The 62,654-nt window shown below is 43.0% G+C and overlaps 8 protein-coding genes across 12 annotated transcripts; 4 read left to right on the top strand and 4 right to left on the bottom strand.

Moving 5' to 3' along the window:
* Positions 1-11,582: 11,582 nt before the first annotated feature.
* LOC117867061 (L-arabinokinase) lies at positions 11,583-20,021 on the bottom strand. Its single transcript, XM_034751390.1, has 28 exons — positions 19,771-20,021; positions 19,498-19,674; positions 19,294-19,377; positions 19,107-19,183; positions 18,788-18,854; positions 18,407-18,464; positions 18,255-18,322; positions 18,101-18,163; positions 17,567-17,620; positions 17,379-17,481; positions 17,169-17,278; positions 16,938-17,057; positions 16,548-16,604; positions 16,072-16,235; positions 15,815-15,974; positions 15,482-15,565; positions 14,842-14,964; positions 14,533-14,663; positions 14,375-14,456; positions 13,996-14,083; positions 13,768-13,811; positions 13,584-13,679; positions 13,409-13,485; positions 13,091-13,306; positions 12,845-13,010; positions 12,409-12,480; positions 12,041-12,244; positions 11,583-11,887 (listed from the first exon to the last, which is right to left on the bottom strand). Exons 1-28 carry the CDS (start codon positions 19,882-19,884, stop codon positions 11,777-11,779), a joined length of 2,970 nt encoding a protein of 989 aa, XP_034607281.1. The 5' UTR covers positions 19,885-20,021; the 3' UTR covers positions 11,583-11,776.
* Positions 20,022-21,631: 1,610 nt separating this feature from the next.
* On the bottom strand, positions 21,632-24,444 carry LOC117864539 (uncharacterized). The gene is made up of 3 exons (XM_034748676.2): positions 24,088-24,444; positions 22,790-23,030; positions 21,632-22,196 (listed from the first exon to the last, which is right to left on the bottom strand). The coding sequence occupies exons 1-3, from the start codon at positions 24,184-24,186 to the stop codon at positions 21,880-21,882; spliced, it is 657 nt and encodes a 218-aa protein (XP_034604567.1). The 5' UTR covers positions 24,187-24,444; the 3' UTR covers positions 21,632-21,879.
* A 1,398-nt stretch (positions 24,445-25,842) lies between these two features.
* LOC117864516 (nuclear pore complex protein NUP160) lies at positions 25,843-39,829 on the top strand. The gene is made up of 27 exons (XM_034748653.2): positions 25,843-26,165; positions 26,451-26,583; positions 26,677-26,941; positions 27,220-27,280; positions 27,643-27,794; positions 28,320-28,402; positions 29,081-29,185; positions 29,446-29,543; positions 30,219-30,339; positions 30,928-31,110; positions 31,212-31,404; positions 31,492-32,054; positions 32,606-32,768; positions 33,975-34,237; positions 34,348-34,535; positions 35,238-35,308; positions 35,389-35,732; positions 36,483-36,551; positions 36,648-36,957; positions 37,045-37,176; positions 37,284-37,389; positions 37,517-37,582; positions 37,658-37,796; positions 38,844-38,951; positions 39,046-39,189; positions 39,278-39,451; positions 39,549-39,829. The coding sequence occupies exons 1-27, from the start codon at positions 25,963-25,965 to the stop codon at positions 39,618-39,620; spliced, it is 4,509 nt and encodes a 1,502-aa protein (XP_034604544.1). The 5' UTR covers positions 25,843-25,962; the 3' UTR covers positions 39,621-39,829.
* A 459-nt stretch (positions 39,830-40,288) lies between these two features.
* Positions 40,289-48,041, top strand: LOC117864524 (protein SEMI-ROLLED LEAF 2). 2 transcript variants are annotated; one of them, XM_034748664.2, is made up of 20 exons: positions 40,289-40,485; positions 40,636-40,847; positions 41,177-41,251; positions 41,346-41,461; positions 41,629-41,743; positions 41,836-41,964; positions 42,443-42,490; positions 42,793-42,989; positions 43,066-43,262; positions 43,364-43,650; positions 43,880-44,029; positions 44,126-44,566; positions 44,723-44,872; positions 45,204-45,276; positions 45,373-45,500; positions 46,326-46,526; positions 46,620-46,757; positions 46,838-46,963; positions 47,278-47,493; positions 47,632-48,041. In XM_034748664.2, exons 2-20 carry the CDS (start codon positions 40,692-40,694, stop codon positions 47,785-47,787), a joined length of 3,099 nt encoding a protein of 1,032 aa, XP_034604555.1. In that variant the 5' UTR covers positions 40,289-40,485; positions 40,636-40,691; the 3' UTR covers positions 47,788-48,041. The 2 variants fall into 2 exon arrangements, with proteins under 2 accessions (XP_034604555.1, XP_034604562.1); XM_034748671.2 differs by lacking the exons at positions 40,289-40,485; positions 40,636-40,847; positions 41,177-41,251 and having other exon boundaries at positions 41,340-41,461; positions 41,624-41,743.
* An 850-nt stretch (positions 48,042-48,891) lies between these two features.
* On the top strand, positions 48,892-49,844 carry LOC117866559 (protein SMALL AUXIN UP-REGULATED RNA 51). Its single transcript, XM_034750803.2, has one exon. It carries the CDS (start codon positions 49,207-49,209, stop codon positions 49,633-49,635), a length of 429 nt encoding a protein of 142 aa, XP_034606694.1. The 5' UTR covers positions 48,892-49,206; the 3' UTR covers positions 49,636-49,844.
* A 1,026-nt stretch (positions 49,845-50,870) lies between these two features.
* On the bottom strand, positions 50,871-51,665 carry LOC117864091 (auxin-induced protein X15). The gene has a single exon (XM_034748096.2). It carries the CDS (start codon positions 51,603-51,605, stop codon positions 51,228-51,230), a length of 378 nt encoding a protein of 125 aa, XP_034603987.1. The 5' UTR covers positions 51,606-51,665; the 3' UTR covers positions 50,871-51,227.
* Positions 51,666-54,956: 3,291 nt separating this feature from the next.
* LOC117850207 (KIN17-like protein) lies at positions 54,957-56,784 on the bottom strand. The gene has a single exon (XM_034732015.2). The coding sequence runs from the start codon at positions 56,558-56,560 to the stop codon at positions 55,277-55,279; it is 1,284 nt and encodes a 427-aa protein (XP_034587906.1). The 5' UTR covers positions 56,561-56,784; the 3' UTR covers positions 54,957-55,276.
* Positions 56,785-57,020: 236 nt separating this feature from the next.
* On the top strand, positions 57,021-61,970 carry LOC140222041 (uncharacterized). Of its 4 annotated transcripts, XR_011897577.1 has the most exons (4): positions 57,021-60,951; positions 61,222-61,301; positions 61,388-61,440; positions 61,536-61,677. XR_011897577.1 is itself a non-coding variant. In XM_072292093.1 (2 exons), the coding sequence occupies exon 1, from the start codon at positions 57,110-57,112 to the stop codon at positions 60,944-60,946; it is 3,837 nt and encodes a 1,278-aa protein (XP_072148194.1). In that variant the 5' UTR covers positions 57,021-57,109; the 3' UTR covers positions 60,947-60,951; positions 61,663-61,970. The 4 variants fall into 4 exon arrangements, 1 of the variants encoding a protein (XP_072148194.1); XR_011897576.1 differs by lacking the exon at positions 61,222-61,301; XR_011897575.1 differs by having other exon boundaries at positions 61,388-61,656.
* The last annotated feature ends 684 nt before the right edge of the window (positions 61,971-62,654 follow it).

Here is a 62,654-nt window from a genome sequence, read left to right as displayed (position 1 = left end):
TAGTTCTCATAAATAAATCTAATAATACTAATCTTGTGTTGTCAGTTTATATAGAATTTAAATGTAGATGGTCGATTCCAATAAGTTTGACTTACAACAAACTTAGTTTAACTTAAATATACTTCTATCCCTTAAAAAAACTTATATACTTTTAATAGGAGGACGTAGAAAACTTAGTTTCATTGGACATGGCCAATAATAAACCGTGTTACTGTGCCAACGACAGCGAGTTTACAAGTGCGGAAAGATATTGACAGCCCCATGTGCTCAAGAGCAGGTGTTTGGGTTCGTTCAAAAAAAAAAAGAACAGGTGTTTGGATAATACAAGCGCATAAATGATCAACTCGTAATTTACAGTTAATGTGTAAAAACAATTCAAAACCAATTTTTTCATCAATTTATTTTTCCTGTTATATGTCATCTCTTGTCATGACCCATCCATCTCCAAAAAAATCATTTTAACAATTTGGTCCAAGTAATGGTGCATCATCCAAAGACCAATAAAGAAATACTAGCACCAAAAGAGCATTGGGCAGGCATAGCATGTTTTTTTTCTTTTGTTAGTTATCGTGCATATGAAAGTGGGGCCATTCATCACTTGCGCCTGGATGCCACGTGAATTCTTAGGAACACACGATATTTTTGCCTCGTCATTCTTTTTTATGAAACGAAACGGACAGAAAAAAACTGCTGTTTATGTTAACAAGAGGGAATAAAGATAACAGATTGGCTAAAGTACAAAATAAAAGGAGAACGCTAAGCTACGAGGAAAAATCCACATGGAGGAACAAAACAACAATACGCGTCATGCAAACGGTGTTTTATTTTTTTTCAGTGAGCATTCGTGACAGCATGAGCAAACGGTAACTACCGACCTTGATTCCATCATCGGCCGTCACTGACCACCAGAAATCACCCCAGCCGCCACTCGCCTGATGATTTGCAGCTATCCTTTCCTATTTTCGAAATGTCTTGAACTGCTTTTGATGCCTGGAAAATTGCTCGTGACTTTGATCTGCTATTTGCATGTCTATGGTTTAACTTTGATCTACTATTTGCATGTCTATAGTTTTAACGCGGCAAAATATACTGGTTTGCCATTGTGGTGGGCACATGTTGCCAACAGCGAGCTCCCAAGAGATCCTCCTTCCAAGAAAGGCCATGCAAATTCAGATGAAAAAAAAAATGAAGGTGCGATCCGCATCATATCATCATGCACACCCACCACTCACCCTTTTTTCGAGCCTTTTGTACTTTGTGACCTGTAGAACGAATTAGAAAGGCTGGTGATCGACTTGGCATGCGGATTAGCAGGAGCAGGCCGGGCGTATGATTGCGTGATTAGTTGGGGTGTTTAAGCTAAGGCGCGGCGATGGCAGAGGACATGTCCAGCTGCTTGAGCCTGTCGATACAGGGACAGCCCGCCGGCCCTCGCCAACCGCCCATCTCTGTGCTGGAGTCTGCATCACCAGTGCCCAACCTCTGTGCTCATCAGGAACACTAGAGGGCTGCGAGCACACGTGTCAAGCGATCGAGTCCCAACGAGCTTGTACAGAACAAAATGCATGCAGTAGCAGAGACGTAGGAAGGGAGCTAGTACTATGGAGTACCATCCAAGATGACCAACATTTTATTTTGGTGCAAGTTTTAAAGATGTTTTGGTATACATGCTGCCTAATATTCTTGACTTGTGCCAAACTACGAAATGGCGTTTATTTGTGCTCCTAGAGAAGCTAGGAAATACATCCGCTCGATGATGAGATGGTCACGGGAACATCATAAAATTTATTTTTTGAAACGAAAGCAGGAGGGCTGCCGAGTATATTAAAAAAAGATGAAGCCTAGACCGGGTAAAAAAACAACTGAAAACAACACCATCACACCACTCAAATTCAACAAACAACGACCGGTTGGATTGGGACATCAACATGCGCCGAACTCAAACTCAACTCAAAGAGATAACTCCAGTTGGTCGGATTGGGGCATTGACCTGAGCCATACAAATATCATCACTCCACCGCAACTCATCAACACCACCACAAGTGGCCTCAACACTTCCACAGCATCACCGGCTGCAACTCCAACAGAATACCATCCGGCGTCACCCGTACCACCACCAGCAACCACCTGCAACGCGACCACCACACTAGCACGCCGCCAAAGAACAGCACCATTGCCCCACCACTTTTTTTTCTTTTTTCCTTTTCTTCTTTTGTTTTTGTTTTTTTTCTATAGAAGATACCTCACAGTCGACAGTAGTAGAATGCGCAATCATCCAAAGCGACGCCTCCAAGGAGAGATGCGACACTATTGACAACGCCGTCGCTCGACCAAATGGTCAGGGTTTTCACCTAAGAAGAATGCACCAATCATGCAGGGAGAAGGGCATAGTGATGGGCACGGGGAAAAGGGTAGATCGATCGATGCTTCCAAGGAAGTAACGGTGCCTGAAAGCGTCGCCGTCATCGGCCCGTAGAACGGGCTGGCTTTCACCCCTACGTCTAGTCCCGGTGCATGACCCCCGTTGCATCTCGTCCTTGCCGTGCCACGGAAGCCGTTGGCCCCTGTCGTCGGGCGCTAGTGACGTACGCGGGCATCCCCGTTACCACCAAAAGCACCACGCATACTCGGGCGTCCCCGTTACCGCCGAAAGCACCACGCACCAGCAAGGAACAATCACCGCCGCCGCCACCAAGGCCGCGAGCCCCGGCGCCAAGCACCTGCCGCGCCAGGTTGTGAGCCGCCGCCACCAAGGCCACGAGCCTCGGCGCCGAGCAGCAGCCGCGCCAGGCTTTAAGCCGTCGCAGGCCAAGGCCGCAAGCAGCACCACCGGGCGTGAACCGCCGATGTCGCGCGAAGGGCCTTGAGCCATCGTCGTCCGGGGTCGCGCCCCTGTGACCCGCCGTTGACACCCATGGCACGAGCAGCGAAACGCCACCACCGGCGCTGAAGGCTGCAAACAGCAACCGCACATGGCCATGAGTGCCATCGCCGGCGCCCATGGCCACGAGAACCGGACACCCGAGGGTCACAAGCGCCGCTGCTGTCGCCCATGGCCGCGGGCAGCCCATCCTCGCGCTGCCGCCAGCGCCACCGTCCACGAGATCTCAATCTAGATCTAGAAGAAGAGACTAAGGGAGAGAAATTGAAGGGAGCGAGGAGGGAAAAAATGAAGGAAGGGAAGGAAAACGGGAAGAGGAGGGGGCGGCGGCCAGGACGCTATTGGCGGTGGGCGCTGATGGCTTGAGAATCGCCCTTGAGTCGCCTCGCGGGGAGATGTCGCGAGTCCGTTTTGTTTTTTTTGACCGGAACCATAAAACTCATTTGAATGCACTCTTTTTTTTCTCTAGAGATAGAATGTATGTGCATGTCGTGCACCCACCGATGGTATATGTGTACAGTACTAAAGTGTATAATCATCGCCATACATATATCATAGTCTGTTTTAAGGGCAACATGGCAAAAGTAATGTTTGTAGCGCGTGAGCTCGTGTGTTTGCGAACCGAGCAAAGACCAAAGTCCGACAGCAAGCCTCCAAATGAGCCGGGCCGGGCGGGCCGCTGAGCCCGCACCCTGTCCAGCCCGCTCGGGAGGGGGCACGAGCTGTACTTGAGCCTAGTGAGCTGAGACGTGCAGTGCAGGTGCAGCAGGGAAGGGGCAACATGGAATGATTGACGGGACGCGTGTGGCAGCCGCGGCCGCGCCCGACAGCATTTTCACCCCGCCGCCCTGCCGCCTCGCCGGGGGACACCACCCCCTGCCCGCCGGCTTTCTGTCTATACCCTAGGTCCCTAGCTCTGCCTACTACGGAGTAGCTCCTCAGTCCTACCCCTCTGCTCCAATCGATGGCGGCGGCTTCCGGCGACTCGCCTAGCCCCATGCTGGCCTGCTGCCCTGCTCCTGCTCGGCACGTCGTCAGGCCGCCGATCAGCCGCTGCAGCCGAAGCATGCGACGGCAGCCAGCCCAGAGACAGCGGCGGCGCAGCGCTGTGCCGCTGCCGTCGTCGTCCACTCGTCCTCGCCGCCGGCCCGTCGATCGCCGTCGTCCTCGGCTCCTCGCCGTGCGCGGGAACGGAATGGGAATGGAATGACAGCCTCCTGTCTCGAGAGCCGAGACGGCAGCAGCAGGCGCATGCATTCATTCTTTGCCTGAACCGCCTGCCATCGTAGTCCTACGACGCCAGGTACAGTACGGTCACGACAGGCGGAGTAGTAGTTTATAGGCGCGGGGGAAGCCTCGGTGTCCGCGCCGGCGTGCCTGCTCGCTTCTGCTTGGCTTGCTCGTGCGCCTCGGGGGCCGCGCGCGCTGCTTCGGCAGCCGCGGCTCGGGGAAGAGAAAGAAAGCTGCCCCTACCTTTGCAAAGAGGAAAACAAAACAGCTCAGGGCTGCGAGCCTCCCGTGCCCTCAAACTCCATCGACATTTTTCGAGGAAAAAGTCTAAATTACCCGCTTAGAAAGTTCAGATAACCTCTAAACTATATAAGTAAACTATGCTATTTGGTTCGACTTACCCCATAATACAATTTATCATTTTTTTCTCCCATCACAAGTTCAATTTTAATTTGAGACTTTAATGGACATCATAACCTATATAAAAAATATTTTCTCCCATCACAAGTTCAATTTTAATTTGAGACTTTAATGGACATCATAACCTATATTAAAACATATTTTATGAAATTTTCATCATTATGTTTTTATATAACTTTGTATCTCAAGGATAAATTTTATTATTAAATATCCTACTGTCAAAATAATGATAAAAAATTTATGATATATTTTTATAACATGTCTTATGATGTCAACTACCATCTTGCAAAATTTGAATTTAAGACTCCACTTGTGCATGGAGAAAAAAACAAATTGCGTTAAAGGATAAATTGAACCAAATGATATAGTTTAGGGGGTAAACTGAACCAATAAATATTTAGGGGTTATCTAGACTTTGGTTATACTTGAAGCGAGTAATTTGGACTTTTTCCTTCTTTTAATAAACAATACTATTGTACATTTTCCTCCATGAAATGTTGTTCAGCAAGCTAAAATGTTGTCAACAACCAACATGGCTTAGCTAAGTAGTTCCATTGATGTTTACTTTTTACGGCGACCAGTTCACAGGACAGTGTTTGGTCCGTTACAAGGTAACGTAAATATAAGATAGTGTTTGGTTCATTTTAAGGTAACGTAAACGTAAAGGGAATCAGATTATAGTGTATTTGGTGGCGGAATGGGTGATTACTTGGTTGCACTCTGGTACCGTAATCAGATTATAGTGTGGGTGTTATATCTGATTACAGTGGGAGAGGAGGTGTAACAAACTTGTATAGGTATTGGATATGTAGGGGATTCGATTACAATATCAATTGATTACAAACCACCACAACCAAACATCTATAACATGATTTGTTACCTTCAGTAATCAGACTACATTATATTTGAGCTAACCAAACACCACCTAAAAAGGAATAAAGTGTATTTGGCGGCGGAATGGGTGATTAACTTATTACCCTCTTTGTTTGGTTGCACTCTGGTAACGTAATCGGATTACGGTGTGTGTTGTGTCTGATTACGGTGGGGGAGGGGGTAACAAGCTTGTATAGATAGTATTTAGCTAAGGGATTCAATTATAGTGTCAACTGATAACAAAACACCACAACCAAACATATATAATAGGATTCGTTACCTTCACAGATAACGTTACATTTAAACCAACCAAACACCACAGCTAATGTTACGTGTACAAGCGATGCCTCTTGACGGCAAGGTGCGACAAAACAATACAGGTAGATAAGGATACGATGATTGATTGGTGAGGTCAACGGCCAAGTCGAACCACTGCAAAGCACAACTAGAGTATAGTAGAGTGGCAAACACACGTCTCCAACAAGGAGGTGTTGAGCTAGTGAAATCAATATTTTAAGCAAGGCAAAAATATTACAACTAACTTTGGTGAAGAGCTAGGCTCGCACATCTCCCGATACTCTCCTCTCTCACTGTACGAGTCTCGGATGTCCTTTTGGGCTAAGCAAGGCAAGTTAGCACTTGTTTAGTTCACCCCCAACTTCCAACTTTGACACTATGCAAAAAGAAGATTCCCCATCACATCAAACTTGCGGTACATGCATGGAGTACTAAATGTAGACGAAATTAAAAACTAATTGCACAGTTTTATTGTACTTTGCGAGACGAATCTTTTGAGCCTAATTAGTCAATGTTTGGACAATAATTCACAAATACAAACGAAACGCTACAGTGTGCTATAGTGCTGTAACATTAATTTGGCACCTCCAAACTTTAACAACTAAACAAGGCCTTAGCCAACGGGAATTCAAACACGTGAGGGTAAACTCCAATTAGTCTTACGTGGAAAACGACTGTTCCTCGATGCCACACACACGCGTCTCTTTGGTTGAAAAAAAGCTACCAGTAGAATAATCTAATTATGTCACCTAAGTACCTAACCAATTGACCGGAGAAATATGCATTTCCTCCTCCTGTCAAAAAGTTGAGGAAGTTTGGATTAGGACAAACTCGAATTTTCCTCCATAGGGACGATCCAGAAAGATGAAAGTTAGCGTGGTGTTTTTGCCAATTTTTGTCCCAGCAGTTCCGATCGATGTGTCACTGTGAGGGCGCAAATGGCAAATGAAGAACAGGATGGAGGGCAAGACGTGCTGGACAGGACCACGGAGTAGAGGAGGGGCTGAGTAGAGAGGTCATTTCTCTCTCGTTGCCATGTCAGAAGTGGGTCACACAAAATAGGTAAAATCAACCTTGGAGATCAGATGGTGGCGATAAGTTAAATTGACCTGCTAATGACACGATGATGTAGTACAGAGCCTGTCCTGGAAGAGGAACACAAACTTGCACAGACACAGTCACCAGTGTACACTTTGGATGGGATGGGACCCCCTGTGGATTTGGCTTGTCCCTTGACACCGAGACAGCTACCTGGCAAATTCAGAGTGAAACAAGCTACCTGGCAATCCAGTGTGTCACGGAGAGCAGCAGCGGCAGCCAACGAACGCCAGACGTGTGGCGCAGAAAGCTCGAGTGGTGCTGCCTAGTTTGAGACGCAGCAGTAAATCATTTTCACCATGGTTGGAACATATGTCATGAACTGAAAAGCTACTTTACTTTAAATATTCCTAAATTGTAGATTGTATTGGGTGCATAATTTGTTATCCACCTAGTCTGTATCTAGATGCACACTCCATCTCATGAAAAGTGCAATTCTAGTTTTTCTACGACAGATCAGTGATGTCTCGTTTGTTGGCCACGTGCAGTAAGTTTTGGCGTGCAAATCAGATCTGACCACTTAATTAGTAGTTAGATATATTTTCTAGGATTAATAAAGTGGTTAATCTCCGGTCAACAAAATGTCTGGAAGAAAAAAAAAGAGGAAAACTACCCTATATAGTCTCCAGGTTCCATTAATCGTTATGCTTTACTACTCCTCACATCTCTATGTACATGTTCTTTCTTTGATGCTGCCAGTATTCAGAAAGATGCCAATTCTAGATGCAATGGCAAATGGCAATAGCCAATAGGATAGGATCCTCTTCATCCCCATGACCCGACACATCTCATGCACATAAAGGTCCATGATTTTTTTCACTCTTCAATTTTACACTTGCTTTCCGCAGCATATATACCAACTTTTACCGGTCGGGACACTTGTCACGCCTCTACGGCTAGTATGATATGGTTTCTGCCTCCTTTCGGTAGTAAAAAGTGAGAGTGGCAAAACTGCAATACTATCTCCATCATGAAATGCTAGTGATCCTAAGCTTGTTCTAAGTCCAATTATTTTAAATTTAACTAAGTTTATTAAGAAAGCTATTAAAATCTACCGTATCAAAGAAGTAAATTATAAAATAATATTCATAATCACTAGACGAAACGACACTTTTCCCCATTGCTATTTCACATGTGGCCAACGGTGCATAACTGCCAAAAAATTCCAGACCATGGAAAATTTCCAATACAAATTCCGTGATATGATATATATTGGCGGCCATTCAATTACCACCCTTGGTAAAAAAAAAAGAGGAGTTGTGTCCAGTAGTGAATAGATCTAGCAATGCTCATTTGATATTATAAATATCATTATTCTTTTCAATAAATTTGATCAAATTTAGAATAGTTTAACTTGGAATAAATTCATAATCCATTATATTTCAGGACAGAGGTGCCAACAACTCGAACAATTTCTTATTTGCCAATTGTAAATTGTTGTGTGCTATTTTTCTATCGACGTGGTAATGATAAGGAGCCCATCCATGTCACTTGACAATGTCAATCAAATAATTAAAGAATCTTGCAAAAATCGCAATGACTGCCCAGGTACTTTCAAAAGTGTCTACAAATCTTGCTACCACCGGGCAGCTAGCAGCTCCAATCTGCCGACACGATCATGGAGCCGGCAGAAACACAGTGCGTAAACAAGGATGACCCCCATCCTTATCTCCCCCCCCCCCCCCCCCCCCCCCCCCCCCCCCCAGCAGCTGGTGATCGATCGATAACCAGTCAGTCGCCACTGCAGTCAAGTCACCGATAGCTGCCACAGCTTAGCATACGAACAGTGCAGGGCACACAGTTCCTGCTCATGAGGTGGACTCGTGTGACTGCTGGAGCATCCCAGCTTGCTCACAAGTGACAGCACGCTTGCTGCTCGATCACCAAAAGAAGTTCTACTCCTCCTACCACACACAAGAATTCATGTCATGTCAGAAGGTGTTATCGGAGCTGTGGTGAGGCTCTGCATCCGTGCCGACACATGTCTGTGATGGTAATATCTGAAGAACATGTTCCTGGAGCTGGATGATTCGTCACTGCACTGCACTGCACTACCATGATCTGTAGAGCACGCGTGTTGCAGATGACCAGGATCTTATCATGTCGATCTTGTGACCCCCTAGCTGAAAGGATCTGGCCATTTGCATCGGGTGATAACCACACAAGTAATCTTCAGTTGTTTTCTTTAATTTTTCTCCATGTAAGTATATTGGTTGTTTGTGAAGGAAAGGAAGAAGAATTCTTTGTGGAGGAAGATTAGTGAGGTCGTAACAGCTAGCGGCAAAGCATATCTCTTTAGCAGGAGTGGTGTCATCTCATGCTTGCCATTACAACTACACTAGCCTCAAAGGGGGCTTTATTCTCCTTCACTTCACCAGGATATGATCTAAGCTTCTTTGCCCCCATCTATAACAGGATTGACTTTGCGCATATATCCTCATTGGATGGCACCGAATGTATCGACAAACCGGGAAAATCTACACGATTTTAAGATAAAATTAGTACTAAGCGACCAAGAGAACAGCTCAGATCAGAAAGAGAGAAAAAACCTACTGGTTAACATTGAAACAGATGTTCTGGAAATCAATCACAGTGGAATATATTCCAGAATTTTGATAGCAAGCCCAAGTGCATGCATATGGTTAGGGTACAGAAGTGGCACTGGCTACCTAATGTGTTTTTTCTTTGGTGGCTTCAGTAACCTAACCAGATGAGTGAGTTATGTCCAGCTTACGATGGTCTAGCTTCAAGCTTCAGAGACCCTGGCTTCCATTGGTTTGGCAGGTTTCTTGAGATGGACACTACATTGGGAAGGATGGCCCAGGTCCAATTAAGAACTGGCCCAGCCAATCACCAGATGCTGAAGGGCAGGAACAGTGAGTGAGCATAGTGGGGTCCCATTGGGCCTGGTCTTTGGTAGTGGTTGAGCCTAACAGTTTTGGTCAATCTGGACCCTGCAAGAGCTATTGCCTTCCCCAGCCTTTTTGGTGGGGCCTGAAAGATTATGGTATACTGTTCTCTGAAAGAGCAATTCAATCGGAAAAAAAGTTATATTTTCCATTTTATAAAATTATAGAAAGAAGATAATGCAGTGCCGCAACATAAGAACAATTCGATGACTTATTTTCCCATGCTACAAGTAATCTAACAGTTATATTGCATCTACAAGAGCACTTCAATTTGTGGTATATATTAAGTTATGCCAGCAGCGATTCCTTGTAACAGCCTCCAACTGCTACCTAATCAAGTGATCAACTGCTGACCTTCTTATGATCTTATCCACGATCACTCGGGCTCATCAAATCACACAGCTGCTGCCTGCCACCGTGAAAGGATTGGTGCCTGACGCGTCTCCCTGCATCTCTCAGATCTTTCCCGGCCTGCCGACTTGTCATCTAGGACTGTGTGCGGTTGCTGTTGCGATGCCTGTTTGTTTTGCATGATTCCATCCGCTCTGATGCCCGCTGGATCACAAGCTAACAGTTGGAGTCGGTGGCGGGCTACTGCATATCCATCAGAACAGGAATGGCCGTGTTGGGGTTGCAGCGCACCATTCCGTGGCCACGAAAGGCTCACGTCTAGTCTCTTTCTCGAGCAATGCACTATTTTGAGTAGCTTATCTCTCGAGGTGTAAAATCCTCTTGTTGCTTGTAGATTCTGGTATCAGGAATTGAAGTGCCTTGCTGACAGTGCAGCCTCAGGGTAACTACCTGATCAAATACCAGAATCTCAAACAATAAAAGATGCACAAGCTGGTTTCTTTTTCTTTTTAGATTGGAAAAGCATTTGATTAAACCACAAGTTTACTACGCACTCTCAAAGCGCAGAAAAAGGCTTCCGAGGGGCCAGCTGGGCTGGAGTGTCTACTTGATAGGTTGGGCCGACGGATTGGCCCTTGGCCCAGGAAACGCACTTCTTTCTCCTTTTTTCCCGCCCACGGCCTACTTGCTTATTCTAGAATCTTCTAATCTCTTCTAGACTTCTATCCTTGTACCGTGGATACTTGTGAGTGACTGGGATATGGATGCCTGTGACACTGGTGGGACAGGGCGAGGTTACTGTCCGTGCTTCGGCGAGCTTCCAGCGCCCTGCCCGAATCCGTGGTGCAGCAAGGTGTAGAGACGGACGGAGACGGTGGAGGCCTGGTTTTTGTAGCCGGGCGTGCGGATACTGCAACGTTTATTGCGAAGATCTAACCATCGACTAGCACAAGCGAAGCGATAGCACACACCCAGCAGTCAGCTCAATCACACTGACTAGCTAACACTTAGAGCATCTTCAATAGTCTATCTATTTTTAACTCTCCATTTGACTTTCTATTTGAGTTGGCAAAAAGATTCCTCTCCATATTAACTTTCTTTGGCTCCCCACGCCCGCACCGCCGCCGTCCTCCAGGCTCTGCACGCGCCACCGCCTCTTCGACTTCGCTCCGCCGCCCTCCAGCCCCTGCGCCCATGCCCACACCGCCTCTACCTTTTCTCAGGCTCCTCCCACGCCCGCCGCCGCAGCGGGATGGCAAGTGCATGAACCCCACACTTGTTGGCGAGCTGGATTGGCTTGCCAAGTTTGGCAAGCGGAAGGATCAATTTAGCCAGTCGGATAGGATAGCAATTGAGATAGTAAAGTACGTTGGATGACGATTTTGATGTTGAGTTGCTAAAAGACGTCACGGACCCGGCGCATCCTTCGGTGCACCAGCATCAGCTCTCCGCCATGGTCCACCAGGCGCGCCGTGTCCAGCAGCACCCGACCTTTGCCATGGGCCGTCGCCGCCAATTGGCAGTTGAGCCACCGAATCACATTTTTTATCATGGTACAACAACAGATCCAAATATTATTGGCAGTGCTACATCCTCGTCTTAATTTGTTCAATTATTAACATGCTGTTCGTGGTGCCATCAGTAAGAACGTGTCCTTGACGAATGAATGCTGTGGCACAACCTATTCTACAGCCGAATCCTTCCTTCACCTAGACGGTCACGCGGATCGGCGTCGAATCTTGAGGTACCCAAACTTGCCGGCGCCTGGAGACGAGCCCTCGAAGACGATCGGTAGGTACCCTGTAGCCGCCTTGTATCTCCTCTGAATCTGAAAAGGGGCCAACAGGTTTCCATATACGTTAGCACACCGACCATGGGAGGATGCATGTGAGAGCTTTCTATTCTACTATGATTGTGATCAAACGTGCAAGTAGGTCATGCATCACGCATGCAGTACTGCACAAGTCGATTGGAAACGCACCTCGAATATCTCTTCGCTGCTTTTCAGGCAGTTCTTCCCGATCACACAAACCGAGCCGCCGGACCCTCCGCCGGTGATCTTTGCGCCGAATAGGCTAGGGCCTCCAGCTCGCGAGGTCTTCCTGTGCTGGATTTCTTGCACAAGATTGACTAGCCTGTCCGTGCCGTCAGAGCCAAGCCCGCAAGCATTGTAGCTGTAGTGGCACTGCCATCGAAGAGAATGCCAAAGTGTCAGCAATATGCCACAATTAACAGGTTTTACATTTATTTGATCAGTGAGTTTTCTTTATAGTTTGTTCGAAGAAATATCCGTTGCAGTATACAGGTATAGATATGCATGAAAAAAAGGACAACGTTAAAAGTTTATACCTGGTACATTAGTTCTCCAAGGGCTGAAAGTTGCCCGTCTGTTTTAGCTGCTGTTAACAATGCTTTGAAGGCCTACATGCCAGAAGCGTAAAACATCTCAGAGATAGAATTAGAAGGGAAGGATCTTATCAGACAGGCCCTATTTGATTTAAGAAAAAAACGAGGTTAGTTCAAGCAAGTTCCCATAGAATGTCATGACCATCAAGGTTTATCTAAGCAAGTCCTGCAAACTTCAGATAAGATGGAAGTAGCTATATACTGGATGAAAGACGATAGACTTTCTAACTGCTGCTAATTTCTGAACTTCAAAAAACAAAGTTACCAAAGTTTTTTTTAATGGATGTTTAAAATTTTAGATTATTGAGGACATGATGGCCACAAAGAAACCAATTTATGAATAGAGAAATAGCCAAAATGGTGTTTCAAGGCGTCAGACCTCAACTCGGAAATTCTCATATATTGGATGTCTTGTAGGAGCCTTCACACAGTAAGACCGTTTCGGGTCAACTTTTGTTATCGCGTCATTATGATCTCCATACTTCTCCAAAAATGCATCTCCAGTTATCACCTCTGGAATGTCTTTCGCGTAAACAGCTTCATATCTGAAGCAAAAGTATAACCATAAGAAACTGTAGAACGTGAAACAAGCCAGTGTTCTGTCAATTTCAATAAGGTGAGAGACCTATGAGGCGGTAAATTGCATAAATACTCCATTGATGCTTCAGATTTCAGAAGATCTACACCATGTTCTTCATATTCTTCAGGATTTGAGTCGCCTGATTGCATAGGTACACTGGAGGACAACGATTCTGAAAGTATGTCAGATGCAGCACACTTGATCATCTTGCGGCCCATGTAAGTGCCTACTCTTACAGAACCGTAATCAGTCCCACCAACACTGCAAAATTCAAGGGCAGTAAAATTAGCTCCAGCCAATCCAAGCAGGTATATGATTGAACAGATTATTCCAAACACAAAGCTCAATCAGGAATGTATCCACCTATGCCGTATCCCAGAGTCGAGACCCCAAAATCGTATATGAGTTGGAATGTTAACCAGCTCCTTCACTTCTGCAGGCTGCAGCGAGATTTTGACAAATTAAATACAAAGGTAGCATAGAGATGAACTGTAGGAATGATCGGATCTAGAAGCTACTGGAGCAGATAAATACTAACCTGGCAAACCATCGCAAGCAGTTTGTTAGCTTCTCCACAAGCAGATGCCATTTGGTCCATTACCCCGCAAGGAGCTCCAACAACACGATTCTCAACCTGCATAATTTTTCACCAATGAACAACTCACACTCCCTTGAGAATAGATTAAGTGATGAACGTAACAAAGTTGGACAGAGTACTGTACCTTTTGACACAGTAAAGCAAGATCTCTTGGAGCAATGTTCAAACCTACAGGCAAGAATAGCATGTGACCTAATGCTGTTTTGCATGTCTAAACGTAAGCTAAAACATCAAGCGAATTATTCCTGAAGAGCACGAAAATGTATTCTTTTTTTACAGAATTAGCTACTGTAGCTTCTTCTTTTTTTCAATGTAGCAAATATTGCTAAAGAACTGCTCTTGATATACTAACCATAGGCAGCAGCGATAGCAGACATAGAAGCAACCTCCACTGATGCAGACGAGGAGACACCTTTGCCTTCAGGGACAGATGAAGAAACCTAAGGATTCAAAACAAAAATAAAACCGGTGACTTATACAAATGTTACAGTTACAAGTGCGTAATAAACAGGTGAGAACTAGACTGGTTAACTAGGCGTCATAAGAATAAAATGTGAATGCCAAGATGTTTGATGACTAATCAATCCGAAAACATTAACCTGTACAGACTAATTCTTACAAGCATACCTGATATATCCCAATATGAGAAAAGTAACAAATAGATGCAATTTTGTATATTATGAATTGTGATTGCATTCCAATAACAGGAAAAAGAAAGGGTCAATACTGACCAGAATGCTCATGCTGTCTGTGAAGCGCACCCCTAGCTCAGTCATCAACACAAAAATAGTTCCAGCAACATAGGCAGCCCATCTGAGATGGAAAAGTTTTGTTCAACATCAATACACATGAAAAATTGTTGATTATAGAGGAAAATAAAATATCTTACTTCTGGGATGGGTCCAGAGAAAAATATTCTTTGGCTTTATCATAGGATATTGGTTTGTCACCATCCATAAAATCAGACAGATCCATGTCGAAGGTTGGTGCGCGGTTACTTAATTCAGAACCAAATGATACCTGTGCAAACATTTTTAGAAAGAAGAGCCAGTTGCAGACACGTATTAGGCGCTGTAGTAAACGTGTGGGTATTAGCTCCACAGCGAATTATGAAATAAACAAAAAATGAAAATATTTTAAGAATGCAAGATTTTGTTCAAAAAGGTAAGGAGACAGAAGTTTAAGGATTATGACATACGATTTGTAACACTGGTACTGCTCCTCCATTTGCAAGTTGTCTAGCCTGTGTATGCTTCCATTGCTTCTGCTTGGTAGGGTCGCTTCTCTGAACAGCAACATGACATGCCTCTCGGATGGGCATCTACATATCAATTACACATCCCAAAAAAAGAATAGCCATATTACTTCAGAAGGCTACTGCAGCAGAACTCCATGCTACTACAATTCTAGCTACTAGGTAACTATAATTTAGAGAGTATCATCTGCAATGACCAATTCGTTCTTCTTGAGAAAAAGTAGATCTGAACTAATCCTCCAAACGAAAGTGGAATATCTGGAACTGTCTCAGGTAAAGAAATCTCAATAATAAATTATTCATCCATCTATATCTATAAATAAATAAATGAGAAGACTACGTTTCCAGCATGTCACATTGAGCCTATGCGAAGTGTTATGTGGAGAACAAAGGTAATGACATGAAAAGGTTAGGAGGACACAGAAGGAAAATTTGATAAATATTGAAAAAATAATAATTTGTACTATACTTGTAATAACTAAAACAAAAGGGGAAGGAATATAAAACATGCTTTGCACCTGTATCTGACATTTTATTACTAATCTATGAAACAAATAGCACTTGCTTTGGCAGTCAAACTAACCTGCAATACAAGACTTCCAGAATAATCTGCAATGCCACCCATGACATCTAATCGCCCAGGTGCTCTTGCAACATATATTTCCTCCTATAACAGAAGAAAATCAGTTAACTTGACGTGGCATAGGAATCTTGTTCTTAATTCAATATTGCACAGGAGTGTTGCTGAACGATATTCTTTCCATAACATATTCACAGAATTTTTTCAAACAAAATGAAGGGTGCTCCATCAAACTTGGCTGTAACTTTATGCATTCTTCCATTCTAGTATAGAGAAGAATGAGAGGCGCGCACACTAACGGGATTCACAACTCCAGACTTTTTATACACTGAGTACCTGCCAGTCAAAGAGAACAGAAGCAGCAGCCCTCTCTCGAGTTTGCTTCTCAGGGCTTCTTGGGTCATTTCCAGCAAGTCCTGATAAACTCTTCAAAAAGGACATGGTATCAGTTAAGCCTTGCATATCACCGTGGAGTATCTCAAAGTCTTCGAACGATCTGAAAAGGATGACGAACATATTTGTATCAGAACACAACAAAGTGCACTCTTGGAGAAACTGCAGTGTATAAAGGGGAACAAAAGGTAAAATCTTACGACTCTGCACTTCCATTCATATCATAAGATGTGGGTGCTGGACGGACACCGGTTTCTTTCTCAGAGAGAGAATACCAGTCAGGAATTCCTACATCTCTCCCAGGAGCCCTTTGCAGTTGATATCCAAGCACAATGGCATCACGCAACCGTCTTGCTCCACTCAACTACAGTTGTTATAGCAAGTTGATTGAACAAAAAATAGTCATTTAAATTAACTGTTCTTAAGTAATAAACACAAATACATCATATGAAAAAAAATCCACAAACAACATTAATCACATGGAAAAAATTTCCTATACAAAAACAAGAAGTATTAGCAAACAAAAGGAAATACTTATTTGACAGAAAAGACAACTATAACCCTGTACTAATAACAACAGAATTCAGAAGGGATGCTTCATCAGAACATTCAGAGGTTCAACATAAAGAGTAAACTTTGACTCGACAATTTAAATATAACGTGTACATTAACTCACCTTTCCAGAAATATACTTCTTCCCAACAGCAGTATCTTGGAGGATATGTGCAGCCACCTGAATGACCAAAATTAGCTTGCCTACTAAGTATTGCAAATGCAATCTAAACAACTAGTGAATCACATACACATTCTATCTATTTGGTTTAAGGAAAACAGATGCTGGATATTAAGTTGCTGCTTCCTGACCTATTGGAAGAACTAATTATGCTGCAATTTAAATGCTTCTAAATATTTGGTCCTTAAAGATAACAAACAAATTCAAATTATTCCGTAAAATTAGAAGCAAAACATGATCGCTAGATTTACTTGTCAAATATAATATTCAAAATATTGTATCTAAGAATAGATAGGGATTCGTGTTTGAGAAAAAAGAATAGATAGGGATTACCTCACCACCGTTTATGGGACCACCATAGCAGGGTTGAAGTGTGATAGCACGCAGAAGATAAGGTTTCCAGTGCCCAGTAAGTAGATCCCTCCGTATCATCTCAATGCCACATTGATAATGCTGTTTGCGATAGAACAGAAGAGAACACAACAGAACCTCAGGCAGGGTACTTGAATGACAGCAAAAACTTTAGATTAGTTTTAACATAGGTAGGGCCTAAGATGTTTCAACCTCAAGCATATTCCGCAAAAATGGTTCTTCATTGAAATAATCTCTTCGAACAAATACAAATGGCAGCTTGTAAGCCAAAGCCTCACTCACGGTGCCATATCCAATTTTCCCTACATTGGAACAGGCAGAATTTTGTATGTGTCAAGCAGGGGGTTAAAAACCCAATAAAATAAATAACCTTAAAATCAAAGGAAATAAGAATTTAATTACCAAGCATGCAGTCAGATGCCGCCATCAAATCAGGTGTGTAGGCATCCTTTGCAAGCTTAATGAAATTTGGAGGAAGCTCTTGAGTTTCAGATGCACCACATACCTTTCAGAATATATAAAATGTTAGTCACCTGGGTTGGTCAGGCATTAATGAGCAAGTGAAAATGTTGCAATCGGATAAAACATACCAAACAGAGCCATCCGTCAGGCAACCACTCTTTCTTCAGTTCCCATCCAGCAGGCTGGATAAGAAAATAGCAAAATCACAATGTTATTATAATCACAGCTGTCCTCATGAGAATAATTATATATCAATAGAAGACTGAAGTTTGAAAATAACTTTGATATAGTAACAAAATTAGGACCAAGGAAAGTAATAAACCAAGAAAAGCAACCTATAATACGAAAGAGCTAAAGCCATAAACTTGAAAAATAAGAAACTGTGAGAAGAACGTAAATGCTATGGATCAAGTAATCCATATGTGTTACAAGACAAAATGATCGAGTTAACCACAAAACAAAGTAACAAACCAAGAAAAGCCAAAACAAACAACACTTACAAATGCTAAAGAGCTAAAGTTACATTAATTTTAAACGATAAGAAATTGTGTGAACAAAATAACTGACTAGGTGCATATCAGAAAGCAAAAACAGATTGGCTCAAAATCTGACGGATTTCGTTGCAAAAATTCTGTCAACAGATAAATAATATCCTCACTCACCTGTCCTCCGAAGTTGAAAATGACCACCTTAACATCATCTGCAATTCCTAGTTCCTTTCTCACCTGATGATGCATGAAAATTTAAGGAACTAACTTAGAAAGCAATAAGTGGGTTGAATTTGTAGGTTAGCACTCTCCAGCAGGATATACAAACCTCGGATCTAGATTTGTGCAATCTTCTGACCACAAGAGGAACATCAATGACATCACGGAAAGCAGGCACTGCAGAAAACAGAATTGTGAACTTGTTCATGAAACTGCACACCTAGACCATTACTAAACAATTATTCAGAATTAGTGACGTACTAGGGCAATATCCGGGGAGTCGGAGCAAGAATTCACAATGGGAGTAATCCTCTGCTATCTACAATTGTTGTCAACATGCACATATGGCTGATTAACAGACTGCATGATTATCAGATCGCATATAAATGCAGAGAACAGATGCTAAACAAGAACTATGTAAAATTCTTCTTCCAAGAAAATTGTCTGACAAATGGCTGATGGAATTTAGCAGGATTAATCAGTACTAGCCAGCAATCAATGGTTGATTACTGACATATCCAAGTTTTTTAAGCTTAGACCTACAGTTTAGCATTTTTTTTTTGCTGCTTTAGCCCCGCCAACCCATCTTTCTGTAAGTAAGTGTCATAAACTTGCCTAGGAAAAGTTAAAGATCTTAGTTACCTGCCACACAATTGAGCGATGGTGATGTCCAGCTGCTACGACATACTCTGCATAAATGAAGTCCCAGCTGCAGAGCAATAAGATATGTCAGGAAATTCAACTTGCATGTGGGGAATCTGTTTAGTAATCAGGATTTTTTTTTCAAGTATAGAGCTATTGAAGTTCAGGCAAGGTAACACCTGTCACCTGACAGAATCCCCAGATACCAACCTCATCAAGTTGAACAAAAAAAAAACATAACTGAATCTAATGTTTATCTGTAGAGCTTCATGCTTTTTTTCGCGACACCTGGAACGGAGGAATCAACGGAGCCACTAACCTGAAATTGGTGACGCACACGGATCGAATGCCGGCATCTGCAGCCGCCCTACACGCCACGGGGACAACATCCGAAACCTGCCAGCATTTGCTCAAGTGGGTTCAGTCCTAGTATGCAGTATTCAGAGATGTTCAGAGACAAGTAGCAGCAGCAAACTGTCAGTGATCAACTGATCATGGTACCACACCACTAGGTCGGCCTTGATCGTGTTGAGCCACTCCACTTCGGTCTTGAGGATCGACTCCCGGGGCACCACGGCCGTCTGGTGATACTGCATTCCGCACGCAAACGCCAGCAGGAGAGAAGTCAGCGACTCCGAGGTGGAAGCGTGGCTTCGGCGGAGCAGGAGATAGGAATGAGAATCGGGCCAATCAAAGCCCCCGAACCGAACCTTTTCGAGCGAGGCGAGGCGGTCGACGGTGAGGGCGTCGGCCTGGACGGCGCCGCAGTCGAGCAGGACCTTGCGGATGTGGAGGCAGGGGGAGGTGATCTCGGTGGTGAAGACGAACTCCGGCGCGGCGGTGACCACGTGCACGTCGTGCCCCGCGGCGACGAGGTGCCTCACGACCTGCAGAAGAGGACGCGCCGACGGAATCACGCACAGCCACGGCACGCGCGCCCGCTAGGCGCAGGCGGGGAGGGAGAAACGGGAGCTGGGGCGGACCTCGAGGGCGCGGGTGGCGTGGCCGAAGCCGTGGCCGGTGATGTAGTAGGCGAACACGAGGTGCTGCGGCGGCGCGGTCACCTCGCCGCCGCCGTCGCCGTCCCGAACCCTCATCCTCCGCTCGCTGATCGGGTGATCACTCTCTCTCCCTTTGGAGTTTCGACCGCTGCGACTTGTTCACCTCGAGAGTGGACTCTCTCTCCCTCTCCCTCTCCCTCTCGCTCTCGGGGGTCTCGCTCGTCGTCTGTTTTAAGTCGCCGTCGCGTAGGGGGGTTGGTCATATCCGATTTCGGCGCCGGCTTCGACGCGCCGTGCGCTGCGCCCATTCGCTTCGCTTATCCTCCTGCTGCCCAGCCCAACTGCTGACGCGTCGTTGCAATTTGGGTGCCGTGAGGTGCTGGCATGGGTGTTGCGAGGTCCCTCGAGTTTGGGAGTCTCAAGCAACAAATGATGTAGTAGCAGTAGCAGAGTAGCAGTGGAGTTGATTTGCCGCCTGAGATTAAGGATACGGCAGAGTTTGGCATTATCTTACCCAAGACCAAGAGCCAGGAATATTGTAATGGGTATGCATATCCTCCAACCGTGTCTTCCAGACATCGTCACAGAAGTACCCTCTAGTTTTTCTGTTTTACATAAATCACCAGCATCATGCTTAAGTTATACCATAATCCCTCTATTCCAAAATATAAGGAAGTTTGAGTTTGTATACTAAGTTCAAGTTCGTAGAAAATATTTTCATATTTACCTTTTCAATATGGTAGATATGAATATGGTTTTTACATGAACTTAGTCAAATCTAGCATAGTGTGACTTACGACAAACTTAAATATTTTTTTCTATAAATTTAGTTAAATTTAGAATGTTTGACTTATGATAAACTTTGCAGTCTTTTCTATTTGAGGACAGATGGAGTAAAGAATGAAACCAAATATTCTTTTTCTACCGTTTTGACCAGTGTATCAGTGCCTAGGCGATAAGAGGACTCAAAATCATGTTTATTAGCTTCGATAATACTACTCGCGAGAAGAAATGAATAAGGTATATTTATTAGCTTCGTTCCAAATATAGGTTGTTTTAGCTTTTCTAGATATATAGATTTTGTTGTACTTTCTATATACATATCAAAATTTATATATCTAGAAATATCAAAACGACATATATTTTTGAAATGGAGGAGTACCTAGCGAGAAGGAATGAATACTATGTTGGTATACCTTCAGTGATGCCGGCAAGGCAAGTTAACCTCAATTTCTAGATGATGTTGGAGAAGATTGGGATTGGAGGCGAAACTGGTTTTGGTTGGCAAAGGTGGGTATTATTTTAAGTACTATGTACTAGCACGAGAGTATTCAGCGAGAACTCCATTAACTGAATGGAAAAGCTGAAGGAAGAGGCCTCCATTCAACCATATTACTCTTCACATGCATGTTTGGATACACCCGCTAAAGTTTAGCACCTATCACATCGGATATTTGATACTAATTAGGAGTATTAAACATATGCTAATTACAAAACTAATTGCACAGATGGAGTCTAATTCACGAGACGAATCCATTAAACCTAATTAGTCCATGATTTGACAATATGGTGCTACAGATTAATTAGGCTTAATAGATTCATCTTACAAATTAGTCTAGGAATTCTGCAATTAGTTTTATAATTAGCTCATATTTAGTCCACTTAATTAGCATCCGAACATCCGATCCGCTATCCGAGTATCCCCTTACTTTTCTCGTGAGGATAAGGTCCGGCGACTCAAATTTATATTTTCAGACGTGTTACTTTTCCCATGCAGACGTGTTGCTTTGACCCGATTTCAGACACCCCATAATGCCATAAAAAGCTTTGCTAGATCAGAAAATGATATCAAAAGCTTTAGCTCAGGAGATGCTAAGCCCAACGTGTTACACCAATTAATTAGATGTCAACCTAACAAGGTTCTCCTGTAACAAGTAGTCAACCGACACTGACATTAACCGGGAAGATCAGCATATGCCCTGAAGTATCATGCTACGCATACTCAATTTCATACTCAATTTTCCTACACAGCTCCTGGAAGCCTATTAGAGGATTTCTTAATACACAGTATACAGGGCCTCCCGGTTCTTGTCACCTTGACCACATAACATGGGCTGATGGATTTGGTAATGACGGCGGGGTCATGCAATGTTGCCACTGGTGAACGTTCTCAGCATCGAAACCCCCGGAAGTTGGTTCAGGCGCTTCCTCAAAATCCATAGAAGTTACTTCAGTCTCATCGGCCTCCATAGGCACTTCAAAATTTTGCGTGCTCTCTGGCTCAGCAGCAACCCAGTCAGATCTTACAGGCATTTGTGGTGGTTTCCAAGGAACTAGAGCCAAGCTGTTGCTACGCTCCGGAGATTCGTCCTCCAGCTCATGATAGTTCACTTGATTGAAAGCATGGCCTGAAAAGTAAAAATGGAGAAGAAACTGGTGAGTTGTTATAATTCAGAACATATTAAAGAAATTAAAAGGAAACCAATGAATAAGCTCCGTGAGGAGACAATAGAATCAAACAAAATAGAAGGAAGAAGGTAAACATACGCAAGTACATCGCATTAAAAATCACTGAACAGCAAAGGATGAGGCACAGCTATAACACTAAAAAAAGAAAATCATATAAAGCACACCAGCGGTACCCACCCAAATTGGAACATAAGCATGTGCTGAGTTCCCTAAAACAAATACTCATCTCATGTCCCTAGACCAATCACCAATGGACATCATGCTTCCAAATATTCAACTACTAGCTGCATGGCACAACTAAGTAGAGACTCTTTGCAGCTCTGCTCACTTGCTTAAAGTATTATGAAACAGGTTTGTACATATCATAGATACAAAAAAAACACAGAACATCTAAATAGGCTAGTTCATATATTACACTTACATAATGTTAATACAAGGTCTCGAATTACATTTGACACTAGTAGCAAAGATTCAGGGGAAGGTTAATCTATATATAAGTGATAACTGAGATGGTTGGTCGCAATCTACTTACTCTTTAAACCACGTATCAAGTCTGAACTGACTATGAATGATGAGCTTGAAATGCCAGGGTTATCCACCGGTTTGTATAAAACAAGTGCCATGTCCTCACTAGGCACATGATGTGACGTTACACCTTCCATCATGACTTCTACACTGGGCATGTTAACACCATTGATTTTCTCTCCCAGCATCTGAAATGCCATGGAAGGAGCTGGTGGTTCTTCTTCCATAATTGGTGGGAGCCCAGGGTCCTACAAATAATAAGCAACACTTTACTCAGTGAGACATTATAGATGTAGTAAATATTACGAATAAAGACTTCCAATGAATGCAAACACAAAAAATGACAGAATGCTTAATTATATATACAACAGGATATGCAGAGCACCAACGCAGGACAATCCTTGCTTATCTACATGCAGAAAAAAAATGCTAACACATATATAATTTTTCCTTCACTTGAAGTCATAAAAAATAAAGCAAGGTGCTACTTTGCTAGATAATAAGACTGTCTCAGCAAATGAATAGTAACGCTCATGGAATTGGTGTGTAGAGATGATGCCATAAAAACACCCTGGGTATCACAGTCAGACAAACCATGCTAGATTTCTACACAAAAGAGGAACTTCAATGAGAACAGTAACAAAATGTGCAACTACCTGCATGTAAACAAAAAAGACATTCTCAAGAAATAGGATGGCTTACAAAAAGACTATTGATTCACTGGTTGCGTACAGTCTTTGCAGACAACAGAGTTTCATTACCTAACTATTCAGTAGGAAGTTCCTGACAGAGCACATACTGGTGAGTAAACTCATGTTAGTTATCGGAAATAAGAGAACAGTATAGATACTGGACACAGAACTGATCAAACCTCTACTGAATATATTGTGCCAATTGCATGAAGATGCTTTAACCAAATAGCCACTTATACAGCTCATGGACATGACGGTAAGCATAGAGAATCATTATGTGCAGGAACAAACTGTGGCACAATCCTGGGATGGTGCCGATTGCATTAAATTACTACCCGGATTTTGTGACTATCTACCACAACTGGAAGATATATGAAGGCAATTCCATCCAACTTAAAAAAAAATAAAACTGTATATTTGTTAACACGCAAATTCTCCCTACAATCAACAAATCTAGCTAGGCGTTCACAAATCATCACTAGTTGGAGAGATGAACTCACAGGCACAGTAGCAGCACAAAATTAGGGCAAAAAGGTACACCACTAAAAACAGACAATAACCGCCAACTCGAAGGGGTAAAAACTTTTTTGCACAAACCAGCTCACCAACTCACCAATCTGCGGCTCTTGGCGGCGGGGCCGGAGAGGGAGAAGTCGGAGAGGCCGTCAACCACCTGCTCCAGTTCCTTCCTCTTCCCCGCGAACCCAACCATCGTCTCGTCCACCAGAACACGAGGCCCCGCCAAATCCCGCCGCAGAACCCGCAGATTCCTTGAGAAACCCGCCCGAATCGAGGGCTGGCGGAGCTCCGGAGTGCGGCGGCGGCTCTCCCGCCGTGGCTTGCGAGTGCTGCCCGTGGGGGGGTTCGCTTCGCGCGCCGCGGGAGGGAATCCCTCGGGAGGGTTTTCGCGCTTCCGATTTCGCACGCTCCGCTCGTGTGCGGCGGCTCGGCCTGATTTGGTAAGGATGGTTTGGTTGGTTCGCTCTGGAGGGGTGCTTCCAGAAAAACGCGGTGGCCTCGAGCCTGGTCGCTTACAGGTGGGGTCGGATTACCCCCAGTGTTTCCATGGAAACACTTATTTCCATATTTCTATTTATTTACAACTTACTTAAATTTGCCTGTCCACCGTATGTACTCTCTCAAAATGATTTTCTGTCACCTGACTAGGTAATTTATCTATTTATACATTGCTATACCTAATATATTTCACATATGATAAAAGTGGCTAAGGTGATATGCCAAAAACACCTTCGTGTGACGCTTGTGATAGCTATGATAAAAATCATCCTCAAACTAGTGTAGAGTTGTCATCGACAGTGTACCTCGAATATTGAGGTTAGAGATAATAACAAAAATACATGATCCAATACTAGGTTTAAAGGTATAAATTAAACTTCTTTTTATCAGAATTTAAAGTTGTTAGACGAAATTTAGGGTTCTTATGTAAATTTTATAGGACTATACTTAGTCTTAGTTTTCCAGAGATTTTACAATATACATATATCATAAATAGAAGTACATAGCTACTAAAAAGATGACATTTAGTAAACCCGCTGACAACTTTGAGATAGTAAGAGGTTCTACTATTCAGATGTGCCCTACCTATGCTGGAATAGTGACTCTTCTTTGCAGATCGAGCTCATCGACAATGTCGGATTAGGAGTTGCCTGGTTGAGCAAATTAAACTAGTAAATCGAGAATATCCCTATAAAAGCTGCAATAATACCTAGTTGTATCCACATCAATCTTTGACAAATCAGAATCAAAATAATACCAATGGCGATCCTATATTCATGTTGCTTTCCTAGATCCATTGCTTGCTTGCCTTTTCTCCATTGTTTGCTTGTGTATATCCAATTCTCCATGTATTTTTTATTTTCCACTGCAAATAATAGGCTTGAAGTTCAGAATGATATTAACTTTAGAAAAAAAAAGATCCCGTAGCAAAAAGAAAGAAAAGAAAACAATGACAATCCTGTTGCTTTCCTTGCTCCATTGCTTGCTTGCGTATACCCAATAGGCCAATACTCCATGTATTTCCGATTTTCTACTAAAAACAATAGGCTTGAAGTTAAGAATGATATTAACTCTAGCAAAAAATGATCTTAAAATATTATATATTTTTTGGATCCACGTATTTGAATAAGGTAGAATAAATGAACTATATGTTTTTAGAAAATTTGAAAGCTAATACACCTGATTTCACGTATTGTATTAACTTACTGTAATCCCATCCTCTCCATTTATTTTTTTTGGGAAAACTCTCTCTCTCTCTCTCTCTCTCATCTCTCTTGAGATGGGCTAAACTGCTAAAGCCCAGATACGAAAAGGAAAATCTAAGAAAGGCCCAATTCGGCATCTCCCCAACTCTCCGTCTCTCCCTGCTCCCAACTCATCACGCTCCACCTCGCCGCCCAAAAAACCCACTATCTCCAAAACCCTCTTTCCCGCGGCCGCCGCCGGCGACGACGGCGACGGCGAGGCAGCTATGGCCGCCCCCGCCACCCGAAGGATCGTTGGTGCTGAGGTCCCCATCCCCGGTTCTGACAAACTGCGGTGGATCGACCTCACCGTCCCCTCCTCCTCACCCGCGCCGGCGAGCTCCGCCGATCCCTTCGTCTGCGTGCCTCCGCGCGCCGCCTCGGGATGCCATATCATCCCTTTGGGAGATTCTCAGTGTTACCTCTCGTGGTATGTGTGGCTTCTCCTCACCTCTTCGAGCTGTATTGTTGTTCTGTTCGGATGAGTGCCGCATTTTGTTAGCTCAACATCCCGCAGATTAGATTTAGCTTACAATAGTTTGCGCTTTCGGAGTTGGTTGTTATCATGGTCCTGTGAGATGAATCCTTGTACAACTAGAACTTAAGTGCACACTCGGTATTGCTGTGGTGCTTGCCAGTTGCCACGTTCAGAGAAACCCTAGGTTCATAGTAGGTGGTAATTTTCTGAAGGGAGCTTATGGATTCTGTCTTACAGGAGGATTCACGAGGAACACCTAAATGTGCTAGAGGTCATTGAACTTGGCGCTTCCAAGGAGTTCCCTAGCTCTGGACTGCGGTTGGTCTTCCAGGAGGCGCTATGTCCATTTGCCTTTTTATGTGAACGAGAGGTTGGCTCATTCCTGATATCTCATGCCAATTGTTATTTTCGGTAACTTTCCGGAACCTTAGGGACCAGACTAATCCCTTCCATGGTAATGCAGGGTCACAGGCGAGGGGAGCTTGTATATATGTTATATGCGCTTACTGTTTCTGGGGTTGCTATCTTGTGCCACTTACGCAGCCCATTTTCTTACGTATCTGGTTCAGTACTGCATCAGGATGATATAGTTGAGTTTAGTCTCCAAACTCATGCTCAGAGTGCAAAGGTTACAGCAGTAACAGCAAAGCCAGGATGTATAGTGATTGGTCGGCAAGATGGGTCCATCTGTTCTTACAGTCTTGGCAAGTTAGCTCCAAACTCACCAGGCATGTCCTCTAATGTCTACTCGCAGTAGCAAAATCACTGTTTCGGATTTATTGTGTTCTACTCCCTCCGTCCCAAATTGTAGGTTGTTTTAGCTTTTCTAGGTGCTTAGTTTTTGCTATGCACCTAGACATGGTGCATGTCTAGATGCATAATAATATCTATGAACCTAGAAAAGCCAAAACGACCTACAATTTGAAACAAAGGGAGTAGATGATTGGACTCGGAGCCTGCTGTAGCTCTCCCCAAGGTTTCTGACAGTTATTGTCTTCTACTGTAGGCTTCTTGAATGAGCTGCGAGATGATGCTGGGATTGGGCGTTTATGGACTCTCATGTCGAGGTACTACTTTGCTTATGAAACTCCACCAAGCAATGAAAACAGGATTAATAGCTTAGCTACATGAGAATTGTTGCTAGAACATCCACTGTTTTCATGTTTGGCCTTTAGCCTTTGCCCCTGCTGTATCCTGTATAGCTCTTCTCAGAAACTTCCATAGTCTAGGAAGTAGGATCTGACTGTGCAATGTTCATATGCTAGTCCAACTCAATTTGCACTCCCATTTACTGTTGCAAGTAGCATTTTGTTATATGTGAATGGAGTTCCGTTTATTTTAAAGCTTCTTTAGTTGATCTACATTTCATATTACATATTTTTTTGTTTTTTTACCTTTTTGCATGCAATTTGTCTACATTATTTTGCAGAACCAGGACTGTGGGTCCTGTGCAGGATATAGTGGCAACTGTCGTAAATGAAAGGGACCTGTTATTTGTTCTTCATTTAGATGGACATTTGCGCATATGGGATAATCACACGAAACTTCTCAACTATAATGTTTGCTCAAATGATATTGAAGGTAATGCCTATGTTCTCTTTACTTGCTATCCTCTTGATCCTGTCCTTCTGAACTGGTGATAATTGTGTTATGGTTATTTTTAAACAATGTTGCTGTATTTACAATACATGCAATGCGTGCTGTGCAAGCCACAATCACAACCTTAAGTCCGTCCTGCTTCCAGTCTCATATCCAAGCTGCTGACACCCATGTCTATACTAGGTACTAGATAACTGATAACATTTTTGTGGTGGGCTGATGATAGCTTTATATTTGTAAATGGTTGTTTCAGTGAGCTCAGTGACATTGCTTTGAACGTGGAAAAGCAGTGGGCGCCAATTGTAACTAAAATGTGGGTTTCATTTGTTTGCAATAGTTCTAAGACTCAAGGGATGGGTATGGTTAAGCAATTTGAGATGCATAAAGATTTGTGATTTTCATGAATAAACAACTGTAGGTGTGCTTTGTCGATGCATCGCAATATAGGGATGTCCTCTGTGAAGTCTTCTGTTCGGCAAAATTGTTGACAATTTCTCTTTATGCCAGGCCATCCGTCCAGACTATGGGTTGGTGAGGCCGATGATGATCAAGAAATGATATCTTTGGCAGTTCTGCATCAGAACACTGTGGTATGCCTAGAATGTTATCTCAGCAGTTATTTACTTGCTCATTCGCCATTCACAAATCTACATGTATGCAACATGAGAACAAAACCTACGGTTGTAGATGTTACTAGGTAACTCCACTGTTTGGAAATGGTAACAGAATCCTCTATTCTAGGTTTATTGTGAATCAGAAGTGTATTCAATACACATACAATGCTCAAAGACTAAACTTGCAAGCTGTGCCTTGCCAGTGTTTTCTTACTTGATTGGACTAGCGTCATTGGTTAACCACATGATCTTAATGTATTGAGAGTAAAGAAAACTTTTTTAACCTTATTGAGCAAGAGGAGCTGGGCAGATTGGTGATGGCAGTTGTGGACTTAATTTTGGGCTTGCCCTGGTTGGTATATAGTATTAACAGGTGACATAATTACTGTGAAACATTGTGGTCCCCTCAGTTTATAAGATGGTGATATTTACTAGCTCTGGATTATATAACCTTGACCTGGTGATTATCTTATATTTAAATGTTGGATCTGTTGATCTATGCTTTACTTGTGCTCATATTTGTCAATTCATGAAATCTATTTTCTCTATAGTGGGTTCCATTGTACAGTGACATAATGTGACAAGAACTGTTTTTTTTTTTTCCATCATTATTGCTGGAAGTAGCTGACTGGTTAGCATTGTGTCTTTTTGAAGGTTCAAGATTGTGATCATGTTGCATTGTATGGCTTCAGTTTTTCTACTGGGGAAAAGTTCCCATTCTCTCCTGAACCTTCAATTTCTACTGTACCTTTGCTGGAGGTAAAGCGCAACTGTGGGGGTGATATATGGTTTAGTTTTATTTAGTTTATCGGCATCGACATCAACAAACTTTATTTTTTTGTAAGATCTCCATCTACTTAACTAATTGGAAATGAATCAACCAATCATAGTTATTCTGTGGAGTTTCAATATTTCATATTTTTATGCATGCTTATAGAAAACAACATTGATGCATCATCATTCCTTACACGTTAAAAACATATTCCCTCATTAGCTAATATTCCAACCTCCTTACTCAGGGGAAGCTTGTCGACTTGAAAATAGGCAAGGACAAGCTTTGGATACTTAAAGAATTTGGATCGATGCTGTATGAAATATTGCAGTATGACACCAAAGCGTAAGTCCGTTGTACCTCATTGTTGTCACCATGTTCCATTGCAATCCTTCAACCACTGGTAGACTTGTAATTTGTTTCATAACATCTGTCGCACCATGAAACATGAACTAAGCATCTCTTATTTTAATGACCTCAATCAGTATATAAGTACATATCATCAACTGTACAAAAGGTGCCCTGAAAAAACTGTACAAAAGGTCAGCTAACTAACATATATTAGTACAGAAATACGTGGCAGTCTTTGATTTGTGTTTTCTACCTTTCTTTGTATTACATACATTATCAACTTTCTGAACAGAAATTTGTAAACGCACGCAATACCATATTATACCTCCATAAATTCTTGGGAATATTCAGATGTGCACATGTATAAACATTGGCTTAATCTGTGGTGAATTGTTCACCACTCATCAAGCCCATATATCAGTTTATCATATTAACCAGTTAATTTCTTAACCACTTTCACTTGCTTGTTGGCTTTTTTATCCCAGTTTATTGCATCATGATATAGTTGGATTTGTCACCTTTTATCTTCTACCTCCGTGCTTTTCTCAAAATTCTATACAGTATTTGATTTCCTTTTCTTATGTAAATTCTGGACACAGTGATTAAATTATTATATCAAGTAATGCTAATTGATTGGCCAAATTTTATTTGCAATGCAAAATGTTGCAGTGAGAAAATTTGCTCTTATGTGCTACAAGAAGACGCTATCAGTGAGCAATTGTTTCAAAGTTCAGACAATGCATTGGATGATTTGGTCTGGACAGCTGATTCAGTGTTCTCCTCCTTGAAGGTAGCTGTAATTTCCTTATGATTTTGTTCATAGTTCTAATTTCATCTGGAACACACAGATATGTTTCTCTGATGATTTTATCATTTATTATAATGAATTATGTTCAACTTGAATCATGGGCTTGCTACTTTGCATTGCTGTTAGGTTTTTGTTATCGTCTCTGGTAAACTGAGTGATCTACTGATGGATGTTTAATTCTAATACACTTGATCACTGAAACTCCAGAGATTCTTAGGCAGTATAATTATTCTCAAGTGTCATGCATTTCTCTTTATAATTACATATTCATTGCAATTTCCGTTTTTTAATTTAGGGTTGTCAGTTGTCACCAATTTGATCCCTCCACTTTGCCCATTGGCTCATTTTGATCTTATAAGTCTCAAAATGGTTAGTTTAATCAGCAAATTTAGAATCTTTCTTTTCAAGTGAAATGTCATTGTTCAGATGATAGTTTCTATATGGTTGAAGAATATGTTGTGTAGATTTCAGAACTCTTCCATGCATTTTAGCTCCACCTTTTTTTTGGTGTGTGTTCTGTGACTGGAGTTCAATGTCCTTTAGCTATCTATACATCTTTGGTATCTGTAGGAACAGGCTTTCACTTTTATTTCATCTATGTTTCTGCGGAGGCTACTTCAACCAGGAGTAAACCACTGTTCTGCTCTTCGTGAAACCTTATTAGAGCACAAAAGGTTTCTGTCAGATTCTGAGTTCCAGTCACTTACAGCTAATGGACTACGAAAAGAGATATTATCCATTATAGAACAAGAGGTAATCTTCCTTTTTTATCTTGTCGCTTCTTTTGTACTTTTAAGACTTCTAATGTCTAGTTCGTCTTTATAGCTGAATTTCCAGATTTATTTTGGTTTTAGGTAAGTTCACAGACAGCGAGTGCTACAGCCTATCACTGGAAAAAATTCTGTGCACGATATCTCCACAATTGGTGCTGGAATAATAGGCCATATGGGTTGCTTCTTGATACTAACAAAGAAGTGTTTGGTTTGATAAGAAAGGGTTCATTTTCCCTGTTCCGTTGTTTGGAGGGTGTGGAGATGCTTATTTATGGTTTGATTCTGTCCTAGTAATTTGCAATAAATTTTCATCTTAGCAGTTGAGAGTAATTAAGTAATGCTAACTAGCCTAACATTTCAGGTTCATCCGATGAACTGCGCAATATTGATGACCTAGGGATGAACTTAATGGATGCTGACATTGAACTTCTCAATGAAGTCCTTAGGTGCATGGGCCATATACACCATCTGCTGGGGAGATCTTCCACTGCAATATATTACGAGTCCCTTATCAGTTCTGTTATATCATCTGATGAAATTGCTTCGCAAATAGTAAAGATTCTAGAGACTGGTTTTAGTCCTCAATCATCCTCATCCCTCGTTACATTACTTGGAACGGATGCTTATGTAGAAAGAAGGCAGGCGGCTCACAAAAGTCAAAGGAAGTTTTCTGTTGATATGTTACTATCTTTTCATAAGTTGCGATCAAGATCCGCATCCTGGTCCGTGGTATTCGATGTGATCGAGAAGTTTATGAAGTGTTTGAACACAAACATCAACGTACAAGACTATGAATCAAAGAGAGTTTGTAATGTAAATTCTGTGTTATTAGTTCAAGCTACTTCACAGGTTGCAAGGACGATGTTTGAGTCTGCTTTTGATCTATTTCTGTTCCTCAGTTATCTGGTTGGTGTTGGTGGGCAGGTATGCTATACCTTTTTGACATTTGATATTTCTGTCTGCCGTGTACCATAACTTAAACTTTGCTTCCTCTACCAAGTACTCACATTATTGCTGCATTTTTAGCCTGCATGAGCATGCTTGCCTCCTTGTCTCAACTGTAACTTGCAATAGCTGGTCAGAACTCTCAAGAACTTACACAAATACTGGGATTGTTGGATTGCCTTTTGTGATATTGCAACTGGAAAGTTAAATAGCAATGAATATTGTGTGGTGCTTATGCACATAACATATGGCTAACTACCAACAATTGTTATGGTCTAACAGTCATGTTGGTGAATATTTGGTATTTATATGTCCTTTCAGAATGACCTCATTGTAGTGGCCTTAGGCCTGTGGGCTAAAAAAGTTAATTCCACGTGCAAATATTAAGTGACAATGTCTTTCTTTAATCTTTTCACCTTTTCTTATGGGGTGTAAAATTGTAAATTAATGAGTCTTCATCTTCATTGATACAGTTGTTCTTCAATGGTATATATTATTTTTTCATTTGATAATAATAATTTCTGAATCAGGTCTCCTTGTTGCAAAGTGATGTTGCCAGAATAAAACTGAAGTTGTTCCCAATGATTCAAGACATATTGGGACAATGGATTGTTCTCCACTTTGTAGGAATCTCACCAACATCACCACCAACCATTGAAGATTTTAGCTATCAACTTTCTTCTCTTCAGCTTGGTAATGATTGCCTAAAATATCTAATGTTTTTCTTACCTATGGTGTTGATATGCATATTTTGAATGGGCACCCTACCACTTCCTTTAGTGTCTTATTGTGCTCTGTTTTATGATGCTATTACGAGTCCACACCAGAGGACATTAGATCTGTCATTTTGATGTTTTGTAATGGCAATATGGCATGCATAACAGCATAAGGTTTTTGGCAATTGTATTCTAGGGACACTTTTGTGTGATCACATCTAGTATGTTTCATAGGACAATCAACAATGCACACCCTGGCTTCTTGTGATGTTTTGAATCTACATTAACTAACTGTACAAGCTCCTTCAAGACCTCTAAACTGGTTTATGTATGCTTCCTGTGCAAGATTCCAAAGAATGTGTTGTTAACTTCGCATTCACTACTTTTTATTCATTTTATTGATTGCATTAAACATAATGTCTTCTTTGTCCAACTGCAAAAATGTTGAGAACAAGGCTATTGTGGTGCCTTGCATCTGATTGTAAAGGACAGAGTCTAGCTCAATTTTTCATTCAGAGCAAAGAGCCTAAATTTTAGTAGCTTATTGGCAATTGACTGTCATTCCTCAGCTTGCCCCAATTTACTGTTCTGGGCAAACTACATATATGTGCTGTTTTCTCACCCTCCCAAGACTGAGCTATGATTTCTTTGTTTCTGAGGGATAGCCAAATTTGCGCTCCACTAGCAATCTAGCAAACAAATCATGCAGGAATTTGTGGTCCTGCATTTGTAACTGATGACAGATTAGTGCTCTACAATAGCTTACATACAAATTTAAATGGGGAAGTGAATGTGATGCTATATTTATGTACATGTTCTGGCAACTGTTGTCAAAGAAATTTGGATAACTAATATCCCGTGTATCAAAATTTAATGTGTTTTAGCTTCAATAACAATTAAGTTGAATATTTTGCATCAAGAAATTGTGAGATATCTTGAAGCGTAAAGTCATAAACCATGTGGATAGGTGTCTAAGAAATTAGATGTGGAATTTCTATATCTGTTGTGTCAGCCTGTACACTGCACCTCCCCATTTTATTAAATTTCTGATAGCTGATTGTGCTCTGCAAGTAGATACAAGTTGCTTATAACTCTCAATTTGTATTCTTTTATATAAATCCTTGAAGCTTGCTTGCGCATGCTGTTCTAAAAAAAATGTCTATTGTTACTTGTTTTTTTACAGGTAAAGTAGATGAGCTGTCTTTGCACAGAAAGCTTGGCTGCTCTGATTTTACATTGGCTTGTTTACTTGATTTTCCAATATCTCCTCGAGTCGGTGTTATGTCACATTGTTTTCCTAGTCCAGTGGAAGTAATCAATCTCGTAAGGAGTTTTAGTAGTTTGATTATGGGTGGAGGAAATTTTGATTGTGTACAGACTTTCTTGGGTTCCACAATTAATCTATCGGCAGTTCTCATCCGCCATGGTCAATATGAAGCTGCTCAGGTACAATATTTGTTTGTGGTCTAAAAATTCATTAGAAGCATACTTTGGTTTTATGTGATGTTTCTTTATTTATACAATATAAGATAAGCTCTCATATTCCTCTCTTATAGAATCTGCTGGGAATTCTGGAAACATACTTGAACAATGAGAAAGTATCCCGTACTGGTCAGGACGCAGATACTGCATGTTCAGCATATCTTCATCTTAATGGATTTTGCCTTCTGATGCTTGCACATGATGAAGCAAATACAGTTTTGAGAGAATCCAAGGTTCATGATGCTATCCGATGCTTTTTCAGGTACTACCTTTTCACTATGTGAACTTGTGCATTGAGCCTTATTGATTACCAAACAGCAAATTTCTGGAAACCATCTTTATTGGTTGGGGGCAGCAATAATTTAATTTTCTTATTGTGATCCTGTACAAACAATATATTACATAAACATATATGTTACTGAGCTATTGAAAATAATATGATTGCATTAGTCTCACTGGCTGTTATTGGTTAGTGTGCTTTGAAAAGGAAGGGGATTGCATGTTGCTTTAGAAACAACAAGTAACTAAGCTTGCTTGCTATCATCAGGTAAGGGATTGTCAAGCAAGCAATTAAATGATTTAAGTTAACATTTCTTCTGGTATGGGTCACTTCATTCAATTTTAGTTATCTAGTTCCCTGGGTTCTGTGAAACTACTAGTTCAGAACTGAGGCAGCACCATCTATTAGTTTCTGCTATCAGATCAAAGGTATTTCACTGTTAAACCCACCTTAAAATAAAAAAACTGCAGGCATGTTTTAGTTTACTTTTTGGAGGGTTGGGGTACAAATGGGACTAAAAAACGATGGAGTCCTGAAAGGATCGGAAATCTAAATAAAACACTTGGGATGCAAATACCTGTCTCATTGGCTGGTTCTTTTTTATATTGCTAATCTCTTTTGTAATGATGGGCTACTGGTTGGCTCTTTCTCTGGTGTTAACTTGACAATTACTTTGGAAAACAGAGCTGCATCCGGCCATGAAGCTTCAAAGGCTCTGCAGAAGTTTTCTTTGGAAACAGGGTTTCAAGTTTCAGGTGACATAATTCTCCTACTTTTGCTTGTTGTATCTATACTCCATTTAATTTATACTCTTAACTGTTTAGCTTTTCTTCAGGGGAATGCAGATCTATTTCTTTGTGGAGACTTCATTACTATGAGTGGGCAATGCAAATTTTTGAGCAGCACTCCATGAGCGAGGGGGCGTGCCAGTTTGCTCTTGCTGCTCTTGAACAAGTTGACAACATTGTTGATTTAGATAATGGAACTGAAGCCGAGAGCCTTCCGGAGACTGCAGCAATGATTAAAGGACGACTATGGGCTAATGTATTCAAGTACAGCTTGGATTTGAAAAACTTTCAAGATGCATACTGCGCAATAATCTCAAACCCAGATGATGATAGCAAATATATCTGTTTGAGGCGTTTCATCATAGTTCTTTGTGAGCTTGGGGAGACAAAGGTTTGGCATATCAAGTTGCTCATTTGCCCTTATTCTTCACCACATGAAATGGATAATCTACCATTTTTTTCGGCAATGTCAATGTACATCTTTAGTGTTTTAGGGTGGACTGTAGTACTAGTACCTATGCAGCAATTGGGTCCTAGGTTGGTGGGTGATTTACAAAGTGTTATAGCTAGTGGCCATGATGCATGTTTACATGCCATACATAGGTACTATAGGACTTGTAGCTTCATGGTTGGCATGATCTAGCACACTTGATTGTGTTCTACATTTTTGGTATTCTTATACTGGGGGTTGTATTGTGGGGAATGTTGTCCAACAGGGTTTGTTCTAAATTTTGTTAAAAAAAGTTATTATTGTGCCATTTTCTGTGTTAGCTACTCAATTGTTTTCCGTTTTATGCAAGGTATTGTTAACGGATGAAGCTGGCTCCTTTAACTACTCCTAAAATCATATGACTTGGATGCTTTTTGTTGTGTTTGAGCATTTTTTCTGTCTTTATTTATTTTATCGTATGCAAGACATGTTGACCAATCTAGCAGGCTTTCCTCTAAACCTTATGAGCTAAAAATCTTTAATTGTATGCAATACATGTTGGCAGGATTTCCTCTGGCGTCATTAACTAAAAATCATAAAAATAAAATGTTGTCTTTGTTTGTGTTATCCAGTTGCCTTCCTTTTCATTTAATGCAAGGGATGTTCGCTGCTAGATTGGAGCTTAAAATTGTCTCTTGTCTGTGGAAATAGGTTCTTTGCAACGGAGAGATTCCATTCACTGGTTTGGTAGAGAAAGTGGAGCAAGAGCTCTTCTGGAAGGTTCTCTCCCTCCCTATCCCACAACCTTTATCAGAATAGCCCAATCTTTGTGCCTATTGCTTCCTGCCATTTCATTCTTATTTTTTGGTTTCACAGGCTGAGCGCTCAGATCTATCTTCTAGGCCGAATCTCTACAAGGTTCTTTATTCATTTGAAGCATACAGGAACAATTGGAGGAAGGCAGCTGGATACATGTACAGGTACTTCGTTAGATTGAATAGAGAGGGTAATGCAGGTGGCAGCTGCCAACTTCCTCACGTGTTGCAAGAGAGGTTGCATGCTTTATCTGCTGCTATCAACGCATTGCAGCTTGTTGATCCCTCGTTTGCATGGCTTGATTCTGTTTGTGAAGCTGATGATCAAATTTCTCCAAGTAAAAGGCCTCGGAATCTTTTGATGGAGAATTGTATGTTTTGTCAGACTTTTTAACTGCTGTTTGATATGTGGCACTGCACAGCAAGCACTTGATTTAACTTTTATTCTCCGTTTGCAGTGGCTTTTGGCACAGATTCTGAGCTTTCTCGATTGCAATTTTGTGTTGACATTGAAATCCTTGAAAAGGAATACACATTAACGAAAGCACAGTTTATGCTCAGCACTGTGAAATCAACATTCAATTTTTCAGGCATGTCCAAAACTATTCATAGGTCTTTATTACTAGAATTTATAAGGGTCCATGTCTTAAACAATCTTTAAGAATTAACACTGAAATCTGTTTCTTTGTGACTACAGAAAGCCAATCTATTGAGTCCCTGATGGATATTCTTATAAACGAGAAATTGTATGACCTGGCCTTCACAATCGTGCTCAAATTTTGGAAGGACTCTGGAATGAAAAGGTGGCTCGGATTTTCTTATTCGTTCTTTTTACCTGTAGTCTTGTATTAATGGCTTGTTTGCCATGCCCTAGTTTTGTGTCTCTGCATCAATCTGACTGTAGCTTTTGTCTCAATTGTTCGGTTGTAGGGAATTGGAGCGTGTCTTTTCAGCTATTGCGCAACAGTGCTGCCCAAACAGATCAGATAAATCAGGGTATGTTGGGTATGTTATTGTACTAACTAGTAATACTTTTAATTACTGACGTGAGATATTGTAACCTAATTACAGGAGAAATTTGACTGACAGTAAACAACTGCTAGTGCTGCCTTCTTCTGAGGATGATGCATGGGATGGCAACATTAAGAGTATTGCTGTGACCCAACAGCTGCAGGGAAACTGCCACTGGGACACCCTTGAACTATTTATGGTATGTGACTTTCCTGTTTCTCCTCTGTTGTGTGTTTGCATCGTCAGTGCTTATTTGAATGGCCTCCTTTTATTACATTTGTTTAAGTTCGGAATATCCAATATACTTTGTTGAACTATATTTACTGTTGACCTATTTGAGAAAGTCAGTCAGCAGCGGCAAAACATATGAAAATATTGTTTTTTTTTTCTGGTACGGGTTCTTTAGGAATAGTAGACTATAACTTTTTGTGTCCTGCAACTATTTGATGTTTGTATGAACGGTCTTTCTGTTCTGATTAGTCGATGGTTACTACTTCATGAGTAGCGGAATAGACTTATTAGGTGCAGGGCTGTTTGCAGCTGAGGCCCTGTTTGGATCCACCCAACTAAAGTTTAGCTAGCTAAATTTAGGAGCTTTCTTTTAGCTAGCTAAAGTTTAGCTAGGGGTGTTTGGATCCTCTAGCTAAATGGTAGTCGAAAAGTTATTTGTCTATCCTATCCCTCACTCCCACTTTAAATACTTTTCCCGAGGAAGGTGGAGGGGCAGTTTGGTCTTTTATCACTTTAGCTGGGTTTAGCTGGGTTCAACTAGCTAAAGGAATCTTTAGCCAGCTAAAATTTAGCTGGGTCCTGTTTGGATCCATAGCAGCTAAATTTAGCCAGCTAAAGTTTAGCTGGTGGATCCAAACAGGGCCTGAGTCTGGGGGCTGGCTGGCAGAGGCTCCAACAACTGGCCACTATTTGTAGCTTATGCCGCACCATGATTAGAGTTTGAATTTGAAGCTCTGAATTTCTACTGACATTGAAGTATGTTAACCTTGAAACTAGATTAAGCCATATTCTGAGAGTGTCTCCAAACTAGAGAAAGTCAACTTAAGAATCATGCCTTTTCTACATCTAAATGTATGAAGTGTTTGATATTTTCTCTACATTCCTAACAATAGCGCATACATGTTTGATATGCCAGTCTGAAAATCTAGCTGGTCTCCATGAATTGCACAAATAGTAGTTATGTGTCAATACTTTTTTTTATACTGGTGTGTCAATACTTTTATTCCTTTTGCAGAAGAAATACAATGATCTGCATCCTAGGTTGCCTGTCGTTGTTGCTGAGACGCTTCTTTATACTGATCCCGAGATTGAGCTACCTCTTTGGTTGGTTCAGATGTTCAAGGTGACCTTCTGATAAATAGCATCTACTAGCTCTGTTGTTCAATTACACAGTTGGTTGCTGATCGACGGGTTTGGCTGCTGCACTTTGTGTTCAGACTAACAAGGCAGGGAACAGGATATGGGGCATGTCTGGGAAAGAGGCAGATCCTGCTGCCTTATTCAGACTCTACATAAACTATGGCCGGCATGCAGAAGCAACCAACTTGCTGGTGGAGTACCTGGAGTTGTTCGCGTCATCGGTAATGGACCGACCAGACTGAAATACCCCAATGCACGATCTCATCGAATACAACCTTAACATATAAACCCCCTGGAAACCATTTGCAGAGGCCAGCGGACGTCCTCCACCGCAAAAAGATGTCAGCAGCTTGGTTCCCGTACACCGCCGTCGAGAGGCTGTGGTGCCATCTTGGGGAGATGCAGCGCGCCGGCCACAGCGTGGATCAGTGCGACCGGCTCAAGAAGCTGCTGCACGGAGCCCTGATGAGCCATCTGCAGCAGGTTAGTAGTAGTGCTTACTGCCACTTCCGAATGCAAAACAGCGTTCAGCCTTGCGTGTTGATGCTGACTGTGTTCTTGTTGCTCCACGATTTTGCAGGTCGTGGTTGACTCGGAGGACGTGCTGTCGTCAGTTGGAGGTGGTCAGGGAATGGAGGGCCAGAGCAACTGAGATCGTGTTGGTGTTGGTCCGTGATGTAGAGAATAGAGAACGTTATGTCACGGCTGAATCTTGTACGTAATTGTTTGTATGGTTCTGTTGTCTACGAGTGATCCATGTGTCTTGGGAAGACAAATGCTTGTGCTGAGACTTCAACATGGAAGTTCCCATAACGTGTTCGAGTTCCACATGTATGTAGATGGAGTGACACCATTGTAGTACGTCGGGTATGGCTGTCTAACATTCATTCCGTTTTAAAATATTCGACGTCTAGAAGGAGCTAAGATAATTAAAAATAAACTAAATTTACTTATATTTTAAAATATAATATATTTAAAAATAAACTAGCAGGGGACGAGTCAATGAGATTGCGCCAGTTGGAGCCTGCTCGATCTGTAAGTTCTCCTGCTCAATGACATTTTGCTAGAGCCGGCACGAGTTTGGAAAAAGAAAAAGGGTGAATGCTGGAAGCAGGCGGTAGCATGAGCCCAAGAAGTCATGTAACGTGTGGCCATGTGCGAAGGCGGTGGGCCGGTGACCAGTGGCCACCTCTTGGCTGACAGGTGGGACCGTTTCCCGCACACCCTTCACATGTCACATGTGGCAAACGAGCGCGCGAGCCCCGGAGCCGGCCGGCCGTTGTGTCGCATTGCTTCCCCCGACGTCCCGACCCCACCCAATTCAATTCGATTCCCCCTGCCCCGAACCGAGCCCGAGGTGCGTGCGCGCGCGTCGCCCCCCACCTCTTCCCCTCCTCGCCGCTCTCCCCTTCCGCCGCCGTGGGGAGGCAGGCAGGTCGGAAGAGGCGGAGGAGATCGGCGGCGCCGACGCCACCCGCCGTCCAGCCTCACCATCCCTCCCCGCGAACTAGGCGCAGGTAATCCCCTCTTCTCTCCACGGCCCCGGCTGTGCCTGATCCGATTCCGTTCAGCCGATCAGGTGGTGGTGCCAGCAGTTCGATTCGGCTTGTCCGCTGCGGTGCGGGGTCGCTAACACATTTTGCGCGCCTCCAACGGGTACGCTGCAGGCTGAGGCAGGGAGGCGGCGGCGGGAGGTTTTCCGGCGAGCGGAGGGTGGTCGGGGATGGGGCTCAACGGTGCGGTGTCGGGGATGGTGTCGAGGAAGGTGCTTCCGGCGTGCGGTGGGCTCTGCTACCTCTGCCCTTCGCTGCGCCCCCGCTCCAGGCAGCCCGTCAAGCGCTACAAGAAGATCATCGCCGACATATTCCCCTCATCACAGGTTGGCAATTCTTACGCACGTCTGCTTAGGTTAGTTCCATGGTTCTGTTCGCTCGCCATCAACTGCATTCCCTGGTGCTGGTGGCACACAAGGCTGGCTTTGTTTCGCCTTGCGTAGAAATAGAAGCAGTGCGGCATTACCAGTTATGAGCTGCCTAGAGCCCCGGTTTGGCTACTATGTCTCCATCATTGGAATCCCTTGATCATTCACTAGCTCTCCACAATAGGGAGATGGTAATGGAGTGATAACCTCTGTTGGGTTCCTCACATAACATGGGGTTGTGGTTGATTATATCCGAAAACATGACTTAATTTCATCATGTGCTGCAGGAAGACGAACCGAATGAAAGGAGGATCGGGAAACTGTGCGAGTATGTTGCTAGAAACCCCCAGCGTGTGCCAAAGGTGGGGTGTTGTTCCACCTTAAGTGTCCTACAGATTGCACACAATTCATTGCTTCCAGTTGACTTGCTTTCACTTGCGTACTGTGTCTGTGCAGATCACAGATTACTTGGAGCAAAGGTGTTACAAAGAGTTAAGAAGTGAGCATTATGGCTATGCAAAAGTAGTTGTGCTAATATACCGCAGGCTATTGGTCTCTTGTAAAGAACAGATGTGAGTCTTGATTTTTCACGTTCAGTTTACAATGCGTCAGATCTATCTCATCCTAAACAAGAACAGCTTGATGTTTGGCTTTCAAAATAGAATATAACTTCTATATTTGCATGTTGCAAGTTCATTTCAAATGGTTGTAAATCTGAAAGTTAATTTTATCAGTGCAGACCGTTACTTGCAAGTAGCTTATTAAGCATCATACAAACACTTTTGGATCAATCAAGGCAGGATGACATGCGCATCATTGGCTGTGAAGCCTTATTTGATTTTGTTGTCACTCAGGTATCCAATTTATGTAGTGAGCAATGGATGCCTTTCTATATTCATGGACTATTTCCATCTTTATCAGTTGCTGAATTCTGAGTTGGTTCCAGGTGGATGGTACGTATCAGTTCAATTTGGAAGAACTTGTTCCAAGACTCTGCAAACTTTCTCAAGTAGTAAGGGAGGATGAGAAGGCTAACGCACTCCGTGCAGCTGCCTTGCAATCTCTTTGTGCTATGGTAACTTACCTTCACAGTAGCTTTAGCGGCAATTTCTTTATGTTTTTTGTTCTCAATTTGGTAAAACTGCTTGCAGTGTTAAAGTATAGCCCAATCAAACTTATTATGATGATTCTCATCACAATTAGGTGTGCTTCTTGAAGAACTATTTAGAGCCATTAGCTTGGCAACTATTCATGGGTATGTAGTATACAGCTGCAGTTCCATATTATTACGGTTCTGCTAAAACTGGCTAAGAAGCTCAATAAGAAATTTGTAGCAGTTTATCATCATAGATATTGCGATCCTGCAATGTGTTTGCCATCAATAGCGGCGTGGCCATGTTGAGTAATTTTGCGTATATTTCCAAGATCGCTCAATTTTTTGTCTTATTTTGCATTCTTATTACAATAAATATAGGTGTTAATCCAAAGCACTGGAAACTACAGACCAAATATGATCTAGTGCTCACATATTGTTTATTTTATATGTTGAACAGGTCTGGTTTATGGGTGAGCTTTCTCATATTTCGTCAGAGTTTGATGATGTAAGCATCTTCCAGTAGTTCTTGTATATTCTGTCCTCGAAACATCAGACCGTCATTATTTTCTCAATGTTAGATGTTTGCTCATGTATGGCGCAGAATTGCAGTGTACAACCTAGAAAAGAGGTTGCTTTATTGCTCAAGTGTTTTCACAGATGCAATACGATTCCTATTCCACCTATACTACTATTTTTGCTTCTATATTTTTTTACTGAATGCTATTTGTTTTGCCTGTGAGAGAATTTTTTTGTGGAAATATATTGTGCTATTAAATTATTATCCTTGATCTTCACTGCAATTTTCAGGTTGTCCAAGTAGTATTGGAAAGCTATGAGCCTCAGAAGGCGCAAAATGACAGTAGAGCCACTGAAAATCCAGGTGGTCATTGGGTGGAGGAAATCCTTAAAATAGAGGGTCATGCCGCTTCAACTCCATTTACCATCTCTACTATACCTTCTTGGAAGAGCATAGTTAGTGATAATGGAGGAATTCATCTGCCAATGTAAGATAATCTTCTTTGAACTTCAATTAGTTATTTCCTCTTGTTGTGCAGTTCTTATTTGACTCCTGTCTTGTAGGGAAGATGCCAAAGATCCTAGTTTTTGGTCAAGAATCTGTGTGCATAACATGGCCACGCTGTCCAGGGAGGCAACCACATTCCGCCGTGTTATGGATTCCCTATTTCGGCACTTCGATAATACTAATTCATGGTCATCCACGAATGGACTTGCACTTTGTGTTCTATTGGACATGCAAATGTTCATGGAAAACTCAGGTGCTCTATTCATATTTCATTAAACACAACTGAAAGTAGACCTTTGACAATTGGCATTGACATGATTACTTTATTTATTTATCTATAACTGGCTTTTGCAGGGCAACACATTAATTTGATGATATCAATACTAGTAAAGCATCTTGAACACAAGGCCATACTGAAGCAACCTGAGATGCAACTCAGCATTGTGGAAGTGATATCTGCTCTCGCAGAACAATCAAGAGCTCAAGCTTCAGCAGCAACCATTGGTGCTATAAGTGATCTTGTGAGGCATATGAAAAAGACGCTGCATGTTGCTCTTGGCAGCAAAGATTTGGAGGTTGTAAAGTGGAATGACAAACTCCGGAAGGCTTTTGATGAATGCATAGTCCAGCTGTCAAAGAAGGTCAATTTCCCTCTAACTCAAACTTACAATGATGTGCCACTTGCTGCTCTTTAACTTTCATTCCCTTGCAAATTTGATGCCAATATAATGCCTCTTACTTCTTAGCTTGGTCTGCATAATATTATTATGGTTATCTTTACATGCAATCGTTCGTTCAAAAAAAATCTTTACATGCAACCTACCCTTATAGTTCATAGGAGCCCACAACTTAGCTTGTGTTGTTCATCAGGTAGGTGATGCTGGACCAGTTCTTGACATGATGTCGGTGATGCTAGAGAACATATCACGCACTCCTCTTGTTGCTATAGCAACAACCTCTGCTGTTTATCGCACAGCTCAAATAATCGCTTCTATACCAAATTTGTCGTATAAGAACAAGGTATGCTGTTGGAGCACAGACAAACTTTGAATTCATTTTGGCAGCAATACTTAGTGTATGTTCTTTATAAAAACTTATTCTATGTCATCTTGTCAGGTATTTCCAGAAGCACTTTTTCATCAATTACTCTTGGCAATGGTTCACCCTGATCATGAAACCCGTGTTGCTGCACACCGTATATTTTCTGTTGTCATTGTCCCATCTTCTGTTTCTCCCTTTCCCAATTTGAAATCCCCAGATCAGCGTAGAAAACATGATGTTCAGAGGACACTCTCGAGGGCTGTATCTGTCTTCTCATCTTCAGCTGCTTTGTTTGATAAGTTGAGATGGGAGAAGAACTCCTTTAGAGAAAATGTACATGAAGGAAGCATGAACAGAATTTTGCATGGTATTGACAATAAAACTGCTGCTCCCAATGACTTGCAAGGCTCACGAAGCTTGAGGCACAGCCTCGAAGTTTCTTCAGCGTCTCGGAAATATTCTTCTACATCCTTAAAGGAAAGCCAAAACTCATTGACTGAGTCAACCAATGACACGGTATGTTCTGCAATGTGCAACCTGTTCATCTGTTCATTTTCCTCACAAGAAAAAGTCCAACATTGAACCTCGTGCTCAACAATATACATGCTAGTAACATTTGAGCAAAGCTTTGCTGCTGTTCACATTCTTTTATGAACTTTTCGATACTTTCAGGAATCAACTGTGTTAAGACTAAGCAGCCATCAGGCCACACTTCTGCTCTCATCTATTTGGGCTCAAGCGATTTCTCCAAAAAATACTCCTCAAAATTATGAAGCTATCGCTCATACTTATAGTTTGCTTCTATTATTTCTGGGATCAAAGGTACTTCTATTTATGAGCTGTCATCTGTTTAATGTGTATTCTTATCTGAGTGTGCAGAAAATTGCTGTTTTCCTGCCAACTGTTTTGTTTTTTTATTTTTTGTAAAAAGGATGATTACGTATAGTATGATGCTCCACACTTGTCTTTGGTAGTATTTTTATTTTTTATTTCACTCATCTTTGGTAGTAATCTAGTATTGTTTATAACGTTATTCTCCACACTGTTAATACCATTCTCATACCGTTTATTGTTTAGTCATTTGTAATGTTCATCAGTCATCACTCAGAACATTATTTCTCTTTGTTTATTATTTCCCCCCTTTCTCTTCCAGGCATCGATTTTTGAGGCTCTTTCTCCCAGCTTTCAGATTGCATTTTCTTTACTGAGCTATTCACTTGGAACAGGTGAGGATACCACTACTTATCGTTTGCTCAGCAGTTACCAAATGAGATATGAGTTTGGTTCTCTAATAATTACCTAACCATTTTATTCTTGTTTAGATTCATTGCCACCATCCCGCCGTCGATCCTTGTTTACTCTGGCTACATCCATGATTGTTTTTGCTTCAAGAGCTTTCGATGTGGCACCTCTTGTGCCAATTTGTAAATCAATGCTCAATGATGGAACAGTATGTCTGATCAAATTCCACTCCTTCACCTCTTCAAGTGTTCTTGTTTTAGGTAGAGTCGAGTATATCATGTGTGCCGCGTATGTTAATACATAATGCCATAATGGGGGTGAACATCCGTCTATGTGAGGTTGGACAGTGATGACTTGATGCAGAATGACCATGGGAAGGAGGGGGTTGATAGTGGGAAGAAAACTGCAGAGACTTAGAGACTGGTGTGACTCGGTTTATTCATGCTTTTGCTTGTTCAGATAAATGTGTTGTCCTTTAAATAGACTATGGTTCCTGAGAATTCAATGTAAAAGAGATCTTATTGACTGAAACCAATGGTTAAGGCCTTGTTTGGATACTAGTGGATTGAAGTGGAATGGGAGGGATTGGAGAGGAAATTAGTTCATTTTAGACTCAATCCCCTTCATTCCCTTCCATCCTCCTCTATCCAAACAAGCCCTAAGGAGTTGAGGAATTACATGCTTATAGATAAGGCGCTAAATAGACTAATTTATCTGCTGGTGTGATGCTACATTAACACACATGACAAATACCATGGCACCTTTGCACATGACTAGCAGAATAATGCCCAAAAGCGAACATATTTTAATCAATGGAACACAAATTTTATGGAGCATTTTTTTAGTTCATTCACCAATTGCTTTCCAGTTGCACCAATTATTTTTTCTGCAGATGAAAAGCATATAGTGAGTACATTATACATTAATGAGTTAGTTTTGTATTACTGTTGTTCAAGTCATTTTTGTTGCTTCCTGTGTTTCCTTTCCTACTATCTAATAAACTGCTAAGCTTTATGTATGGCAACTGTTGTAGATGGATCCATTCCTTCGTTTAGTACATGAGAACAAACTTCAGGTTGTGAAGGATTATCTAGAAGACCCATCAAAATCCTATGGCTCAACAGAGGACAATGAAAATGCCTTGAGGTCTATTTCAGCAGTAGAACTAACAGAGAGAAACTCTCGAGAATCCATGGTCTCTGCAATTATGAATTCCATAGCATATATACCAGATGTAATTTTCTATCTATTCTATATAAGCTTTCTTACATTGCCTGAACTGAATTCCATGCAATGTCTTGATGAGCTTTCCCTGCAAATTCTGCAGGCAGAGTTAGAAGATATAAGAAGTCAACTGCTAACTGACTTCTCTCCTGATGACATGTGTCCAACTAGTGCTCACTTTTTTGCATCACCTGGCAAAAATTCAGAGTCAAGGCCTGGTGATGACGCTGACTATCAAGAGGTATACACATATGACATATTACCTATATTTTTCTCGCTCTTTCTTTTTTCCATTCTGAATTACGTGGAAAATTTGAGCAGGCCGAACTTATCGATGTGACAAATGACAACTATACATTTGCGGAAGTCTCTGCAACTAAACCAACTGCTACAGACATTCCTGCGTTCACAACAAATCTTTTGAGTATTGATGAACTTCTAGAAACTGTATGTTTTTTCTCTTAATTCTTTGCTCGCTCCTCTCTCTTTGTTTATTTAATTACTTGAGATGAACATGTTCATAGGATGCAATCTTATTCAGGTTTCCAGTGATCTAAAAGTTACATAGCTGAACTAGAACAAAGTATTTTTCAGTTTTGCTTTTAGCTTTGTTTACTCCAAAAAATACATTTCATTCTTTTACTAGTCAGGAGTACTTTGAATAGTGAGGAAGTTTCTCTTCAAAAAAAAAAAACAATAAAACCATTTGTCTGGCATGATTCCTGCGTTAATTTATACCTCCATCTATGTGCGTATTACAGGTGGTCAATGACACATCATCTGAGACCCAAAGATGCTCAGCACCAGCGGCCCCAGACATCCCATTCCAGGAGATGACTAGCCACTGCGAGGCCCTTTCTATGGGAAAGCACCACAAGATGTCTGTCCTCATGAGCTTCAAGAACAACAAACAAGCGCCCATCGTGCCAAACAATCAGATTAACCACGTCGAAGCAGGCCATACCTCTAACAACCAGGTGCCCAATCCGTGTGAATCAACTTGATCTCAAGCTTGCAATCACCTTTTACCGATGCATAATGATAAATCGGGGCAAAAAAAATAACATGGGATGGGATGGGCGGGGTGAGGCTGACTGTTGACGTTTTGTTTTCAGAACACGAACCCGTTCCTCCAGCAGAGCCTGGATGGCTACCCGCAGAGCATGGCTGCCGGCGAGTTACAGGATGCTGCCGGCGTCCAGCAGCAGCATTTCCTGAGGCTGCCGGCGTCGAGCCCGTACGACAACTTCCTCAAGGCTGCTGGCTGCTGATTTTCGCATGCAGAAACCCCCTCCGTGTAACTGAAGGTATATGTAACAGTGTGGATGCTGAGTTTGCTGCTGATGGGTCACAGGCAAAAGTTGCCATTTTGCTGCTGTTTGGCTGTATCCGTGTGACTTCAGTAAAGGGAAAGCGAAAAAGGAAGCGCACCCAACCCACCGCGCTCATTGCCGTGTGCTGTGTATTTGTAAAAGAAACCTGCCATCGTCGAACTTATATACAATCTAAGCAAGAGTTTACATGCGGGAGTTTTTTTTAATCAAATCACGTAAAATGGTCAGTGATGCAGGTTTTGTTTTCTTGATGGTTCGATCCAAAACCTCATTTGATTGAACTATTTTTGATCTCGATGCAAAGAAACCACTTGTGCGTCTATATGTCCAAATCCTTCTCTAGAGACCAATTCAGAGGTCAATCGACGGCACGAAACGCTCTCTCTACCAGACATGGATCAGCTGATCTGGAAGGATCAAAGATTGGGAAACCGTTCGGATTTTCCGTACACGTATCCCTAGTGCCATCCATACCCCTAGTGCTCTCTCTACAAGACGCGGGAGGTGGCCGGCCACGTACTCCTAGTGCCATCCGTACTCCGCGCGATCCTTGCGACCGTACCGTATCCCGGAAATTCCTTTCTCGTCCTCTTCTTCCGGCCTGTCATCGACGCTCTGTCATCTTCTTCTTTTCTTTTTATTTCTTTCTTTTTTTTTCGAAAGAAAGCTCTATCACCTCGCTGTATTCGATAGCTTTTATGCGTCGTTGTCGATAATCCTCGAGCGAGTACTCCCTTCTACTATTTCTACCATGCGCTCTTGCTCATCTTCTTATTGGGTACGTGTGGACCTCTGCGTTACCGTCACACATTGTATACTTAGACACTGACAACCATGCCCCACCGACTGCCGCAGCTAATGCTGGGCCCACCTGACATAGAGACATCCCGAACATGTCTTTTGGAGTGGCATTTTTCACAGTAATGTTTACTTCCGAATATTTTTTTTGAAATAAACCGAATAATTTATGCAGTACTGCGAATTTTGCAGACTCTGTTTAGTGGCTGCAAGGAGACAGCTAATAATCCAAGCAGGAGCTCTCCACACAACAAGGCGCGCGCTCAACCAACCGGCGGCCATGATATACGCATGCTGCCCAATGCCACCACAGTCCAAGGCTTCACATGCTTTGATCCCTCCCCTCTCCTCTCTTCTCCTCAGCTCTCAGTCTCACCCTCACCACCAAGAGAGAACACTTCGATTCTTGGAAGAGAAAGATCGATTCAGGAGTTTCGAGTCGATCGCAAAGAACTCGATCATCCGGGTGCTGAATCGCGCCATCTTGATCTCATCTCGGCATAGGAAGATTTCACCTCGATCGGAGGCATTAGATCTTGTTCTTGCTGGATACAACCGATGATGGCGATGAAGGGCTACTTCCGGGCGCCGAGGCTCCACGGGAGGAAGCAGCAGCAGGCGGCGGCGCAGCGGGGGGAGCTCTGCGGCGGGGAGAGCCTGAGCGCCGCGCTGCTCGAAGCCGGCGACGAGCTGGCGGCGGCGGTGGCGGTGCCCAGGGGTTACTTCGCGGTGTACGTGGGCGCGGAGGCGCGGCGGTTCGTGGTGCCGACGAGCTACCTCCGCCAGCCGGCGTTCCGGGACCTCATGGAGCGCGCCGCCGACGAGTTCGGCTTCGCGCAGGCCGGCGGCATCCGCATCCCGTGCCGCGAGGAGGACTTCCAGGCCACCGTCGCCGCGCTCGAGGCCGCTGTTGCGGCGCGCCGGCGCCGGCGGCCGGGCAGAGCTGGCATGGCGGCGGCCAAGTTGCCAAAGGCCTGGTCGTTGTAGCAAGCTAGCTAGCAGCCGGGCAGCCACGACATGCAGAATTATTGCAGTCTTGGAGATCATGAGGATCAAACTGACTTGATTAACTCAAATCAGTGAAAGCACCCCTGGTTTCTATTATGCTATGCTTCATTAGGCATTCAGTGGAGTAATGTTTGTTTTGTAAGGGCTCCAAAACTGACATGAAACAAGGAAAGGAATTTCAATAACTACCTCTATGTATTTCTCTGGTTAATGTGAAATTTTGGAGTCGTAATTTATGCCTTTTTTTCCATCAATGTAGCCATGTAGGGGTGTTGTTGCATTCTTCAGAAATATCAACGACAATATAATTAATTGGATTAGGATCTGGGGATCATCTTAAGGCGATGTTCTGGAACTGTGCATGCACGCAAACATGTGGCTGCATGGATGATCTGAATTCTACTCAAATTCATCTTCCCCTGAAAAAAAATATATATTTTTCTTCTGAACTTGTGAGGTTTACTATCGATGAACACCCTACGACCTACAAAAGGGCATCTATTTAATCTTGCCACTCTAATGTAGTTGTAATTGTCCGCTCTCACTGACACGTGACCCATTGGAAACACTCCCAACCTTGACTTCAGTTCAGGCTCTAGAAGAAGTAAGATAACCAACCTCACTCCAGATGCCACTTTCCCTGTATTTGGTTCTCTCGAATGTTGTCCAAATTTGATCAGAAAACAGAATGGCAAAAGATATGCTGTTCTTCCATTTTGCAACAAGATATATTCTTTGAGCTGGAAGCGCAGGGTTACTTGGTGACGACAACGATGCGTCCATCTGTCACGATACATGTGAAGAAGATTTCATGCTTTTTTGTGATCTAGTGCTCAAGCCATGTGTAACTGTACGGCATATTTCTTTTGATCTGGAACTCTCTTTAATAAGTCTCAGTAACATAGTCTATGATTAAAGAATGTGCTGTGGGATAGCATCCCCTTGTTTAGGGAAATATGTAGCATATTTTGTTGACAGAGGGGATTAAGGTAATCAAGGAAGTACATGTGTCAAGGGGCAAGTTATAGTATCCAGAGGTACAGCACTCTCTAAGTTAAGAGCATTGACTACCCTATAGGATTCTTGGTAGTCAGGACTGAACTTTTTCTCTCCTTTTCTTTTTTGAACACTGCACTTAATTGAATATTTGGATACACGAAGAACTTAAGGACAGAATGACAGATGAGAGTTGCCACCTCATCATTGCTAATGTGTTGAGCATCAATTGTGTATAATTGAAAATACGGAAGTATTCATTGAGGTTCAAGTACATATTATACCATTCAAAATAGTGCGCAAGAACATTGTTCAACTTCTGAACAATTTAAAGCAAAGTTAAAGTACAGAGAACAAGGTGGAAAAAGAATTCTTAAAAGGAGACATTTACCCAATCTCCTTGGTGCAGATCCTCCATTTTAAAATCTTTACACAAAAAGAATGTGAATCAATTGTTTCATCCTCCCGTATAAAGCTGCAAATCCCATCAACTTGATGGACTCTTCCTCATCTCTTCTTCATGGAACGTCAAGAACCAAGAATGGAAAAATGGGACATGTTGAAAAAGAAATTCATCATCTGCACAAGATCCCAGGCTCTGAAGAACAGTAGCAAACTGCCTCCTCCTTCCTGCCCACCAGCCTCAGGATGCCCTCAAACACCTCCACATCACAGGGGATCCTCAGAGCCCCCTCATGCCGGAACCCGAACTCCTCCTCTGCTTCCTTCAGGAGCTCCTCAAATGCCCAGTGGCCCAGGTACTCCGTGGGGATCACAAACCTCTTCATCTCCTCGCCGACGCACACCGCGAAGAACCCCTTGGGAACACCATGGCTGCCGTTGCTCTTGCCGGCTTTTGGTGAGAGTGCAAGCCTCTTCCACTTCTTGAGAAGCTGCTGCAGCCTCACAATGTCTCTGATCTTGTTGCTGCTTGACCTGCCTTGCTCCCCCATTGTCAGTCTAGGTAGCTACCTATCTCTGCCTCTGGTTTCTGCTCCCCTTCCTGGGTGCAACTGACAATATATAGGAGGTTGGATCAGTGTCTAAGCAGGGCTTAGCGTGTTCATCGGGTTAGTTTGAATGTACTAATCAATGGCTTGATATGGTGCTTTGTTTAAGTCTGAGAGCACTACTTTTTTATGCTTCTGCTCTTGACATAATAAACTAAAGCAAAATGGTAACCATGAGCACCTGTGGCAGCAGCTGATGAGAGCATTCTAAGTTTCTGACTGCAATCCGGTTAAACATGTACAGTGTGACATTCTGAATCTGAAGCACTCAGCTGCTTTCAGAGGTGGCATCATACTTCGTTAGTTTGGAATGTGCTTACATGGAAGAACATGGAAAATTTGGTTACATCAATACCATCGTGCGGAGTTCAGAAGTATTTCCTGAACAAAGGAAACAATAAGCTAATAGCCAGCCAGTTGAGTGTGAAATTGCTTAAAGATTCCCTGGATTTTATACACATACATTGTACTTATTTTCTAAAGAAAAAGTCGTTCTTTCCATGTCATGTCAAAAACCTGACTAACTTGTGAAGAATGCAAGTGCGATCCAACTGATGAAAGATTCCCCCACTCTGCTAATGATGAGCAAAGGGCCCAGATGTTAGCAATCAGCACCAACTCTACTCGCTTATCTGAACAACTACCATGCATGATTTGCTTCAACCTCATCATTGGTGCAAACCAATTGACAGTTCATGGATTGGAGAAGGACGCCTCTAGTCCTAACTTTAGGTAGCATCCCAAACTACCCCTGCAAGTTCTGGTGTTTGACTATGAAACGCAAGGTTCTCAGACAATTGTATATACACGGTTTCACATTGTTTATTCCTCAGTTTTCTTTCTGGTACTAATCATTCACAATGATACCTTTTTTCTGCTTAAGATCATTTACTAATCTCTGATATCCTTTCTTTATTGGGGGGTTATTGGGTCAATATCAGTGCTCAAACCTTGGTTATGCTTCATATCTCCCATGTCTGGTCAGTTCCTGAAAGCACAGTTCTTGCTACCTCCACTTGTGAATTGAATACGTTAATTCTGAGTTTCAGTTGTTGGGGAGAAAACGGAGGTGTGCTATAAGAACAATGACAATCCCTCCAACAGGCCCCGGAAATGAAATTTCAGGTGGGGATTCTCTCCCCCCGATTGACCCTCAAAAAAAAGAACAATGACAATCATGTTTCAGGCAGTAGTAAACTATCTCAAATCACTGCTACTTGCAGATTTAAGGTGCTTATCAAGCTCCGTTTTACTAACGATAAATGACGCAAAGCTAAAGTAAGCATTGGTTCCCCTAACAATAAAAGTAACCATAGGTACGACAAATTTCTTTTAGACAATCAGACCAGAAGATTCCTCTTTCAGTAGTGGACCAAGTCAGATTAGTACTATTTTCTTAATAAACCTCTGAAACTGATTACATGCATGTAGTATGGCTCTCCCTTGTAGCCCTGTCTACGTTCACCCAAGAGTTCCTCTTGGATACTGAACAGAACAGATCACCAACTGCTATATCAGAGGTTCATGCATCTTAAGTTTCTGAACTAGAGCAATGTTGGCTCACTCAGGAACACATCTTAAACAAAATAAAACACCATCAGGACTCAGAATGCATCTTAAAGAATGAGAAGGTGCCTGCGCCTAATGATTCAAGTTGTTGCATCAGAGTGCATAACTGAAGTAACTGTTGCTTCCTTCTTCCGCACCTGAGTCACTCACATGGGTTGAAATTCTAGCAGCTGAGCAGATCAAGGTAGATATGAAGAACACCAGAGATCAGGCTGCAAATGGTTGCACATGCCATGGCATCAGCTATAGCTAGCTGACACAAATTTCCAGATCTGGCGTCATGGCCTCATGGACTGTGAAGCTGGAACATGCATACGGAATCTTACGTCATGCATTCTTCACATCCATGTTTTGGAGATCATCACTGAAAGCCTGCAAGATGAATATAGGTGAATACAAAGTTCCAGTGTTAGAGGTAATGCAGACTATGTTTTTTTATGGCAGAATCTAAATGTAGCACATAGCATAAGAATGGCAAATGGATTACAGAACATACGCCTAAGGGTCTCACAAATAAGATGATTATTGCCACTGGACTCGGAGTAACTAAGAATCTATCTGCTACTGAAAGAATCACATTAACACTAATACACAAGGACAAGAAGGAACTTAAAGTGCAGATTACTTGAAACAAATATCAACTCCCAATGATAAGGAAGGGGCACTGGATGCATCAAAGATGATTACTTCAATTTCTTTTTGAGGGGAAGATGATCACTTCATGCAATCAACCATATCAAATCTATGCAACCAACCAATCAGGAAAGTTCAGATCAGAAGATTTAAGGCACAGAATACATATGCTCAATGATTACTGTGGTATGGAAGTCATACCTGTTCAAGGACACTTTTCATTTAGTTCCATACAAGCAGATACCCTTTTTTATTTGCGTGTCGTGACTCCAAGTCTACAACAATTCCAGCAGTATGTGTATTCCATTTTCCTACAGTAAAATATCAAAAAGTCCGATGTAGTCATAGTGCTCTACTCCCATCATAACGGCATACCAGATATGAACCATGAGTTGTGATAGGAGAAACAGAAAACTAAGATGTCTTATATGATAATTCTCACTACTATACAGTTTGATGTGTAAGCCTGGGTTACAAGATATGAGTTCCTTGAGTAGAATGCTAAAAATATGAGGCAAAGAAATTCCATGGTGTCACGCATGACAGAAGACCTTGTAGGGTTTGTAGGAATTTGGATTTATTACGTTTAAATAAAGCTTGTCAATAAGAATTAGCAGAGCCAGTTAACAAAAACTGTCTATGTCAATTGCTGATTTTGTGCTATCATTAGTATGCATATGCTATCTAAAAGATAAGCCTTGAATTTCAGAGTAACAGCAGTTTAGTTTCACGTGGTAGTTTGTTCCACTTATTATGTACATAACTTTTTTAGGTGAAAACCGGGATAAAGAAGTGACGGTCTTTCAAACCGATAAAATTTTGTGTCATGAGAGATTTGTACTTGGCGTTTTTCATCTGGAATTGCTAAACAAAGTATGTGCATCAATAAGTTTGCTAATAAGATATATGTAGTTTTTTGCAACTTCCTTAAAGCTACAGTTCCGAAGAGATGCAGAAACCATACAGTTGTCATCAAATAACTTTTGGAAGCATCCTCACAAAGGTTAATTTTACTGATTCTCAATTACCTTTTTGTGTTAAAATAATATGACAACCTTATCAAAAGAACTGATTGGCAGGTAATGCTCAAAATACCAAGAAAATATCTGCTGAAAGATTCACTAGATAAAGCAATATAGAAGTTAACCAGATATTACAAAATTGCCAATAACAGGTATTCTGGTTTAGTAACAAGGAAACACACATGATACCACCATTGTCTCACACATAGCCCTTCAGCAGTTACATGGAACTAGAAACATCAACACATTGAACCCCTTCAACAGAAGATATTCCAGCACGAGTAATAACAAGCACAGACGCTGTCAAGCATCTAAGTGACAGAGCTAGTACCCTAGATCATATGGCTCTTGTTTGCTTCAGCGATGATCCAGGAAATGAAATGAATCATATCATGAGGAAATCTTGCAAATGTCCTCATATTCGACAGCCCTGAGAACCTTCCCATCATAGAGGCCTTTCTCAACCTGCACTTTTGCACAGAATTTCTCTGTATCCACTGAGAGCAACCTAGCCTTCGACCCCCGATAAGCCCCATTCACAATCCGCACCAGCCCACCAATCTGAGGGATCACAGTCTCAAGCTCATCTTGGTCGACCCTGAGAACATGCTTGCTCTCCAACATCTCAATCTCCCCAACATATTTATCAATCACTTTCTTCACCACCCCTTTCTGCTTGTAGTACCCCTTCTCAGCCAATGACTTACTCATCACCTTGACCACAATCCCAGGGCACAGCCAGTAGTCCTTTCTGTTGCTCCTCTCCTTGGCCTTCTCCTCCTCCTTCATAAGCTCATCCAATGCTGACCTCCTTGCTTCTGCTGCTTTCACATCCTTCCCCTTCTTCTTGTCCACCTCATCCTTCTTCTCTCGGACACCAGAGTCCTCTTCATCGAAACCAAAATTCACCTTTGGCTTATCCTCGAAAGGATTAACCTTCGGCCCTGGCACAGACTTCTGAAGAGCAATCGCAATCTTCCCTGTTGCCTTGTTGGCCTCTTTTGAGTCATCCTCCCGTTCCTCTCCATCATCATCCGAACCTGAATAATCTTCTTCACTGCCGGACTCAGATTCGGACTCACCCTCGGCAACATTACCTTCATCACCATCATTGGCTTTGGCTAGGGACTTCTGAGCACGCTCGATCTGGCGAGCGATCATGCGCTCCTGGCGCTCGTCCTCAGCCATGTCTGACTTGATCCTCTTGCGCTTGAGGCGCGCCTTGACGGCCTGCTCCGAGTCACGGTCGATGTAGGTCATGAACCACCCCTTGGGCGTGTCCTCGACCTTGCAGTAGCCCTCGCGCCCCAGGAACTTGACGAACTCGGTGAGCGTGGCCCACCTGGTGGAGTTCATGTGGACGTGGTGCCGGTCGGCGATGTACTCGTTGTAGACGACGGTGGCGGCGACGCGGGAGTGGCGGTGCGCGCGGCGGATCAGGGCGAGGAAGGTCTCGAGGAACTCCTCGGAGAAGCCCTCCACGACGCGCTCGGGCGCCATGCCGAACACCTGCATCTGCCGCTGGTGCGACTCCGACATGCAGTGGCACTTGAACCCGTTCTCGTCGCGGCACTGCTTCTGGCACATCTGGCAGTACCACCGCAGCTTCTGCAGACCCTTCGCCTTGATCCGGTTCGCGATCGCCTTCGGCGTCAGGAAGTCAGACTTCCCCATCGCGCCGCCGCCGCCGCCCCTGCCGCCCAAGCGGGAGAAGGAGGGGAGCTTTGTGTAGATCTGTTTATTTGAGGGTGGGGAGTGACGAGAGGTGGGGCCTTTAGAACGGGAAGTGGCGGTGACGGTGGCGGCCGGAGAGGAGGGAGGCGGCGGCGCCGGCGAGACCGGGGAGGCGTGAACGATTTGGGGATTGATTTGGATTGAGGACTTTGTTTGGAGACGTTGTGGGTTTGATGGGCTTATTTGAAAAAATGGGTCGGTGGCGGAGGCGAATTAGATTAATTAAATTCCCTAATAAAAAATAAAAATAAAATATTTTTAATGCAAAATTGATTTTGACATCGATTAAGTCGGTTCCTAGGTAGCGAATCAACGGCCTTGATCGGTTTTCGTATCGATCAACGGACGAGATCACTTCTACGCGCCGGATTTATCAAGCCCATACAAAGTGAGGCCTCAACCTTGCTAGCTCCCTTCCCCAATCTCTCCCATCTCTCATCTTCCGCCTTGTCCACCAAACCCTAGCTCGCTAGAGCCCGCGCCGCCGCCATGGACGTCGACGCGGAGATCTCGCGCACGCAGGAGGAGCGGCGCAAGTTGGAGGAGGCGCTCGCGGCCGGCGCGCCCATGGCCGTCTCCTCCGTCACCTTCGACACCGACCTCTACGGTGGCGGAGGGGCCGACCCCAACCGCTTCGCCGGCTACGACACCTCCATCCCGGCCTCCGAGGACGACGCCGCGGAGGACGACACGGAGGCCGCCAACCCCGCGCCGCGCCGCCTCGCGGCCTACACGGGCCACGCCATCGCCGCCGCCGACCTCCCGCGCTCGGCCGACGACGACGCGCTGCCCAAGAGGTCCCAGCGCATCATCGACCGCGAGGACGACTACCGGCGCCGCCGCCTCAACCAGATCATTTCGCCGGAGCGCCATGACCCGTTCGCTGCTGGGGAGGCCACCCCGGACCCCTCGGTGCGGACCTACGCCGATGTCATGCGTGATGCGGCGCTTGCGAAGAAGAAGGAGGACCTGATGCGCGAGATTGCGAAGAAGAAGAAGGAAGAGGAGGAGAAGGAGAAGGAGAAGAAGGCTGCGGCACCTGAGCAGCCTGCTGCCACCACAAAGCGGCGCAACAGGTGGGATCAGTCGCAGGACAGCGATGCTGCTGCTGGGGCTAAGAAGGCAAAGACATCCTCGGACTGGGATGCCCCTGATGCAACTCCTGGGATCGGGCGTTGGGACGCAACTCCTGGGCGTGTTGGAGATGCCACACCCTCTGTGAGAAGGAATAGATGGGATGAGACACCAACCCCAGGGAGGATGGCTGATGCTGATGCAACGCCTGCAGCTGGTGGTGTTACCCCGGGCGCAACTCCTTCTGGGGCTTGGGATGCTACTCCAAAGCTGCCTGGTGGTGTCACGCCAACCCCTGGTAAGAAGCAGAGATCAAGGTGGGATGAGACGCCAGCGAGTATGGGGAGTGCCACCCCTGGTGGTCTCGGTGCTGCAACACCTGCTGGCTATACTCCTGGACCTACACCATTTGGTGCAGAGAACCTTGCCACACCAACGCCTAGTCAGATCGCTCGTGGCCCGATGACTCCAGAGCAGTACCAGCTCATGCGGTGGGAGCGGGACATTGAAGAGAGAAACAGGCCTCTCACTGATGAGGAGCTTGACGCTATGTTCCCGCAGGAGGGGTACAAGATTCTTGAGCCTCCGGCTTCTTACCAGCCCATAAGGACCCCGGCAAGGAAGCTTCTTGCGACGCCAACACCTCTTGGAACACCACTTTATGCTATTCCAGAGGAGAATCGTGGGCAGCAGTTTGATGTGCCCAAGGAGCTGGGTGGTGGTTTACCACTCATGAAGCCAGAGGATTACCAGTATTTTGGGACGTTGCTGAATGAGGAAGAGGAGGAGCAGCTATCGCCAGAGGAGCAAAAGGAGAGGAAAATCATGAAACTGTTGCTCAAAGTGAAGAATGGCACACCCCCACAGCGTAAAACAGCACTTCGGCAGCTGACAGACAAAGCCCGGGAATTCGGTGCTGGACCACTGTTCAACAAAATCCTGCCCTTACTTATGCAGCCAACACTGGAGGACCAGGAGCGACACCTTCTGGTGAAGGTCATTGATAGGGTACTGTATAAGCTGGATGAGCTGGTCCGTCCATTCGTGCACAAGATTCTTGTGGTTATTGAGCCCCTGCTTATTGATGAGGACTACTATGCTCGTGTTGAGGGCCGGGAGATCATCTCAAATCTTAGCAAAGCAGCTGGTCTTGCCACAATGATTGCTGCCATGCGGCCGGATATTGATAACATTGATGAGTATGTCAGAAACACCACTGCTAGGGCGTTCAGTGTGGTGGCTTCTGCTTTGGGTATCCCTGCACTCCTACCGTTCTTGAAGGCTGTCTGTCAGAGTAAGAAGTCCTGGCAGGCTCGGCACACTGGTATCAAAATCGTTCAGCAGATTGCTATTCTCATGGGCTGTGCTGTTCTGCCACATCTTAAGTCACTTGTTGAGATCATTGAGCATGGTCTGAGTGATGAGAACCAGAAAGTGCGGACCATTACTGCCCTTTCTCTTGCTGCACTAGCTGAGGCTGCTGCACCCTACGGTATAGAAAGCTTTGATACTGTTTTGAAGCCTTTGTGGAAGGGTATCAGATCTCACCGTGGGAAGGTCCTTGCTGCCTTCTTGAAGGCCATTGGTTTCATCATCCCTCTGATGGACGCTCTGTATGCGAGTTACTACACAAAGGAGGTGATGCAGGTCCTTATTAGGGAGTTCCAGTCACCAGATGAAGAGATGAAGAAGATTGTCCTCAAGGTTGTGAAGCAGTGTGTCAGTACGGAGGGTGTGGAGGCTGATTATATCCGGAATGACATCCTTCCAGATTTCTTCAAGCACTTCTGGGTTAGGAGAATGGCTCTTGATCGCAGGAACTATAAACAGCTTGTGGAAACTACAGTGGAGATGGCGAATAAGGTTGGAGTTGCTGATATTGTTGGGAGGGTTGTTGAGGATCTGAAGGATGAAAGCGAGCCCTACAGAAGGATGGTGATGGAAACAATTGAGAAGGTGGTGGCCAACTTGGGTGCTTCAGATATTGATGCTCGCCTAGAGGAGCTGCTTATTGATGGTATTCTGTATGCTTTTCAAGAGCAAACAAGTGATGATGCGAATGTTATGCTTAATGGTTTTGGAGCTGTGGTTAATGCACTTGGACAGAGAGTTAAGCCTTACCTTCCTCAGATTTGTGGTACCATCAAGTGGCGATTGAACAACAAGAGTGCAAAAGTTAGGCAGCAGGCTGCTGATCTGATATCCAGGATAGCCATCGTCATGAAGCAGTGCCAGGAGGAGCAGCTCATGGGTCATTTGGGTGTTGTGCTGTATGAGTACTTAGGAGAGGAGTATCCTGAAGTGCTGGGTTCGATTCTTGGAGCTTTGAAGGCTATCGTCAATGTCATTGGTATGACTAAAATGACTCCTCCAATCAAGGACCTTCTTCCTCGTCTGACCCCCATCTTGAAGAACAGGCATGAGAAGGTCCAAGAGAACTGCATTGATCTTGTTGGTAGGATTGCTGATCGTGGAGCAGAATTTGTGCCAGCAAGGGAATGGATGAGGATTTGTTTTGAGCTGCTTGAAATGTTGAAGGCTCACAAGAAGGGTATTAGGAGAGCCACTGTGAACACATTTGGTTATATTGCTAAGGCTATTGGGCCGCAGGATGTGCTGGCCACCCTTTTGAATAACTTGAAGGTGCAAGAGCGACAAAACCGTGTTTGCACAACTGTAGCAATTGCTATAGTTGCTGAAACTTGCTCACCTTTCACAGTTTTGCCTGCCCTTATGAACGAGTACCGGGTTCCAGAGCTCAATGTCCAAAATGGTGTCCTGAAGTCCCTCTCTTTCCTCTTTGAATATATTGGTGAGATGGGCAAAGATTACATATATGCTGTCACTCCCTTACTTGAAGATGCCCTCATGGATAGAGATCTGGTTCACCGGCAGACTGCTGCTTCTGCTGTTAAGCACATGGCTCTAGGCGTTGCTGGCTTGGGTTGTGAGGATGCTCTTGTCCATCTGCTTAACTATGTGTGGCCCAACATTTTTGAGACATCTCCCCACGTCATAAATGCTGTCATGGAGGCGATCGAGGGGATGAGGGTCGCACTAGGTGCAGCTGTGATTTTGAATTATTGCCTGCAAGGCCTCTTCCATCCAGCAAGGAAAGTGCGTGAAGTGTATTGGAAGATCTACAACTCTCTATACATTGGTGCACAGGATGCACTTGTTGCTGCATATCCTGCCCTGGAGGATGATGGGGATAACATCTTTAGCCGTCCAGAGCTGGCAATGTTTGTCTGATTAACGTGAGTCTTGCTTACTCCAACTTTCTGCATGCAATTATTATTGAAAAGAACTATTTTCACATATAAGTTTGTATCCTTAGATCATGTAGCTGGAATCCTGGAATTTACTTGATTAAATGCTCTTTTGTATTATAGTCACCAATCTCATGTACTTAAATTCTGGTGATTTTTCTTTTTCGAACAATCCTGGGGTGATGATTGCTGTGATGTGTACTTAAAACACTGATACCATTCTTATGACATCTTTTGTTGTTCTGTCGACTGTGAAAGGTATCTAGATACCTGTTGGCAGCATATTTGGCATGACAGTCTTGTTTGCATTTGAGCAGTGCAGTAGCAATCAGTATTTGGTTTGTATCCTGTTCCTTTTTTGCATCTTCTTTTTCCTGTATGTCTTTCTGCAAAAGAAGGATCTGATATGCAAACACATTGGCAGGCTGGATGTACATGTCCATGTGTCGTCATCCATATGCATATGAAGCTTGAACTGTGGGTGGTATTTGAGTTAGAGCTTGTACTTAAATTACTTGGTGTACCTCTTGTGATGCATGTTATTGAAGTTGCATCTTTTTTTGTATTTGCAGGATTGTTCCTTCTGAAGGGGGTTGCAATGTTTAGGAATTATTTTTCCTGGTTTTACTGTAGTTTAGTGCTAAATAAATTGCTGATACAATCTGTCTACTGACCATTTGGGAATTGCTTTGTTTTCAGGCTACTTTGGGTTGAAGCTTCTGAAGAGTTGCACCGGGTTTAGGACCAGTCACCGGCACGATGTTTTATCCCTGCGGCATGTTAAGCTTATACATAAGATCCTATGTTTTGAAGGAGAAATGACAATGCTAGTATGCTGTCGTCTTGTTATGAATATTAAAGGATTGTGTTATATACTTAGTAATGTGCTGTGAACCCTGTAGAATGCGAGCTCCTTCGTGTTTTTGTTTCCTCGCTGTATTTTTGGAGAACATGAGATGTCTGGTACATGTCTATCTATTACAACTGGAGAAGTTGCTTGGCGCGTATGGTTCCTGCTCATGTATCATGCCATGATCAGTGATCCAATGAGAGCTTTGGTATTTTGGTTGCTACAGGGCAAAAGGGCAAAAGCAACTGGGCAATGAGTATCTCACTTGTGTGCATGTCACGTAAGGGGTTGGATATCATAGGCTAAACTTTAGTCCTATCATATCAGATGTTCGGATGCTAATTAGGAGGATTAAATATGAGCTAATTACAAAACTAATAGTAGAACATCTAGGCTAAATCGTGAGATGAATCTATTAAGTCTAATTAATCTATCATTATCGAATGGTTACGTTAGCATCACATTATCAAATCATGGACTAATTAGACTTAATAGATTCTTCTCGTGATTTAACTTGTGAAATTAGTTTTATAATTAACCTATGTTTAATACTTCTAATTAGTGTCAAACATTCGATATTATAGGGGCTAACTTCCAAACACCCCCTGAACTTGCTCGATAACATTCTGTTTGCGAGAGTCGAATCATCTAAACTTTGACCCTTCGCTTGATGCACTGCTCATTGATGTAAGTGGGCTTACATAATAATTGTTAAAAAGGCTTTACAGCATGACTAGATGGCTTAAGTATTGAACATTTCGCTAGAAACTTTTTGTCCATGGACGTTCCAATTTGGCGGTGATGTAATAAAAATCCGAGTGAGATATCATGTTCTGGAATA

Source organism: Setaria viridis, chromosome 1, assembly GCF_005286985.2.
Source record: "Setaria viridis chromosome 1, Setaria_viridis_v4.0, whole genome shotgun sequence".
Taxonomy (NCBI): domain Eukaryota; kingdom Viridiplantae; phylum Streptophyta; class Magnoliopsida; order Poales; family Poaceae; genus Setaria; species Setaria viridis.
Note: the sequence above shows the minus strand (reverse complement) of the source record. Positions and strands in the feature narration are given on the sequence as shown.

What these genes read in the sequence shown, in the direction of transcription:
- LOC117867061 (XM_034751390.1), bottom strand. Translation starts at nt 19,884, where the DNA reads ATGAGGGTTCGGGACGGCGACGGCGGCGGCGAGGTGACCGCGCCGCCG. An exon ending in GCCTCGCCTCGCTCGAAAAG is followed by an intron (nt 19,378 to 19,497) that starts GTTCGGTTCGGG and finishes TGCGGAATGCAG; the next exon opens with TATCACCAGACGGCCGTGGT. An exon ending in TCTCTGGACCCATCCCAGAA is followed by an intron (nt 14,457 to 14,532) that starts GTAAGATATTTT and finishes TTTCCATCTCAG; the next exon opens with ATGGGCTGCCTATGTTGCTG.
- LOC117864539 (XM_034748676.2), bottom strand. Translation starts at nt 24,186, where the DNA reads ATGGTTGGGTTCGCGGGGAAGAGGAAGGAACTGGAGCAGGTGGTTGAC. An exon ending in CCGCCAAGAGCCGCAGATTG is followed by an intron (nt 23,031 to 24,087) that starts GTGAGTTGGTGA and finishes TATTATTTGTAG; the next exon opens with GACCCTGGGCTCCCACCAAT. An exon ending in CTTGATACGTGGTTTAAAGA is followed by an intron (nt 22,197 to 22,789) that starts GTAAGTAGATTG and finishes TTTACTTTTCAG; the next exon opens with GCCATGCTTTCAATCAAGTG.
- LOC117864516 (XM_034748653.2), top strand. Translation starts at nt 25,963, where the DNA reads ATGGCCGCCCCCGCCACCCGAAGGATCGTTGGTGCTGAGGTCCCCATC. An exon ending in AACAGGGTTTCAAGTTTCAG is followed by an intron (nt 35,309 to 35,388) that starts GTGACATAATTC and finishes GCTTTTCTTCAG; the next exon opens with GGGAATGCAGATCTATTTCT. An exon ending in AAGGACTCTGGAATGAAAAG is followed by an intron (nt 37,390 to 37,516) that starts GTGGCTCGGATT and finishes GTTCGGTTGTAG; the next exon opens with GGAATTGGAGCGTGTCTTTT.
- LOC117864524 (XM_034748664.2), top strand. Translation starts at nt 40,692, where the DNA reads ATGGGGCTCAACGGTGCGGTGTCGGGGATGGTGTCGAGGAAGGTGCTT. An exon ending in TAGTCCAGCTGTCAAAGAAG is followed by an intron (nt 43,651 to 43,879) that starts GTCAATTTCCCT and finishes GTTGTTCATCAG; the next exon opens with GTAGGTGATGCTGGACCAGT. An exon ending in CTGAGTCAACCAATGACACG is followed by an intron (nt 44,567 to 44,722) that starts GTATGTTCTGCA and finishes CGATACTTTCAG; the next exon opens with GAATCAACTGTGTTAAGACT.
- LOC117866559 (XM_034750803.2), top strand. Translation starts at nt 49,207, where the DNA reads ATGATGGCGATGAAGGGCTACTTCCGGGCGCCGAGGCTCCACGGGAGG.
- LOC117864091 (XM_034748096.2), bottom strand. Translation starts at nt 51,605, where the DNA reads ATGGGGGAGCAAGGCAGGTCAAGCAGCAACAAGATCAGAGACATTGTG.
- LOC117850207 (XM_034732015.2), bottom strand. Translation starts at nt 56,560, where the DNA reads ATGGGGAAGTCTGACTTCCTGACGCCGAAGGCGATCGCGAACCGGATC.
- LOC140222041 (XM_072292093.1), top strand. Translation starts at nt 57,110, where the DNA reads ATGGACGTCGACGCGGAGATCTCGCGCACGCAGGAGGAGCGGCGCAAG.